Source organism: Paramacrobiotus metropolitanus, unplaced genomic scaffold, assembly GCF_019649055.1.
Source record: "Paramacrobiotus metropolitanus isolate TYO unplaced genomic scaffold, Prichtersi_v1.0 Parri_scaffold0000019, whole genome shotgun sequence".
Classification (NCBI taxonomy): domain Eukaryota; kingdom Metazoa; phylum Tardigrada; class Eutardigrada; order Parachela; family Macrobiotidae; genus Paramacrobiotus; species Paramacrobiotus metropolitanus.
Genome location: NW_026570239.1, coordinates 6,324 through 74,783, shown reverse-complemented (window position 1 = coordinate 74,783; position 68,460 = coordinate 6,324). Strand labels below are relative to the sequence as shown.

Sequence of the window (68,460 nt, the reverse complement as noted above, 5' to 3'; positions counted from 1 at the left end):
GTGTTGTGTGAATTTGTAGTTTAGTGAGTAATTTTCCAGGTTAGAAAATTTTCTTTTCTCGTTTGTGGCAAAAATGTCCGTTACGCTGGTAAATTTATGTATGATCAGTATGGAGTCTCTGCACTGTTCTTTTTTGGCTGATTGACACTGCCAATCAGCCAAACTCGAAGAGTGTAGATTTGGCCTGTCTCAGTATGCCACTGCGTTTTTGGAAGTTTGTGCTCACAGGGCTCGTTTCCATCTAGCCATCGCTACTAAAACCCTCAACATCAAATTCACAATAAATCCGGCTTAAGGTCACACCCACCGCAGAATGCAACATCTGTAGCCCCTATTTGCGCGCTGTTGCAAAAAGCTTAGCAACTGCTTTGAGATTGATATTTTTTGTATTTGCACTGCGTGTAGGCACCAACTCCGTTGCAGCATGCATGTTTCTTGTTGGACGTCAGACTGCTCAGCGACATCTTGTGTCTTTGGACTGTGAACCGATTTGTGTCTGTGGATCGGCGTATTTAGCTTGTTTCATATTTCCAGCGTATTTAGCTTATTTGATATTTCCTTATCATTCTGATATTATTTTGATAATATATTGCCGATGTATCCAACGGACCAACACACCTTAATTTTCTTAAAATACGTACAAAAGGAAGAAACTAGTTGCATTACTGTATCTGGTCTGGAAACTGAGAAGCGCACATTTCCCAAACGAGATACAGTAGTACAGCTGTTTTTATATATACATGCACATAATAATATGTAACTCGTATCTTCTTCAACCCTTATAATCCCGTGGGCTGTATCATATACTGTATCTAAATAATTAGAGCATCGAACAAAATGTTTACCATCATGGCACACGCGACAGAAGCCTTTGCTATTTGCACTTTCAAAATTGTGATGAAACATCCAATCAATCTGCATTAAGCATTTTACCGAAATGTTCTTCATCGTTGTCTCTCTGAGTTCCAACGAAGGATTCGCATTCCGTTACCGCTGACTAGCACGATTTATGAAAATAGTGCAAATCTGAGAATTGTACGTTTTCTTGGTTTGGCGGAAATTTGTTAGGGACAAAGTTTAATAATGTTACGCGTAATTTTGTTTTTAACCAATGTTAATTTGAATAACCCAATAAAAATCCTCGAAGATGCTAACTAGCAATTACTTAATATTAAACTAATCGAAATAATTCGAATGAACCGACCGTGGACCACCAGAAATGCAGAGGCGAAGCCGCATCTGATTTCTTGTATAATATTAACAAAAAAAGCTACTCGTACTATCATTCTACAGCTAATGTACTCGTATATCTCATCATTCACAACTACAGAGAGGAGTCCGGCATCGTTCATGTGAGAGCTACGACCATGTACGGTGCCGGTACAACCGTACGAGACTTATCAGCTTGAGTGAGGCGCCTGTTTTTTTAGAGAATCTTAATAACATGAAATCTCAGTGAAAAAAAGTCTGGGTTAAGGCGTAGTGCTTATGAAGGATACTATTTAATGTATGTGCTCTACGGGTTGACGATATCGGCACACTGGAAGCCGGTGTTCCCAGTGCATCGAGCCACCATCTCGTTGCTGTGAGTTAGTTGGTAACTGTTCAGCTGCCTCCCCAGCTGCATGATCCTGCATGCTGGAATATGCCTGGAACGCAGAAGTTATGAGCAAGAGATAATCTCCGGACGCTGATATCATATAATCCATGATATACAGTGGTACACTGTGCATTGCTAACTTGACAGTCGGACTTTAAAAGTACAGTAAACTGAGCGCATTCGGTTGTCGGGAAGACACCGTCATGGGAAGTTGAAAATTGGGGGAAGCGAAGGCTCAGACAGAATATCCAGCAACTTTGGGAAAGGCGGTGAACGGATATTTGGGTAAACGAGTCGCTCAACCAGATGTACTCAGTCCTTTGTTCGATGTTGGTTTGTGATTGTCGCATCTTGTAGAACAGTGTATCTGTGGCAGTTTTACTACTTACTATACAAAATATGTCGTATGTATGATATTACTGACACGGTCGTTTTCATGTTGAAGCAATTGACTACTCTACTCGTTGTTATGGTGTCACATGTGCTGCGAGTTGCAGACTCGGGCAACACTGCGTTGTTATACCTTGGACGCCATAAATGTGGTTACACCGATAGCCGATAGCATATCATAGCGCTATCGGCGTAACCACAATTACGGCGTCCTCTGTATTGTAACCAACTTCAGGAACATACGGTAGCGCTGCAGTATGCACTAGTGTTAGCGGAAGTGGTTTGGTCCAGTGTGGACAGAACGTGCCTTTGATATCAGCACTGCAGTGGAAAACATTAAAGGTACACATAAATGACTTACTTAGAAAACTTTCCAAATGTCCGTTGTTAGTGTTTCTGTCGATTTCTCTCAGGGAGCGCGCTTGTGTTTCAGATGCACTCCTTTCAGTGGAACATCCTGCCAGCTATGGCCGGTCGATGCAACGCAAAGAACGGCTATTATTTTTCTTGCTAACTTTCTTTTCTGTCAAGACAAAACTACAGCACTGTGTCTGTTCATATCGACCAGTATAAACCGAAATTCCTAAAAGCTGAACGTCAATTAACTCCCGATTAACCATATTTATCACCAGAGGTCGGCTTTGCAAAAACTGCGCAACCAATCTACGACTATTACGCCTCAGTTGTTATGTGCTGTAGTTACAAAGTACACGTGAGACAACAGATACTTACGGCACCGCGACATTTCGCCGCGGACAACTAGTCGCAGGAATTTTGGTCGCAGACATTTCACCGCAAGGCCATCTCGCCTCGCGACGTTTCGTCGCAGGACATTTCGTCGGTCGGACTTCACGCCGCGAAACTTTCCGTCGCATGGCCGTTTCGACGCAGGGAAATTTCGCAGCAAGGATATCTCGACGAAGCGACATTTCGCCTATCAAATAAATGATTTACTAAGCAAATAAAAGAGTCAAAAAAAGAAAAAATAAAAAAACCAAAGCCAAACGAACAACCTAGGAACCAAAGAAACCAATGAAACCACAGAAACCAAAAAAACCTAAGCGACCTAAGAAACCTAAGAAACCTAAGAATCCTAAGAAACCTTAGAAACCTAAGAAAACCTAAGACAACCTAAGTAAACCTAAGAAAACCTAAGAATCCTAAGAAAGCTAAGAAACCTAAGAAAATCTAAAAAAGCGTAAGACCTAAGAAAGTCTAAGAAAGACCAAGAAAATCTAAGAAAAACTAAGAACAAGCCTAAAAAAACTGAAAAACCAGTGAGAATTAAGCGCGGTGAATTATTTTGCGGCACTTAGTCGCATCGTTCGAGATGTCCCAAAGACGTATTGTCCGCGACTAGACATCTTGCGTCGAAATGTCGCGAAGGTAAAATGTCTCAAAGCATGATGTCCCAAACCGAAGTGTCTCAGCGTCCGAATGTCCGGCGGCGAAATGTCTTCGCATCGAGGTTGAGTGCGGCGAAATATCACACTCCCATTTGTCCGGGTGCGGATACTGATAAGGCCGTATCAGGCCCGCGCTCAAGCTCTGACTCTGACTCAGACTCTGACCGCTCGAACTCTGACTCTGACTGTACAAAGACTCACTCTGACCTAAGAATAACCTAAGAAACCTAAAAACTAAGAATTACCTAAGAATAACCTAAGAAACCTAAGAATAACCTAAGAATAACTTAAGAAACCTAAAAAACCTAAGAAACCTTCAGAATTAGAGTCAGACTTTAAGCGGTCAGAGTCAGACTTTGAGTAGTCAGAGTCAGAGTTTGAGTGGTCAGAATCAGAGTCAGAGTTGGAGTCTAGGCCTACGTAGGCCCCTACGTATCAATGCAAAGAAATAAAAATTAATGCCATTGCATCATAAAAGCCATCATTCGCATGATTCACTGTAATTTTCATTAACTGTGAATTATACACAAAACAAAAATCTGAATTAAGCAGTGACTGTTCGAATGTCTGTTTTTACCTGTAATTCAGTAAAAATGTATGTTGGCGTCATCCGCGCGGAACCCGACACCGGTCAGCTTGCGACAACAAAACGTCTCGTTGACGAGCTTGCACTGACGTGTACTGCAAGGCAAACTGCGAAGAAAGATTTCCCATTGCGGTTCACCGGACGATGGCAACGCAGTATCATGATGATAGTACTGGCACGTACTAAACTGCTTGAAAGCTGCAGTGCAATCGGCAACATTCTCCACCTTAAACAGTTCCATAGCGACAATGGAGCCGCTTCTGAGGATTGTGGTTATCGATCTGGCAATAAAATCCTACCCGGGCTCTTGTGAAATCGCTCCGAAAAGTTTAAAAACTCAAACGCGTCAAATAACTCGGCTATCTACCCAAACTTTAAAGTTTCAGAAACTTTCCACTATGATAAACCCACAAGTGAAGTATATTCTGAACCAATATGATCATGTTATCTTAAAAAAAACACGAATGCAGCGAATTTTCAAATATTTTAAACTCGTGTAATTCGGTAAATTTACTTCGGATAACCTTTATCTCGGTTCAGAATGTTTATAGGAACTTACTCCATAAGATGGAGTTTTGAATCTTAAAATCGAAGAAAATGTTGAGTTGCTGTAGCGGCTCGACCAAGATATACCACAGAGTTTGTGTACGGGAAAATTGCATTCGCGTAGTGTGTGCATGCCCATGCATTGCGTGCACAATAATACACACACTCTGGGTTCTATTTAGGAATTTCGCTGTAACGTGCGTTGGCATTAGCGTGTACCGGGCTAACAGTCAGGGATCCAAGAATGTGTGACGCACAAGAGGGATCGATAGATTCCTGAACGTTCCCTCTTGTACGTCACCTGGGGGCGCTGCAGAATCGAAGGTAAACAAATGCACCGCCGATCACCTGTTAACAACCGTGAGATCCAATTATTCCAGTCTATTGTGCGGGCCGCTTTCTCTCTACCTTCAATTTGTTGACGACGATGCTTCCAGAAAGTCGCTTAACAATGTACACAAAGCCGTGTTATATCGAGCAGGACTACGGCAGCATGCCGTTTGGGAATATTCGCAAATAGAAGAAGTTAAACACTGGTTGAAACACATCATAAACCGCATAACAGGAATGCGTTCCTCATTGCGATTTATGGTGACATTAGCGGAATTTATTATTTCTCACCTAAGTAACGGCTACCGGAATTTTTTATTTTCATGTCGACATTCATATCCTCTGCATTCTTTCTCCATGGCCAAATTTTCGCAGTGCAGCTCCGTGGACAAACTGATGCGTGTATATATGGTCAGCGCTGGATTACCACCGCTGCTTACCCGTGAGAAACCGTACGGGTGGGTGTTGGGCATGGTCGCGGTACAGGGTTATGTGTTCATGATGGCCTTAACGAATATTGAGCATTTATTTCGAATTATTGATGAGCGCTCGTACATTAACCTGGTAGCTCTTGTATTTAAAATGGCTCTTTTTATGAAACCCACTTTGACAGTCGCTCTCACATTCTTAAGTAAGAGTGAATACGAGGGCGTAGCAGCACAGCTGGAATATGCCGTTGGCGCACCGACCACAACACCAAGATTCGCTAAAATCAAGACTGCAGGATGTATCGGAGGGTTTGCATTGGCGATTGCAGGGCCGTAGCGAGGTCCGAGCTTTGGGGGGTGCGCAACGGCCCAAAAATGGCTGCGCACCCCCCAAGAACAATTGCGCCCGTAAACTCGTCCCGGTCAATTATATGGCAAAAAAAGCACTCTCAACCCGGGAGGGGGGTGCGCGCGCCCGTGCGCACCCCCCCTCGCTACGGCCCTGGGCGATTGTGTTCACGTTCCTAGAGGGGGTGGCCGCCACGCTGCAAATTCCGGGGAAGGTGGACTTCAATCGGCCTGGGCACTTCCCGATTGTTCCAACACTGCCAGTGAACACTAATTTCCTGGGATGGCTGCTGGGAGTAACTGTCTACAACTACTTGCAATACTCCATCGGCTGCTTTGAGTTAGTTGTATTGTGGAGCATTATATTCCACTTAAACATAAAAATGAAGCTTATCAATGCAAGATTTACTGACACAATCGGCAAAAGCCGATCCGGCAAAAGTACCAATGACCTTTATGATCCGTATGGGGACTATACAGAAATTGTTCTGTTTTGTGCCAGCATCAGTGATGCGTTTGCACCGCATATCTTCCTTCTCTACCTGTATACTGTGGGCGGATCCTTTTTCATTTCCCTACGGGGTTTTAGCACCGGAGGAGTAAGTTATGCGACCACCGCTTTCCCGGCCTTTATAGTTTTAAGTTATCTGGTGCTTTTTATCTCCGTCGCACGATTACATCGTCAGGTAATTGTACTACAGTAAAATTACTGTTGCATTAGGAAACAATCAGTCTGATTTAACCGGTATAAATCGTTTGAGCAGGTGAATCTATTGAAGAAATCGGCTAGAATGAACAGGATATCCGGCAGTCAAAGGCTACGGGAGATTTGTGATACTTTGGTTAAAAATGTGAACAGCGACGATTGCGCCATTAAATCCGCTGGAATCTCCATCTGCTGGAACGGGCTAATTAGTGTACGTACCGGTACAGTAAGCGTGATTATACTGTAGTAGTACAACAGCACAATTAAATGCACAGCTTCAAAATTTAGCAGTCTGCCATTTTTCATAAAACAGGGGTCGTCGATGATCGTGGCGATCTTAGGCCTCGTTATCCAGGATATCGATAACGGACGAGAGATAGCCGGTTTGAAGTCTTTGATTCTAAGCATGTTCAACGAAACGCGCGTGGCGGCTGCCAACCGAACTTCATCATGCACCTAAGCGCTGTATAACTGCGTTTTCTGTCATAAATATAAAGTACAGATATCAGAAAATTATGAGTACTGCATTATCTGGTTGCTGGTAGTAATTTTTAAAAGCTATGTTAATATACCAAACTGTGGTGACATATTACATAACAAGAAACAGCCTCGGCTTTGCCTCCGCGTTTCTTGTGGTCCATGGCAATTTTATTTGAATTTGAATGAATATTTATTAGATTAACATCAGTCTATTCGTCGAAACATGATCGGTACATGCAATAGGGTAAACACGAATTTTCATGAAAATCAGTTCATGATTCTCTCAACCTTGAAAGCATTCCCTTTCGCTGTACATACAGATAATTTTACGATATCCCCTACCCGAAAAGAAAGCCGAGATATCAGTCTATAAGGTGTGAAATTCGAAACAGTGATAGTGCAATGGATCACTAGTTCGGTAACTCATTACTTCACTGGCTCTTTTCACTGGAAGTTGGTGTGTGCCCAGTGGTGCATGTCCGGTCAGTAGTGGTGGCTCGATTACTTGCTTGGCTAACCGGTTCCGTTCTCCGGCCAGTAGTGGTAGCTCGGTCACTCATGTACACTGTACAATAATGACAGCTCGGTCACCCGCTCACCACCCGGGCTTTCTGCGCCGGAGCGGCCGGACAGTAGTGGTAACTCGGTCACCCGCTCACCTAACGGACTTTGTACACTGGACAGTAGTGACAGCCGCCACTGAGAGCTCGATCACCCGCTCACCTAACGGGCTTTGTACACTGGACAGTAGTGACAGCTCGGTCACCTGCTGACCTACCGGGCTTTCTGCGCCGGACAGCAGTGTTAGCTCGATCACCCGCTCACCTAACGGGCTTTGTACACTGGACAGTAGTGACAGCTCGGTCACCTGCTCACCTACCGGGCTTTCTGCGCCGGGCAGCAGTGGTAGCTCGATCACCCGCTCACCTAACGGGCTTTGTACACTGGACAGTAGTGACAGCTCAGTCACTCGTATCACCTCCCGGGCTCTGTTCACGGACAGTTGTGGTAGCTCGGTCACTCGTTTCATCTCGGCTTCGCTCCCGCGTTTCCTGAGGTCTACGACTGGTCTGTTCGAATTTTTACTTTAATCGTTTTTATTCGTATCTTCTGGCTCTGTGAACTGGACTTTAGTGGTGGACTGGTGGGGTTTTCTGCGCCGGACAGCATTGGTAGCCCGGTCACCCGCTGCGCTAACGGACTTTCTGCGCCGGACATTATGACAGCGCGGTCACCCGCTCTCCTACCGACCGGACAGTAGTGGTAACTCCGTCACTCGTTTCCTAACGGGCTTTTTACACTGAAAAGTAGTGACAGCTCGGTCACTCGCTCACTCGGTCACTCGACATCGGACAGTAATGACAGCTCGGTCAACCGCTCACATAGCTATCCATAGTGGCAGTTCGGCCACTGACTGGCTTAGCGGGCTATTTTAACTAGAATGTAGTTGTAATTTGGTCAACTAACGGGCTTGTGCACTGAACAGTGGCGGTAGTTCTGTCTATCGCTGCTTGGCCGGCACTTGTTTAGAAATTGTCCTCGATGACAGCGTTGGATATGTAGTCGTTCTTGTCGCAATAACGCCAACGGTCTGCTAATTAAATTGATTCTGATATTTTAATTAGTGGAAAATACTTTCGTTTTTTAACTATATTTTATTTGGTTTACGTGGCAACATTGCCTGGTTAAAAATACCACGATGATATTATTATTATTATAATAATTTGGTTACATTTGGTGAAGGTAGCCAAAACTCTTCCGCTGTGGCGCTCGAAGCGGGAGAGGTTTTAAAAGAAATGAATAGTATCTGGCCGGGTTTTCGATTACGGGCTTTCAGAATATAATATTGGTTTTGGTCAGTCTTTTTTGGTTTGCCCGCTCTGGTGTATCCCATTCGTGGCAATATAGATCTGAATCTTGATATAGCAGTACTATGTGTTAATATAGCAGTTATAATTATGTATCGAAGTAGTACGTACTTTTGCATACTTTAAAGTCTGTCTTCGTACGGCTTGTACTATTCTTTTTTATGTTCTAAAGCCTAAACGAATGCAACTTGCGCGCGTCACGGTTGCAATACTTTCACGACTTTCTGTGTCGCATTCGAAGTTTGGCAGGGTCGGAGCTTTCAATTAAATTGAATATCGTCGGAAATGGAGAGGCAGATTCTCGCTTCGCGTAGCTTATACACAGTACTCAGTTATGCCACATTAAAGTTATCAGCTCATTCTCTGTCTCTTAGTCAGATCGGTAGGACCGTAGGATTGAAATTACGATATTATTGTTTCGCATTGGTCTCTCCGTCAGTGGCGCTGTAACTGGTTTAACTGGAAAAAACGTAATACTTTCGTACACAAATTAATTGGCTGGATGTAGTCCTATAACGGCGCAAGCCTAATATATTATTTTAGCGCGCATCTGTGTCAGCCCTGTCAGGTTCAAAGTACTCGTATTATTATGAAACTAGAAGACCCCGCGCAGACTGCGCGGAATGAATGAAAAACAAATAAATTACCTTTTTTTCGTGATTTAAATAGCATAGCTATAGTTTATTACTGAGCGAATTGACCGCCGGATTCTAGAATACACCTACTCCCTACATCGAATGCGACATTTTAATTCGGATTAACCCTTATAGTAAAATTTGCCCATACAATATAATTTTATTGTACAGTCTTCATACTAAAGACGTGCATTTTGAATGCTTTTGATTTAGGCATACACAAATTTCATATGTTCGATAATTTTTTTACAGACTGTCATGAGTTTTAAATCAGTCGCCCTTGTGTACTCACAGACTCCAGTAAATAAAAGTACACAGACTCCAGTAAATAAACAGTAACCGAAGTACGTGAATTAGGGTTCTCCGTGTAATAAATTTTGTGCTATTTATTCAGAAGTTAGGTCCTTAGTGATTAATAAGAAGTAAACGACAATTTACTGTAATTAAGTGGTATCAAATTTATATTTTCAACTTTTTCCAATTCGTATTTTACATTCTTTTGTGCGATTACAGAAATGATGCTCTCACTTTGATTAATTTTAGAACCGCTCCCGACACTGGAAATTGTGTTATTCGTAGAAGCGGGAGGTCTCGCTTGCTGCTCCGCGAGCTCCGCTTGCGCCGCAGCTCGGCTCCGCCTTCGGTTAAAAGCGCAGAAATAGTTAACTGTGCTTCTAAATCTTTAACTGTTATTAATATTAACTACAACTGATTATTTTTAACAAACGATAAGAACGCAAAGTCGGAGAGACTAAACTTCGTTCACGCTCACAGGACACTGACAGCCGCTTTCTTATGCAACAGGCTGCCAACCACTACAGTACTTGTGGTTCAACAGTAAAATAAATATCTTTATTGGGCAAAGGCCATCAGTATAACAAAATATGCATTCGCGTAATACTATTTAAAATGATTCAAATTTAAACGTTAAAAAAGCAGCCAAAATCGTTATTACCATCAGACATTCTACGCCGCAATATTCATACGCGTAGTGCCCGAAACAGCAGCGGCGTTTCCTTTCACTACAGCTACACAGTAAAATACAGTATATGCTACCCATGGACGGCCTGATACGTTAAAGTTCATCATACTGCTCCTGAATGCAGTTACTTAACCACCAACTGGTTTCGGATTATTTCTGATTTTCCTGATTGGATGTTGCATTGTTCCGTAGATTTTGTATAGTAGGTTTTCCGAGAGTTTTCTTTAAAACCTTTTTGTTTTCTCAAACCAAACTAATTTTCTAAAAACCTACCAAATTTGGGCTATCGAGTAAAATATAGAGCTTAAAGATTGGTCCAGTGTGTCGTTCAGGATGGATGCGCAGACACGCTGACCACACCTCCTCTTATTCTTTTATTGTAAAGGAAGGATATCGCTATCGCTTTTGCTTTTAGCTGGATATCTGAGTGTTTACTGCGGCCAGTGAGGTATAGCAACTACAGAGTCTGTACGTAGCATGCGCCGCCTGTAACTTACAAGTTAGGATTTCAGTAAAAAAGTTTTGTGCCGCCAGCACCAACCGGCCAATTAAAAGGAGGTTATAGATGTAATCATGATTCATGTAGACATCCCGTGTGCACAGCCACCAAGACAACATACTGGTAGTGCGGCTATTCATCGGAAGGGGTCTCTGGGCGCGATGGCGCCTCCGGGGCTACCGATCACTTCGGCCGTTTCCATTTCGGCCGTGTTCATTTCGGCCAAACTTTTTCGGCCGCCATTCACTTCGGCCCCCGATTACTTCGGCCGCAGTTCATTTCGGCCGACGCTTATTTTGGTCTGATTTGGGCAAGAAAACGTTACTTTTGATGCGGATACGTTTCGATGGTACTAAAAAACCTAGAAAACAACGTTTCGATAGTACCATAATTATTCGAATAACTATATAACCTAAGACTAACCAAATATAACTTGAGAATTTTTTAAGAATATCCTAACCATAACTAAGAATAAACTTATCAAACCTGCGAAACCTAAGAATAATCTAATAAACCTAAGAAACCTAAGAACATAAAGCATAAGAAAACCTAAGAACGCCAAGCAACCGAAGAAAACTAACAGAAGTCTAAGAATAACCTAAGAAAACTAAGAAAAGCTAACAAACCTAAGAAAGCCTAACAACCATACAAAAACTAGGAAAACTTGGAAAATTGAAGATGGCTAAATGTGCTATTGCCGAAATGAGCGGTGGCCGAAATGAGTGCTGACCGAAGTGAGCCTCGGCCGAAATGAACGTCGGCCGAAGTGATCGCATGCGGCCGAAATGTAACGCGGCCTCCGGCCTCGAGCTTAACCTTTTGTTATTACCGGACATTTCTATGGGAAATTCATTTTAGCCATACAGTCAAACTACAAACCTCATTCCCGAAATTGCACGCTAAGCCACGCTTTATTCCCTTACCACTGCAGATGGAAGAAATACTGAAGCGCTTTGTTGCACTACAGAAAACCCGCGATGTGCATACTTGTAGAGCGTCAACAGCGTAGCTCAGTTTTAGTACTCGTAGATGTATTTGGTGTATTTGGATATTTGGTGCTGAAACCATCGCAGCACAGCTGAATAACCATGAAAATGGCAGAAACAGACCAGCTTTAAATAATTATTGCACAGCATAGGAAACGCACTTAGTACAGGTAATGTTCTTTGTACCCGACAGGACACCACATATTATGATTATCGAGATTACATAAACAGTGGCCTCAGTCACCAGTAGCCTAACCAGCGTTAAAGCGATTCTGCTGTTGTGCGATCGATTTTATCATACAAGTAAGTTTAACACAACATCATCGAATTGTGGGACTGCTGACTGCCAGAATCCAAGAAAGAGAAGAATTCACCAGAAGTCGCCCATACGGTTCATGGTATTAGTGGAATTTTTCCGTGCCCCTGCAACCAGCGTCAGACATACAATGACAGAAACCAATGACAGAAACCAGATGGGCATGTGAGCGGAGAAGCGGCTCACGTACAGCGACAAAATCTTTCAAATGATTTCAACATATTGCGCCGTGGTGCAGTGGTACTGCCTACGCGGATCTAACGACGTAGCCGGGGTTCGATTCCCCCATCGGCGCCTTTTTCAGCCGTTTCTCGGTTTCCAGTGGATAGCGCCCTGCTTATTGGCATGTAGCCGACTGAACAGAGACTACTGTAGCTACAGTCTACCGATCGTGATAGCTTGTCGCGCAACTGGCATTAGACTCTGCGCTTATACGGCTACTACAGATACACTGGGCACAGATCATGCGCGGCTAGACATGAGATTCGGCGCAGTGGTTATCCATTAGCAACACGAACGGCTCCCAAGGATCGTACACTTCAGGACAATATTCCCTTTTCGCCACCTAATTAGCGCAAACGCGTGATTCGTATGTTCGTGCAATGCGTCTTCACGCACTGATACACGTACAACCATTATGAGAGCCAGTGGGACGCGCCCACCATCCGGCTTCCTTACTCAAGCCCGAAAAACCCGGACTCTTCTTTTAACTAATCAGGACAGTCAGAGGCTTTTCCTCTCAGAAAAATTCCGTTTTTTGTTTGAAAACGCAGTAAATATTGGGAATAGGTACTTAAGAAAATAGTTTCATCGGCAATGGTCCAGTGGACGTGGCCAAAACCATTTTAGAAGATGCAGTTACTGTATGTATGTACCAGCAATGTACGGTTACCTTCGTCTATTATAGATATTTCTGTGTCGCCGTTGAAAATATATATTGCAACCCGTGATTACCTCCCAATACCTATCTGTACTCTGTCTTCAAACATAAAACGAACTTTTTCTGAGGGGAAGCCACTGACCAGTCTCTGGTAAGAGTCTAAGACGGTGCGTTGGCTGTACCGTTCAGCGGTGGGCAGCAGCCCCGCTGGTTTACCGATCCGACGGAAGGGGAAGGGTTTTATGGGAACGGGATGCTTTTATGTCCTGAATTGCACACACGCTGACAGCTATTGAACCATTAGCCTCTGTTCAGACGGTATTTTGGTGTTTCTCGTGATACAAACTGGACACTTCAATGCGGACAGAAGTGCTGACGTAATTCCATGGTTTCACTCTCAACGCAAATGATACTGCAGCGCGTTGAAAAGAGTCTTACCTTTTGGCGGCGGCGGCTTCAATTTCAATGGTTTAACTTCGGTAGAATTCCCCAGGACGGCTCCACCAGCCGGCATCGGGTCGGATGCCGTTGCTGGTTTGCCCGCGAGTGCGAGCCCGCATAGCAGTAAGAGCAGCCCCAGTACGGCGGCTACATTCAAGCGTCGCATATTCATTGCTGATTGGGACTGTAATGACGATGAACGTTTACCTTGTACTTCCAGTGGTTAGGTTTAAGCTAGGGTCAGCGCGTTATAGTTTCTTGTCCTTATATATAGTAATTACGAGTACTCAAACTGTATACGGTAGTTCTGTTGTTACTTGAAATTACACCACAGGGCTTTCAATCCACTTCCGCCTTTCCGCGGAAAAAAAGCCACGAGTGTTTCTGAACAACTCTACAAGATTGTAACGTATTGTGTAAGCTTGCCCCGTAATTTCCATCGCATCAGAACAGCGAACATTACAGCTTAGGACTAAAAAGACGCATAACCCCATACCCAGATATCCGTACGCATGTGGCAAGTGCACTTGTACGACAACCGGATATTTTAGCTGAGTCGTACAGCGCACTGCGCCGAATGCGTTCGGAATGCTGTGGGTGGGATTATGCGTCTTTTTGTCCTAAGCTGTACAAATTTACGTGTTGCGCGTAAACGTACTACGGCGCTAGGACTGGCTCAATCCGTACCAAGAACATGCCACGGCATACGGCGCGCCACGCCACGCTACTGCTTAAACACGTAACATGCATTTGGCTGGCTGGTGGCTTGGTGCACGCCAGAAGATTTAATGAGAATAATAGCCTGGCTGAAGGTGGTTAGAAAACGGTCGGTGCAGTAATGGACAATCTGACTGCGGAGCGCATTTAGGCAATCCGATAAACGTAGTGAAGTGGCCATCGTTTCAAGCGCAAATTTCGCGCTAGCTGTGCCCTTACGATGAAAATTACGGGACAAGCTTGTACAATAGTTACTTCTCGGTGGTACTTGCGGCATTGTGTCGGTAAGGTTACCGCAAGCCGTGAGTATAAGCTGCCGCTGTCCCCTTTCCCTGTTATGCGGTGATCGAGGGACGGATACCACCAGTTATGTACATGGGACGTGTGTATTTATATACTACCACGGCGCATGGGTGCACTTGATTGCGAAGGCAACTGCGCACATGTGCATTTAGTAGCGGTGATCGACAAAACAAACCTGAGTAACCTAACATTAAAATAAGCCAATAAAACCCTAAGAAAACCTCCGGGTGTAAACTAAGAAGCCTAAGAAGATCTAATAAAATCGTTAGAAACCTGATATTATAAAATGGTATGTTGCACGATAGTTTGAACATTTTTCTCTATGCCGAACTCTTCTTCACAGCTCATGAACTTTTTCATCAGTGCAGCGTACAACCCAACCAGTACACCAGTGACCAGTCCATAGTTGAAAAATGTCAAAGACAGCAACAGCAATTCGTATGTATCCTAAACAGCACTTAGGCACAGAGCGTTTCGAGCAGCGCGTCGCAGATCCTGCAACGATACCATAAACAACAGCGGATCGATCGCCGTGTGCAGCAGCTTCAACGTCACCGCAATCTGCATAAAGAGGAAACTATTGAAATACTTCATCGCTACAAAGTACACATTGGTCGGCGTCCAGCACACCGTGGCGCTGACAGTCAGCAGCGTCAGCACCGTGAACGACCGCTTGGCCGCCCGCACCGTCCCAGCCGCATCATCGTCCGTGGCGAGTTTCCCGGTACCGTGGACACTGGGCGCCACGATCGTCATCTCCCGCACTTTCCTTGACCGTTGCACGCGTTTCCCCACGGCGAAGGGATAGAAGCACAGGATGGTCACCTCCGGGACAATACTCAGCACTACCGTCACCGTCACACTCCAGGCCTCCATCCGCGCGTCCCCCGTGCTGAACGTACACAGGAAATTGTTCCCCGGGGTCCGGAAGTACAGGCCCTCCATGGTTAGTCCCGGGACGATCACGGCGTGGATCACCATCCAGGTTACGACGCACACACCCCCCGCGAAACCCCGGGTGTGACGCTGGCGGTAGGATAACGGGTAGCACATGGCCCAGATGCGGTTCAAGGCGATCAGCATGTGGAAGGCCGGTAACGCCGTGCCGACGGTCTGTTTCAAGTATAAGTACACCATGCAGAAGGTGGTCCCGTTGCCAGTGATGGTGGCGTCGCGGAGGACAAAGAGCAGCGGGTTGTTGAAGACGGCGTTGAGGAGGTTCCCGCCGGTAACGGTTAAGAGGTACACGCTGAAGGGGGTGCGCAGGTGGCGGTGACGGAGGTACAGTGCGAACATGAAACCGTTGAGGATGTACACCAGGATACAGATGGCCAGGGTCACCGATTGGATCACGCTCCATATCGACAACATGGTCGGACGCGGCGGTAATTTAGCCATAAACGTGGTATTATTCATCGTATATATAAAGAAAAATTAAATAAAAAGGTATAAATTTAAAACTATGGAAGAGGAATTCACGAGAAACTCCTGTAGCACTAGGACATGTATATCTTCAACGGGAGATCCAAAAACATACCGGTCATATATATAAATACGCCGGTGTAAGGAAAAAATCTAAGAAAATTTAAAAAATTTAAAAAATCAAAGGGAAAATTTCCTGCGACGATTTGAGCATATAAACTTTACCATCACGCGCCCATTTTTATATATATCCAGGTTTTCATCCCCAAGATCCAAAAATGTCCACGGAGGATCAGCGAAATATTAGACGCGGCGGGATAATTAGCGGCAATGTACGCAAAAGTCAGGAGAATCATGAAACCACACGAGACCGGCAGCATCCAAATAAGCCTTGTTACAACCGCTACAAGATCGCACACACAGCATGCAATGCGGATGAAGATGGATGTGCGCCTGGATGGCACGGGACACCTCGCATGTCTCCAACCGAAATACGACCGGCATCGCAACCGATCCCGGCACGTGCTGTGCTCGATCCGCGCACGTCAATAACTGGGGAACGAACTGTGCCTCGCTTCGCTCGTATAATCAGCAATAATTCAATTTTCTCTTGTTCTTTGAATTTTACAGAATTTTATTTGATGAAAAACGGATAGTTGAATCGCTTCGCTCGGAAGTAGTGCAATCAATTTGATAAACAACGATGATTGATGCATTGATTTCTCATCGGCAAGAAAAACTTAAAAAGGAGTCCTTCGATTTATTTCAGCACGCGTGTGTTGTTGCACACGACATTGATTTGGTTAAAAGGCCACACAAACACCCCCTGGTTTTTACCGGCTGTAGTGATATATTATAAGCGCCGATCGATAGAAATCTTTCGGATAGATTAATCGCATTAAAGGATGAAAGTGTGCGTATAGATTGAGAGATTTAATCCGAAATTTGCCCGTAACCGCAATCAATATTACTACGCCGTACGCAAAATCGCTGAACGGCAACGTCGTTATATAAAAATAAATCTCTAATTTTTTATCCACAAATCTTCGACGAATTTTCACCTAAAACACTTGGCGTTTTTATACAGCAAAATAAACTGATTAAAATATGTAAAAAATCAGAACAGAATAATTCCACATAAAATAACAAAATAAACAAAAAGCAAAAAATCATAATTGCACAAAAAATAAAAAAATAGCAAAGGAAATAATAAGAAACATAGAAAAAAATACGACTAATTACGCAGAAGACAGAAAAGTAGGAGAAAAAAGGAGATAATTGTCACTCTGAAGAAAATTTGCCGGAATTAATTTAAAGAGGTTTTCCTAAAATCCCATGAAATATACTGTAGAAATCCGGTGAACCTGACTAAAATAAACATCTTTAATAAGGAAATTCTCCCGGCTCCAGAAATTCTCCTCTGAAACGAGCTGCTAGTTTGATCGCAGCGGATCAATACGAATAATTGCCGCATCCACGCAATCAATGCCGGTCTACTGCGCATATGTTGCCACTGACCTTTGTTGCACCCTTGTGCATGTATTTACAATTTACTTAATGCATTGTCCCGTTTATATTGCGCGCAAGAATCAACTGAATGCCGGCGACATCAGCTATCAAAATAAAAAACGTGTCAACGTGCCCTTTTTGATGGTGGCCGCATTCAGCCCGCAATAATCGAGACGGTTAAGCCGGTCACCGTTGCTGTCATTAGAGGCTTTATGTGATGGATGGGATTATGCTTTATCCGGATTGCGTTCCTTGGCTTAGATTTTACGTAATATTCTGACGAAGTGGTTGGTTTTTATTTATTTCTGGTTTCATATTTATTTTATTCAAGTTTATTTTTTTAAACCAGAAAAAAATAAAACCAGAATATTCTGAAAGAGGAATTAATTATTAATTAGCAATTAGCATTACATTTTTATTCAGAAAATTATTATAGGGCAATTTTAATTATTTTTGGCAAAATCCATACCACAGGTTTTAGCGTTGATTATTCACAGTAATCTATTGGAAATGTAACCAGTGTAACCAGTGTAACCAATCTCGTAACCGGTGTGTTACCGTACAGAATTTTTGTAACTGGCTTATGAATTATGATGTGTTTTCAACACGGTATTTCTTAAAGTCTAGAGAAAGGTTACGTGGTGGGCACTGGTGGCGCGTCGGTGGCGTGAGACGGTGCATCCGCATCCAGCGGCCTTTTTCGTATGGCTCCAGAATGTTTAATGACATATGCGGTAGTGGGTGGGCCGTTGACAGCTTGCAGCAGTTCCGGTCCGCTCTCAGAATTGATTTGTTAATTTAATTTAATTGCTCGCGTTGCTTGTGTTAGATCAGGCATCGAAATTTATATAAAAAACAAATTTAAATCAATCTACAAATCAAAGGACGTTAGAAATCATTATGACGGTAATTAAATAGTATAAATGTATTTATAGTATAAATGAATAAATACAGTATAAATGTTATAGTATAAATGTATTTATTTACAAATATATTTAAATATTTATGTAATGTATAAACGTGTTTATGTATTTATTTGTATAATATTATGTATAGTGTAGATGTATTTATTGTGGTTTGTATGTTTATTATTTTTAATTATTTCAAACCGATTTAGTGTTAGAATAACATAAAGTTGATAGTGCTGGTGGTAGCGCAAATAGTGAAAATATGTATTTGCTAATTTGCGCCAGTATATTCGGGAATTGCTGAAATTATATGTACTAAATAATTATTATGTATTTGCAAAACATTTGCATGTTTACTCATTTACCAAACATTGCAGATATCCATTTTACGGATATTTTGCTTATGAGTTTAGTACTTTTTATTTTCGCTAGGGTATTCCAAAAAGCTGTCTTAGTAATAGCCGAAATAAAATCGCCGAAAATTGTACGTAACGTTTATAAAATGTTAAAATAATTATTACGAAGGTAGTTCGTATAATAATGTTCGTTTTATGCACATTGTTTAGTTACATATTTGTGTATTATTTATTTATTAATTTTAGTTGTACTTTATATAAACGTTTTAGTTATACCATCATTATTTGTTATTTAGTAATACATTATTATTTACAATTTTATTTTATTACGTACATAATATCATCTAAACGCCACTGAATAAGCAAAAGTTCGCCGAAGGATCTTATGACCGCTTTCGGCTATTATTGCTTTCTTTCCAAAAATTCCGTCTCTGTAAAATCATGAGTTATTGCATAAATTGGCACTCAAAACCCTCGTTACCGGAACTACACAGAGTTCCGTTCCAAACTTCCGCGGAAGCCATTTTTCCTGGCCAAGAAACGTTATGCCAACCTATCCGCAGGATGTTCCGCGTAGATTGGTTGTTTATGCCAAATACTGCATTTCCGTTTTGTGATAAATTACCGTATTAATGATGTAATGCGTAGTTGATTGATGCGGTATCAACGGAATGCTGTATCATTCTGCCGGCAGCGGACAATTAATCAATTAGTACTAATCGTATACAAAATTTGTACGTACAACTTCCTATCATGCGATGTACGTACAAAATTATGTACGTACAAAATTTGTGCGATGTACGTACAATTTCTGACGTCACGGGTCGTACGATCGATGGCCCAAAAGTGACAAAATACTGGCTATTTTGCTAAAACAACAGTATTCGCACTTTCGCAACAGAAATTGGGTAGCAAGGTTCTTTCGAAAATTTAGCGCTGAATAATTTTATATTATTAACTTTAAAAAACTTTTTCTGGCTTTACTGAAAATGATTTCCTATGACATAACTATTTTTATTAACTGGCAGAAAGAGGTACCAAAAATCAATAAAATAAGTAGCCCGATTGTTCTGAATTGCTGCGTCAGATTATCGATAAGTACGAAAAAGAGTGAAACGTAAATAATTTTGACGTAAAAAGCACATAATAATAATTATCAAGTGAAAAGCACAGTCATAATGATGTGTATCAAGAAATATATGGATATAATAAAGTACGTTAAGTACATAATATTTTATGAAAGTATGTACATTAAAAAGTACTGTACATGATAAAGTAGAAAAGTACGTAACAATAAGTATTAAAATCATAATTATGACGAAGTAGATTGACAAAGTACTGTAGATTAAGTAAATGCATTAACCCCATGAAAATGAAAATTAAAAGGTCATAATGAAATAAAAGCTCTTAAGAAAGAGTATCAAGAAGTATATAATAAAGTACATTAGGTACATAATATTAATTTTTATGAAAATACATTAAAGAGTACATAATAAAGTAGAAAATTTTAGTGCATAACAATAAGCATTGAAAGCCTAATTATGATGACGTAGATTGATAAAGTACGTAATGCATTAATTCTATGAGAATAAACATTAAAAAAAAGCATAATAAAGTAAAATGCACGTAAAAATAAATAATAAGAAGTATGCACTGAAGTACTTTGATAAAGTACATAAAGTAAGCACATTAAGTGCATAATGAAGTACATCAACGAAGAAGTACGTGAGTAACGATAAGTAATAAAGTACATTACTTTCTAACTCAGACTTCACAACGGCTTGGGACATAGTCGCGATAGTGTTACAAAGGCCGCTGGATGCGGAAGTGCCATCCCCGGCCACCAGTAACATGGGAAAGGGCGCCCGTTTTGTACAAAAGAAAGGCTGCATTTTCTAAAAAAAGTTTCTGATCTGGTCAGTCTTCAAGCTACTGCTGGCTAATAACTGGCAGCAGTAATTAGGTTTTGGTATAAGGCAGTGATGTCCCGTTTACAATTTTTCCTGTCCCGACCGCACTTTCCCGATCAAAAACTTTCCCGCACCCGCTCTCGCACCCGAGCGCTCGGACAGTCCCGCACCACGCTCCGACTCCCGATTTTCAATAAAATAATTTTTTAACCATGTTATTGTTACAGCCTTTTTTGTTAAAATGTTTCAAGTATGCCATACGTATGGAAAGTTACTAATTTTTCAACCTGCATAGTAAATCTTACTTTTAAGAAATTTCACCCTTAGCTTGAAATTATAGTATCGCCGTACATTTTATTATCACCGTCAACTATTCAGCTTTCTCTTACCACCGACATTTAAATCACCATCTAACCGCCGCTTATTAATACTACAAAACAGTAATCTCTCGAAATGCTCATCCGAAGTTTTTAATCTCCTGTTACTGAGCAAAATTCCCGCAACACTAAACATCCGTTCGACGTCAGCGGTCGTTGCTGGAGCGCATAAAACTTGTTTGGCAAGAATTTTCAAACGTGGCAAGCAGGCCGCTTCAGCACTTTTCCAGAATTCCAAGGGGTTTGTCCCTATCCACGAAGAGGCAATATACATCTCTAGTTCAGTTTCGCACGTTGCAGCTTTGTCACTTCCGCTGTCCTGTCGCATCGACAAGCTACTTTGTCCTCTGTATAAAAAGTTCAGGAAATCCGGACCGACAAAACTATTCTTGCCTAAACATAAATAAATACTCAATATGCGGAAAGGATAAACGAATGATTCAGTAAAATTCAAATACGACTTTATACTTAATTAGTTTAACTGTGATTCTTTTTCACTTACTTTCTTCAAAACTGCACGTCTTGACCGCAGCCAACTTCTTGCATCATGCCCAGCATGAGCGCCTTGATTTTGAGAACCATCTCAGCAGATTTCTCAGGTCCAAAACTATTACACCACAGAAGCTTATATTTGGGATCCAAAAAAGCAGCGGCAAGGTACAGGTTGTCTTTTTCCACAGCACCAAATCTTTCGTCTAGTTGTTTCAGCAAGCCTTTCATAAAATCTTGCAATAACACGAAGTCTATATTCTTTTGGCATGTTTTGATATGCCTGCGAAGCCCACATAAAATAGGAATAACGTCTCCAATTACAGGATAGTCAGCCGTCTGCAGAATCTTAAACGATGCATTGAAAACTTCCATAAGATTTACAAACGCTTGCAATACAAGGCGGTGCGCAGGTTTCAAAATATTTTTCTGAGAGAGTCCACATCTTTCCCAATCAAATTCCGCTGCCCGCTTGGCCATTAAAAAGTTCGAGTTCCATCTGGTCTGATTGCGGCTGACAAAGGTTTTCTTGAACGCTTCCTCCAGAATGGTTGTCTCCGACTGCGAATGCTTAACACGGTTAACGATCCCAGCAAGACCTTCAATAACTTGGTTGATAACCTGCGCATCTGCCATTGCGCTACCAATGGCCAAAGATAAGGTGTGCGCCGCGCACCGGACCTACACGAAAAACAAAATGATTACAAATCAAAATTAAAAAAATCACAAATAAACTATGCGGCAGTACGCGCGAGGACAAATACAACAAACGAGTATATAAAAAAACTAAACTTTTTGCGTAAATACTAAATACGAAATATAAATAATACACAAGAAATCATTATAACACAAAACACTCGCACACAAACTTACCACAATGTTTCTATCGGGAATCCGGCAGTATGTGTCACGGATTTTTTGAAACGCTTGCTCTGTGCGCTGGGAATCAAAATCAAGGTCGCTTTCCTCCGCTCTTTCATCATCGTTTTCTACGGATTCCACGCAGTCATTAAATCCGTCCTCATCTACACAGTAAGCAGCATAGAACACAAAACTGGTATATTAAAAATCACAATAGATTTAGGCATTGAAAAATGCAGATGCTTCTGATTTTAATTGCACAGTTTACTACATGACAATTTACCGACAACGTGTTCATCTTCCGCATCCGGTTTGCGCAAAAACTCCGCGGGAAAAAGGCTTGGCATCCAGTCGTCAAAAGCATTTACAAAATTTCGGCCGTTGTCAAGCCCAACATAATGCAGGACATCCTTCAAGTTGTAGTCGAGTATCAAGACGGTAGCTAGTTGAAAAATATTCTCTGCAGTGTGCGACTCTTTAAAACGCGGACATCCTAACACGAAATTTCGCAGGCGAAATTTTTCATCGATAAACGAAACAGTTACACCCATATAGCCATGGCATCTCTTGCTCGTCCACAAATCCACGTTCAGTGATACAGCTGTGGTAGTAGACAACAAGATCTGTATTTTCTCACGAATTTCTTTTTCGAATTTTGGCAGGATGTGGCGTGTCAGCTGGTGTCGTCGAGGCCACTAAATAATGAAAACTTTATCAACAAATATTACAATATTGAGCATCAACATGTTCAAAATAAACTTACATGTATTTAAAATTTTACGCTGCACTTATAACAGTTGTTTTCGTTAAGTCAAATAATGAAAAAGTGTACGTTCTTTGCACTAACCTTGAGTTTGCTGTCACCAATCTTGATAGCCTCATCGAAACTTATGTCGCCAAGCATGGACGGCGGTGCGAGGGTTTTTAGCATAATATTTCCGACAGCGTCATTTAGCCGAATCTGTTTCCAATGGTTCTTGCCATACGGTTCTGCTTTCTGTATCACGAAATCGGTCATGGTGGGCTGCTCTCTGGATAGCTTTGTTCGCGAGATTTCGTTATCTTTGACTTTCTTAGCAATAAACTCCATGTAGTCCTGCAAAGCATGAAAATGCCATTGAGTAAGAAATACTAGTGCCAATTTGTCAAACGTGACAGCTAGCTGATAAAAACAACTTTGTACTATGTAGTAAAACTAAACACTGTTTAGTAAACTGTGTACACTAAATTATGTATCTCCATAGCACGGAATCCATACCTTCGTCTTTGAATGATGCCGCGTGACATGTTTTTTGAACGCGTCGAAACTATCCGCTCCTCCATTCACCAGTCTCTTTGCATCCGATTCAGCACACAGTTTACACGTCGCGGAGTACTTTTTCCAGCTTCTCGCCTGTCCTTTAGCATATTCAGTCTTGCATACGGGGTTAACGAAGAATGCCTCATAGTATTCTTTTGCGGAAACCTTCGCAGCGGAGGAATTATTCGGCGCTTGGGGAGATTCCGGGGCAGTCGGAGAACTCGGAGAAGAAGCGCTGGTTTCGGGTTCTTGGCCGTCATCATCGTCAATAACAATAGATTGCTGCATGGCTTTTCAATCATCAAGAAGTCAAACGTAATGAGAACACACTCAACACAGTAATCCAGCCTTGCTTTCAGTTCCTTAGAAATGGAATTAAAATTAACTAACTCTAAACTCCCGATAAATCATAACACGTTTGATCTCACTTTACAGTTTACGGTCTCTGGCCAAACAGTTAAAAACAGATGGTTGGCAGTGAAATTGAATTTTCGTTAATTCCAGTGCTAAGGCACGAGACAAAGAGCGATACTGGAAGTGTGAAAGTTACGGTACTGAAAGTGTACTGCAGTCTGCAGCCGCCAGCCAGCGGCAATGGGATTACAACAGCTACTGGAACGCGGAGCAGTGGAATTAGTTACAGCAAGTTACTGCTACATGCTACGGTGGCTTGCTTACAAAATAATTTTTAAATTTCTAATTTGCAGATAATTTAATTTTTCACCATTCAAATAAATCCCGAGTTTTTCCGAGCAGCGGGCGGGCGTACTTATCAAGCTTTAATCCCGACCGCACCCGATCCGAGCAGAAAATCTCCCGCACCGCTTTCCGAGCAAAAGCGGGTGCGGGGTGCGGGAAATTCCCGTGATTTACCGAGCCCGTGAAAAAAACGGGACATCACTGGTATAAGGAAAGCGGCCCTGCTCAATGCGTACCTATAAACTATACCTGTCTGTACATGGTATTAAATTCGTGTACATCAGTAAAATGCACGAGAACCGTAGTTCGTTTCGTTCTTAACACTTTCTTGCATTGTTTTATGACATTCTAAGGTCAAATGATTTTTGAAGATCTGTACGTTGGCGTGAAAAGTTGAAAACCGTCGGGGCGCGCAGCATCCGGTTGGGGAGCGAACGTGTACCGAAAGCCTCCTTATAAAACCACGAACCAATCTTCTTCGAATTTTTCAGATAATTGAGATAATTAATGCACATAATTAGGATCGTTTCTATTATACTGCACAAACGGCTTCCACGCCAAGGTATTCAAATCATTTTGCTATAGAATATTATGCGGAAACAAAGCGTAAAAGAGTTTGCAGGAGAGCACGATATCGAAAGCTGGATCGGCCCGTGCATGTACACGAATCTGGCACCGTGTACCGGGTCATTTCCGTCATTATTTAAAAAAGGCGATGCGTTACATGCCGCCATGCACGTGTACGTACAGGGGATTCTTTTTCCACAAATTCTCAAACAGTTCTAAACGTTTTGACATCTATCTTAATTTAGAAAAAAATAGCATCACCTCCGCCCGGTAAACATGGGCAACATAATGCCCTTTCGTTTACCTGCTTGCGTAGAAACTTTTGGGATCTTGTTCCATGCAAAACTCTCTAAACATGCGCGCAGAATAATTTATTCTCCCCCCAACGCATGCATCTACAGTAGTTCACTTTTTTACAAGATGTAATACGGTACAACATGCAAAAACTGTTTGAGAATGCGTGAAAGCGGAGGTCCTGCATGGTGGCGAATTTGGTGCTAACTGCATCGTCACCCTTAATTTCACCGCTACAAAAAAAATGTATGGGTGACCTTTTGAATGTACTGTACGCTGTACAAAAAGCATCTTCTCGGTGCGACAAAAATAAAAATAATCATGCAGCTATGCACGGAAAACGTTGTAGTTCTTCGATGTTTATTAGATTTTCGAACAGCAGACTACAAAAAAAATGTATGGGTGACCCTTTTGTCTTTGGATGATTGTACACTGCAAGTAGTACTGTATGTTTCCGGTTATGATGCAGTACTGCGCGGACAACGCACGCGTTCTTCGATTTTTAACGGATTTTGGGAAAGCGGCCCGAATTTTCGTTTTTTTTGCAGTCCTACACTGTATCTGTATGTTTTTCGGTTTTCAGACTATTCACCACATTCCACTAGCACTGTCAGTCAAAACAAAATAGATTAGGAAAACGTTTACACTATACACATGGAAAATCCCGAATGATATTCCGCCGAATCAGAAAACAACAGCCGACCGATGGGGTCTAGTTGCGGCGGAGGCGTTTGGCCTTGGAGATGCGCCAGGAGTTGGGGTCGTCGTACTTGTTGTAGAGCGGCTCGATCTTCTGCTGGCGCTTAGCCTTGCTCAGCTTGGTGGCGTCGGCGAACTTGAAGAAGGCCGGCGCGAACTCCACGAGCCACTTGGGATCCACGGCCGTCACTTCGCGCATGTACTCCTTGGTGGTGTGGACTACTTCGTGGTATACTACCCACTCGGGCTGGTGGTTGAACAGGGAGGACGAGGGATGGATGTACACCACCTACCGAGACACAACCAGCATTAGCGAACGCTTCTCCCCAGTTTGTATCACCTCTACGATTTAGATTCCCTGCGGTTGTCGATTAAAAAATGTTCAGTCAACTGAAAATTTGATTCAGAACCGAAAGAATCTTCTAGCGAAAAAAATTCAAGAACAATACAGAAAACACTCAGTATATGTATCAAGAAAAACTTGTGATGAGGAATCGAATCAAAAAATGTTGTCGTGCAAAACTACAAAAATAGGCAAGAATAACAAATACAATATTACGTATAAATCTCAATTAATATGAAGGAAAAACTGACTACGATTTTAACAAATCTCGCTGCTAAAAAATCCAAAAATCATAAAGAAAACACGCATTTATATTAAGAAAAACCACAATGAGGAATCGAAACCAAAGAATGCTGCCGTACAAAACTACCAAAATATTCCAGAAGAATACATAAAATAAATGCAAATCTCAGTTAAAATGAAGAAAATTTTTACAGAGATTCAAAGAATTTTGTCACAGAAAACAAGTCAGGAATAACAAATAAACATACAATATAACGGATAAAAACTGTACATAAGAATTCGCGGAATTTCGTCCGCCTTACCTGGCTGTCAATGAGCGTGCGGTATCCCTCCTGCGGATCCTTCTTGGCCGCATTGCGGAAGAAGCCGCTGCAGATGGCTTTCTGCACCCGCGCCGCATTCTTGCCGCAGCTGACGACGTCCAGCTGGTGGCGGTCCATGATGCCCAGCAGCTGCTTGCGCACGTCCTCCGCCCGCTTCAGCGTGCGCAGCTGCACAAAGTTCTCGAAGCACCAGCCGGGACTGCAGCTGTGCTTCTTCCAGGCGTTGTACACCGCCAGCAGCGTCAGGTGGTCGCCCTCGGGCTGGTTGAACTTGGCCTTCTTCTGGTCGGCCACGGCCTGCTTCTCTTTCGGTCGGTAGAAGACGTTCTGCACGTTCAACATGGACACCACGGTCAGCATCTCCTCCGAGCATCCCAGTTGCACCTGCAAATGCAATGGTCAAGATTGTTGGTATTTTATCATTATTACAAACAAATTTACCAAAAAAGACACCAACCGGCTCATTAGCAGACCAAAGACAAGAGAAAAATAAAAGAAACAGTAACTGTAAAATAACAACGTCGCACAGTGAGCAGAAAAAAAGAAAAACTACAAGAAGGAGACAAAATATAAAAAAAAACACGAAGTGGCGTTTTCTTGTCTGCTTCGCAGTCAGCGAAAACATTCCGTCGCGGACTCACTGTGCAAATGACGTATTATTCGTGTACAATAAATTTGTAATTAACGGTATAGTTAGGGACCATACACAAACTACGCACAGAACGAATTTTCGGGAACGTAGTTTATAGATAGTCCCTTACAGTATCTTCCTTTGATGCTTGTGCTGTGCTAAACCACCCCCCTAAAATGTGCGAATCAGAATCGTGTAACATTTTGGTTACAGACTTTCCATAGACCGGACGAAAACAAGCCGTAAACTAAATAGTGTACAAAGACTGGTCTTTGAAAATTATTCTAGTTTAACCGACTGCCAACTGGTGTCAGTCCGCTCCGGAAAACACAAACACCGAACAAAAATTTAAAATAAAGATAACATTATTAAAGGAAACGCGACAGAAAATCACATGAGCTTAAACATCAAAGAAATGAAAAGAGACCGGAACAAGAAATAAAATAAAACAGCAAGTACAAAGCATTAACCGGGAAATTCATCAGTAAAAAAGCAAACTAATTAGGAAAAATGAAAAACCATGCAAATACGATTACTTACTAAGAAAGGCATGGAAAAATACTATAAAAATTTCATGGAAGAAAACCATGGAAACTCGTATAAAAAAGTCATGGAAAAAATCGCAAACCACAAACATTACTTTCCTTTGAAACAACACAATTTCAAAATAATTACCGGAACAGAAAAGCAGGCTCAGCAAATCAATCAACCAACCTCCACAACGACAACGGCATCCTTACAATTACTTACAATAATTTTTATACAAAATTTCCAACTGAAAATCTTATTATTGTATGGACGGATGTTTTTGTCGACGTACGTACCGACATAATGAGCATCTTGGCCAGATTGGGCTCCAGCGGGAACTCGGCCATCCTCCGTCCCAGCTTGGTCAGCAGTCCCTCGTCGTCCAGCGCCGACAGCGAGTGCAGCAGCTCCAGCGCCATGACCATGCACTCGATGGGCGGGGCGTCCATGAAGTCGAAGTTCAGGAGGTCGTTGATGCCCATGGCCTTCAGATTCAGCACCGTCCCGGCCAGATTCGTCCGCTGGATCTCCGGCACGGGGGTCGGCAGCATTTCGTCGCGGTAGGCGCGCTCCGTGTACAGTCGGTAGCACTTTCCGGGACCGGTACGCCCGGCCCGTCCGGCGCGCTGTTTGGCCTGCGCCTGCGAGATGGGCGTCACCACCAGCGCGTCCATACCTGCAACCATTAGTCGTTTTCGTACTGAATTTTATTTATTTGTTGAATTTTGTTTCAATTTTTTTTAAAATTTATATCGTAAAATACGACGCTTCAAAACACTTCTCCAGCACGGAAATTTTCTGACACCACTAACATAACTGTAAAAATATTAAATCTGGAATCACATTCAAGTTCGATTGGCACATTACAGCGATGCATACCACCTTGATTAGTGAAGCACCCGCAGTCAATGTACTACGTTTTTCGACGCAAATCTGCGTGCACTACCACAGTAACAGCTGAAAAACGTATTTGCAATGGAATGTTTTTATGCTTTACAAACCAAATCCGTTAAATAATTTCATTATTTTCTATGTAAAACGATGAATGGAAAATGTCGTGCACCGTAAAATGGCATAGAGAATCCAATTAAAACAAAGCAATAAAATTCAGCAAATTGCCGCAAACTACGAGTAGGTTATCCGTGGTTGCTCGTGGTTAAAAAGCAATACAGAGAAAAACGGATTCCTGCACAAAAACCATGATGATCAATGATCATCATAAAAAAAATCGAAATACCATTACTAGTATTCCCGCACCGAATATGTATAAGACTAAAAACAACTTAAGGCGAAATTACATCCCTTACTGTCGTCATACAAGGATAAACTAATAATCAGAATCTAAAAAAATCGGAATAAAATTACAAAACAGCGAAATAAAATCAAAATAGAACACAAAAATTCCCACACAAAATACACTATATTTTAGCGTCATCAAAACAAATTCCCCCGCGCACGTACCTGTTTTGGAATTGTAGACTTTCTGCTTAACAAATCCGGGATCGACCACATAATAAATGCCGTCGATGGTCAGGCTGGTCTCGGCGATGTTGGTGGCGATGACCACCTTGCGGGAGCCGGGCGGGGCCGGGTCGAAGATGCGCGTCTGCATCTCGCTGGGCAGGGCGCTGTACACCGGCAGGATGATCAGTTCCGGCACTTCCGCACCCATCGTCTTCATCCGCTCATATAAAATCTCGCAGGCCGTGTCGATCTCTTCCTGCCCGGTTAGGAACACCAGCACATCCCCCGGGGGCTCGGTGAGGTGGATCTGCATCACCGTGATCAGCGCCGCGTCCAGATAATCCGTTTCCGGTTCCTGCAAATTCATAGTTTTGGCTGGTTAGTAACATGATTGGCAATGAAACGCTGCTGGGAAATAAAATTTAGGAAATACGTTTTGGCGAAATACTGCTCGGTTTCCGGCTGTCTGCTATAGATACCGGTATTTATGGAAATTGAAGCCGATAACGCACATTTCCTGCAGCCATATTTGCCGCCTTCAAGTGCCTTTTCAAACAGTTTTTATTTTCTCTCTCTTTGAATTAATTTTCATGATAGTCAAATTAAAGATACATTAAATCAAAAAGTACATTTAAGTGAATTAATTAACAGTTGTTTTCCCATTTCAGACCGTTTCACGGACAAAAAACCCCGTTCAATTGGGAAATAATTCAAACAAAACAAACTGTTTGTCCGATAATAAGAAATGGATATTTCGCTTAAGGCTGACTGTTTTCAACATATTGTGGTTGCTTAAAAAGCGCATTTTAACTGAATTTATTACCAGAGAAAACGATTAATTTTCTCGCTATCAGACCAACAGCACTACGCGTTACGAAAGTCTGACTGGGAAATAATATTTTGAAAATAGAATAAAATTGCAAATTACAATACGATTGGAATTTTCAGCCTACTTTGGTGTAGAGGATCTCCACGGGGAAGGTGCGGCCGGGGATGGTGAAGATGGGGGCGTTGAAGAAGTACTCGCTGAACTTGACGGCGTCCAGCGTGGCCGACGTGACGATGCACTTGAGAGTGGGGCGCTTCTTGACAGCCGCTTTTAACATGCCGAACATCACGTCGGTGTGGATGGTGCGCTCATGGGCCTCGTCCAGCATGATCACGTGGTAGCCGGTTAGGTCCGGATCGATCAGGCACTCACGGAGGAGCATACCGTCCGTCATGTACTTGATCACCGTCTCGTTCGTCGTGCAGTCCTCGAAACGGATCGTGTACCTGTAAATCAACCCGGAACTTTTACAACAATTTAAATTAAAATCCAATGGAAGATGCACTACCCAAACGTTCTACAATAGCCGGAAATATTTTAAACAAAATTATCAGACTGGAAAAGAAATTCCAAATCATACAAAAGACATAATGATGGAATTTACAATTAAATGCATCGAAAACAACTGCTGCAGAAAATCCTCAGATGACTTTTACAGTAATTATTCTGCCCCAAAAAGACAGCGCAATAATAAACAAAATACAAAATAACTTCAAAACACAATCATCAAAGAAGCACATGTACGTAACCAATACATGCAAAAAAAATTCAGAAACTGCACGGAAAGCCGTGCGAAAAAAAGCTTATTCATGTGTTTATCGAATTTCAATTACAAGTATACTGTTAAACGGCGAACAATGCAACAGGTGGAAATACGCAACAGGTTAATCCAGCAGCATCCAAAAATAAAAGTACACTTATTATGTGGTTTTGATACACACGGTAAAAACTAGAGCTGCGTAAACTGGATAGAAAAATGTAAAATAAAATTATTAAATTTTCATATTATTTCTAAATGTTATTAAATTGGAACTTTATAATACTGGAATACCAGCACCTACCCGACCTCCTGTCCCAACCGGCACCCAAACTCCTCCGCCACTCTTTTGGCCACCGACATGGCGGCCACGCGCCTTGGCTGCGTACACCCAATCTTCCCCCTTGCCGTGAACCCCGCCTCGGCCAGATACTGCGTAATCTGCGTGGTCTTCCCGCTGCCCGTCTCCCCGATGACCACCAGGATCTGGTTCTCCGTCACGGCCTTCACCAGCTCATCCCGCAGCTTATAAATCGGCAGCGACTGTCGCTGCTCCATAATCGACATACTCGTCTTCTTCCCGTAGGACGCCTTCCCCCCGCCCGTGATGTACTTCTTCCACTCGGGCAGATCCCCGCCCTGGATGCGGTTGTTGTACGCCGCGTCCACCACCTCGTCGTCGGCGCTGGAGCCGGGCACGGGGTCGCCGAAGGGGCGCGGCGGGGGCTTGGCGCCGGCGTCCTCGGCGCGGGCGGCCTGCTTGACCTCGCGGCGCTCCTTGGCCAGGGCGCCCTGCATCATGGCGGCCTGCGCCAGGGAGCCGTCGGGGTTCTTGACGATCTTCACCGGGTCCATGTCCAGGGTGGCGCGGCCGTAACCGCGCAGGAAGGCTGGTTCGTCTTCGACGATCTCGATCTCGATGTCCTCGTCGTCTTCCGGTTCGTTCGGCAGCACGCCCGTATCCTGATAAAAAAAAGCGTTAAATGTCAATTAATTGTAACCCGTTTCCCGAAGACAAATTTAAAATAAATTTGAAATGAATTTAAACTGCCTCAGAAAACAATAATACGATTACATTTAACAGTATTTTAACTACAAAGTATAAACAGATTACACAAATTTTTTGTCCACACTGTAAACAAAACCGATTGAAAAATGTGAAAAAAATTACCAGATTGCTTCGCATTTTTCTGCTTATTTTTATCATCGGTAATTTCACTGTTAGTACCTCTGTAAATTATTACGAAAAACGGCAGCATTTAAAATAAATGGAGAATAATATAGGCAACTAAACGGAACAAATCAGAAAAAAATACGCCTGATTAGAAAACGAACGCAAAAAAATAAATGAATAGCAACATGAAATACTATTAATAAAACGCTAAACACGATAGCGAAACGCCGAGCAGTCAGACAGAAAACTGAACACGAAAACAAATTTCCTCAAAACCTTAAAAGCGCTTTCAAATTTCCACTTTTTGCATTCAAAGTCGGTGGGAATTCGCACAATCTTAAATTCCTCATAAAACTCAACTGAGTTTTCTAAATTGCGATTTTATTCACTTGCTTTACCTCGTCGAAGTTGGGCAGTTCGCGTTTATCCATACACCCGGCGGCCATTAACTGCTTCAACTCCCAGCGTTCCGGCGACGACAGGCGTTTCACCGCGCGCTTCGTGGCGTCGGGATCCGTCGGCCGGTCCAGCTCCAGCACCGCCACGGGGCGGTCGGGATTGCGCAGGGGCGCGGCCGGTTGCGCCGTCTTCACCGGCAGATTGCGGGTCGGATTCAGGTCCTCCCCGGTCTCCTGGTCCACGTCCTTCATGCTCAAGGAGGTCTTGGATTTATTCGGTTCCACGGGGTTGGGCGTGAAAGATTTGACCTTGACGCGCACTTTCTGGCCCTGCTTGACCACCTCGCTGACGTCGTTGACGCGGCCTTCGCGGCGCAGTTCGCTGATGTGCACCAGGCCCTCCAGATTGCGCCGGAGGCCCTTGATCTGCACGAAACACCCGTACTGCATGATGCGCGTGATCTGGCCGTCGTAAATCTGCAAAAACATTAAATGACGCCGCAGAAAAACAAAAATTGTTGAAAATATTTCACATCGCAAACCGCTAGTGAAAACGAATAAACAACGGTAAAGTGATGAATTATCCACTCACCGATGACTAATTTATTTTAATTAAATAGTCATATTTTTTTTAAAAATAAGAAGCTTTACTACAAATCTATAAAGCATTTCAAATTTTCGAAAATATTTCATTCTAAAAGTATAAGTACAAAAACAAGAGCTAAAGTAAAATGTAAATACAAAACTATTAAAGAAAAGGAGTGTCGACGAAATCAGTTATATAAACGATAAAAAATGAAAAAAATCTGTAAAAAAAACGTATACCAAAATAAATTAATAAGAAAAAGGAAGATCGAAGAAACTGTTCAATAAATTATTCCCAAAATATGAATCAAAAACAATACAGAAAATATTTTTAGAAACAAAATAAAAGAAAATCATTAATAAATAAAATAGGCAGCGATAAGAAAAAGCAAAAGGCAAACGCAAAATTATAAATCAAACAAATAAAATGTTGTCAGCATAGAGGCTTACCGCTCCCACTTCCGGTTCGGAGGGCAGCTCCTCAAAGCGCGACCGCCGGTGTCGCCCATCATCGCGGTGGTCCCGTTCGCGGCTACGGTCGCGTCGGCGCTCCCGGTCGCGGTCTCGCCGCTCGGGGGTGGGGGAGCGGCGGCGGCGGTCATCGTCTTCCCGCCGTTGCCGGCGCCCGTCATCCTCCCGGTGGTGGCGCTCGCGGCGGCGCTCCGGAGTGGGACTGCGTTCTTCGCGCTTGATATTCTTCTGCTCCAGGGCCTCCAACTGCGCCAGGGCGTCCAGCGCCACCTTCACGTCTTCAATTTTGGCTTTCAATTCCGGCTTGACATCCTCATCCAACATCGTCTGCCGAAAAACAGGATAATTTAAATAATGTGTAAATAATTATTTCTATCTACGATCAGGACAAGATTTTAAATAAAATTACTTAACAAATAATTTCCTGAATGAACAAGTACTTATCGTAAAATATATACATAATAACCGTAAGAAAAACGGGAATGAAAACAAAAGTGCAAAACTAGTGCGATCCGAGACGACCGGAAAGAGCAGAGTAGAACAGAAATGCGAAAGTAAACCGGAATATATTACATAAACAGTTGAAAAAAACACGTACAAAATATCAGCAGAATCTCACTTGAAATGGCGACAAAAAATGCAACCAAAAAGTATGATGACGACAAAGTAAGAAAGATCATCCAATCTTTTTCACCAACAAACAGCTGATTAACGCGATTTTACGTTTCAGCAAAACATACCAATATCCAATCAATTATGATATCAATTTTACGGAAACCTGTAGAACACATTTCCAGAAAACAACTGATTGTGCTTTATCGCGATTTATTTATTTTGAAATTATTATCATAATTAATAAGCCTCCTGAAAAATTCAAGAAAATATTTCCAGTTACACTGTATCACTTTAATAGTTTAATATCAAGTTTAATAACACTTTGATAGTTTGTATTACTGATATTAATTTCGAATTTTCAACCATTGGGCATTAATAAATTTCCCACAGTTCGCCGTCGGTAAAAAATTCCAGTGAAATCGGTGACAAATAATTCGGCAATTTCTCATTACACCAGCAAAAAAACAGTTCCTTACCCTGACGGTGGGATCATTGGGGATGCTGAGTCCGGGGAAGGCGGTTTTGGTCTTCTCCTTGCGGATAACCGTGTCCAGCTCCTTCAGACCGGCCTCCGCGGCCCCCTTGTCCTTGCGCGGGCGCATGTGTTGAATCAGCCGCAGCAGACTGGCGATCAGCGCGTCCGAGAACTCGGCGCTGTTCGACAGCAGCGCTTTCTTGAACGCGTCGAACGTGTCGTTCCCCTCCGATAAGTGGATCACGAATTCCGCTGCACAAGACACCCACACTAAATGACAATCTTTTGTATGCTATAAAAATTGGCTGATTATCGAAAAGTCCAAGTTATTAATTTTTTTAACTTTTAAAAAACAAATAAAACCATACAAGTGAACAATTTTATTAAAAATATTAATCCTTTTTAAATAAGATACGATTCTGAAGGAATTTTTCATGTAACTTATAAAAATTTTACGATATACGTAAACTGTTATTAATCTTCTGCAAAATTCGAACACAGGAATTATATTTTCATTTTTCCGTACCGAGATCCTTGTCGCTGAAGCCGAGATGGTTCTCCATCTCCGTGCAGACTTTCGACACCAGCGACAGATATTCCAGCTTCGCAATGTCCTCCATCGTGGCGCACACTTTGAGTCAAATCATAGATAATCAAAGATTCACAAACACTCGTACAGAAGAGGTACTTATCAGGCTATCCCGATTGAATAACTGGAAATTGGAAGCTGCGATAGTGTTTCAATCATCGCGCAGGAAGTTTCTGCCAGCATTATATCGTTTCTCCATGTCGCCTGCTGCCCAACAGGTATTACATGTTGCGCTTAAACCTCTCTTAGGATTCCACTAATCGATCAGCCAAAAAAATTATGAGAAGAAAAAGTGGAAAGGCAGTTTAAAATCCCACTAAAATTTTAAACTGGATTTTTAATGTTGACAACTTGACAGCATTGAGTATCCGCGACTTCGCATGACGCACAATCAACGCACACCCAAAGACTCCACTACCATTGCACTAATGGAATTGGTGGTTTAGGCAGTGCGACAGCAATAGCACTTCTGCTGGATTTCCATTGGGGATATTTGTTCTGGAATTGGTGTGATACTGCCGGAAATGTGTTTTTTCGTTTGCATTTTGAATTTTTGATCGATCAAAACGCACTGCTGGTTTATTTTTCGAGCTTTCCACTTTTCAGCTGTTTTCTGTTCTGAATTTGACTTTTAACTGTATCAGGCTGTTGCGGATTGTATGCGAAACCATATACCGCATTTGTGGAGAGACTAGTGTTAATTCGTTCTACGCAAACGCCGTTGTGCGCCACTGACGATGGCCATCGATCCGATTCAGGAGCGCAACCAGGACGCCACAATCTACTGCGGCGGTCTGGATGAGAAAGTCAACGAATCCATCCTGTGGGAGCTCTTCCTGCAGGCCGGACCCGTGGGTAATTTTATCGCCCTGCTTTCTTTACAGTTCTCCCGCATTCGTAGCGCGAATTGCCAACGCGAAACCTAAGAAACCAAAAGCAGATGGATAACCCTAAGGAACCCGTTTTAGTGTTTTTAAACTGAATTTGGTATGATTGCAGTGAACGTGCACATGCCCAAGGACCGCATCACGTTAACCCATCAGGGCTACGGGTTCGTGGAGTTTATGAGTGAGGAGGACGCGGATTATGCCATGAAAGTGATGAATATGATAAAATTGTATGGGAAACCCATTCGTGTCAACAAGGTACGCTGTTCAGATAACCCCCGTTTTTTAAGGCCAAATATTTATCATACATTATAAATATTTCATATTTGTTATTCTTGAATATATTTCACAAATATATTATTGTTTGTCACAAATTATTTTTGTGTTTATCAGAAATAAAAATAAATATTTTCCTCAAATCAGTATTTTCAAAAGTAAATATTTTTCCTAAATATTTCCTCAAATCCATGTTTCGTTAGAATTTTTATTTTTCTTGGATGATTTTTGTTGCATTTTTCATAATTTTTATTTATTGTATCATCTCAATAATTTCTGTAAGGAAAATCACAGAAAATTTGGAAATCGCCGAAAACTGAAGAAACCTTTTGGTTTATGCAGGCAGCAGCGCATCAGAAGAATCTCGATATTGGGGCGAATATTTTCATCGGGAATCTGGATCCGGAGGTGGATGAGAAGCTGCTGTACGACACGTTCAGCGCTTTCGGCATGATATTACAAACTCCCAAGGTACGTGCGCACAAAATTTATTTCCTAATTTTCTTGTCATTTTGCTGTGAATTTCTGCTTCGCTGTATGATACTTCTTGTGTCCTTCTTCCCTGAATTTTAATCATTTTTTTCTTGATCGTTTTTTACCTGTTAATTCAGTTTTTTAAAAAAAACTTTTTTGAACGTATCTGCAAGGAAAACACCAACCGAAATTGGGCGTGTGCACATAATTAGTTTTGGTTGTTCTCTGCCTTTTCAGTAAACTAGAATGACAAAATATTGGTAACTTCCACTTTTCACTGTTTCGTTATTAATTTGTTATTCATCTTCTGTTAAGACTTACATTTAGTTCGAAGTCAGGACTAAGGAGTATATTACACATTAATTTTCTAAAATATTTGTTCCCCTGAAATTTTTCTTTGTATAATTTGGGAAGCAAGAGAAGGGAAACCGACCGGAGCATGGTTTCTTTCCCGATACCCGCTTCCAAAAGTACTAATTAATGAACTGTTGAACAGATGCAGGAATTTCCAGCATAATTCCACATCTACAGACGGTTGCACATTTCATCAACCTCTTTTCTTATTTCTGTTATTTTTATTTAATCAAATATGATTAATAAATATAAATTATTTCATTTTATTTCTAATTTGATTAAATTCTATTACGGATAAAACTAAATTGTTTTTAATTTAATTGAAGATTACTGATAAACATAATTTATTTCCATTATTTCTGATATTTAATTAAATAATACTATTATTTTTCCTGTAGATTATGCGCGACCCGGAGACGGGCAACAGCAAGGGCTACGCCTTCGTCAACTTCGCGAGCTTCGAGGCGTCGGACGCGGCCATCGAGGCCATGAACACGCAGTACCTGTGCAACCGCGCCATCTCCGTCTCCTACGCCTTCAAGAAGGACTCCAAGGGCGAACGCCACGGCTCGGCCGCCGAGCGCCTCCTGGCCGCCCAGAACCCCATCGCGCAGGCCGACCGCCCGCATCAGCTCTTCGCCGACGCCCCCAACGGCGGCGGTGGCAGCGGGACGGTGACGGCGGTGGCCCCGCCCCCCATGACTCCCCAGGTGGCCTACAACACCTTCGCCAACGCCGCCGCGCAGATGATGCCGCCCGGGATGATGCCCATGCCCTTCTACGGCTTCCCCATGGGCATGCCGCCGCCCCCGCCCGCCGGCATGCAGCCCGGACCGGGGATGATGTTCCCGCCGCCGCCGCCCCCTCCCGGGGCGTTTATCCCCCCGCCACCCCCGACCGCCACGCAGTGAGCGATTTTTTCTTTTGATTTTTCTGTGTTTTTTTATGCGATTCGCCGCTGCTTTTATTTTCCTTTTTGTTGTTGTTGTGCGACTTAATCTGCATTTTTGATGGATAATTTGCATTGTATTTATCTGGTTAATTATGTATTAGAAACATTATCGGGAAATTCCATAAAATTAATAACAGTATTATTACGTTTTATACGTTGCATTTATTTTCATCGAGTTCATTTTTGCTTTATTTTGGGCCGTAATTCGCTCGCACCAAAACGTTCGCAGTTCCAAAATATACTTGTCATTATGAATATTATTTTTCTTCCACAGCAAAACCATTGCATTTTTTTAACATGTGATGGAGCAATTGATTCCATCATTCAGGTGAAGCCAATATAAATTAATTTTATTTATTTTCCACAACCTAGGGTATACACTATACGGTTTACCGATAAGTACCGTTTAACCATTTTTTCAAATATTTCTCGAGCACGTTAGCAAAACCTAAAATAAATTATTGTAATTTCATATGTCAGCAAAGGCAGATCAATTTATTTCATTATAACTATTTTTGCGCGGAGCAACCTCGCAGTACCCATTACTACCCAACAATGGTCAACATGAATCGCTATAAAAGTGTACCAAGAATTAACTAAAGATTAACATCGTATCACGGGCATGAAGAATATCAGCAGCTACTTCTCTAGCTTCAGAAATGGGATGCCATGGGCTCCAACGGTTGAAAAGCGGCTTTAAAGGCTAAGCCGCTGGCGTGGGTGGTGGACGACGGGGCGCCGCTGCCGCCGGTATGGGTGTTACCCGCTCCGGATGTGTGGGTGTTACCCGGCCCTCCAGTGGTCATCCCGCCACCGGTAACCGACACGGGACCATCGGTAGTGACACCGCCCGTGGCAGCTGCAATGGCCCCATGACCTTTGGTGGTGGATGCTTTCGCGGTGGTCGTGCTGGAGGCTCCAGGGTTTCCGGTGGTAGATCCATGACCTTTAGTGGTCGACATGGGCTTGTCGGTAGTCCAGACGGCATCACCGCTTCCGGTGGTAAATTCATAACCTCCGGTGGTCGACATGGGTTTGCTGGAAGAGCCGGAGGCGCCAGCACTTCCGGTGACGGAAACGGGACTTCCGGATCCGGTGATCATGAAGTCACCCGTGGTGGTCATCCACGTGCCACTTCCGGTCGTCGGCGCACCGGGCGAACGGGACGTGGAGACACTGCGGGCGGCCGATATGTTCAGGGCCATTAAGCCCAATGCGACAATGATCTGCACACGGCTAACCATTTTTTTAATCCAGTTAATTAGCCCGACAACTTTTTGAGAACAACTAAAAAATTCGCCGAAATGTTGCCGGCAGCTGTTTTCTTATATAGACCGTGCAGAAGTTGACTTAGTAGGAATATCCATTATGCACGGAAAACAATCAATTTGTTAAGGAATTCAGCAAACGGGCAAATTGTTCAAGTGTTGTAGATGAGGGCAATTGGCGTAATCGGCACATTTTATACCGTCTTCCCTCACGTTGCGGCATTCCCTGACACGTGATAATACTTGACGTTTGACATCCGGCATTTTGCAGTTGTTGCTGGATGCTGATACAGTCGTTGCTGTTTGGGCATTTTTTGTCACGCTTCGCCGCCAGGGCCGGGTGAAACGCCGATAGCCCAGTAGCTCCCAGACGATGGTAAACAGAGAGCACGTGATGACCGGTTGATCGATCCGGTTGCAGTGCTTTTGAACTTGTGATTTCTGACTGACCGCCGTTATAATGGATGTAGTACAGGACAGATAAATCAATGTATGCACATACGGAGTATGTACAACTCGGTACACCTTTCATCTATAATTAATCGTTTAGTATCAAAAAATTATGCAGCGTCGTCACAGTCACTACTACAAAAGTAGTATGTACAATGTACGACAAAAAGAGGTTGAACCGATCAGTCGGTCCGCGGTTCAAAATAACCTCGCAACGACACGCCACCACTAAAACTTGGACGCTTACTCACTACTTTCGTGCGCTCGCGCGTGAATATCAGTGCAGCTATACTAGTTGCATATCAAAGGTATGAAAATTTTAAACTTTTGATACTAAACCTGTGGCTGTTTATGGCGAAAACACAAACCCTAGCCATTTTGCTTTTCCATAGACTTAAGCATTGATTGCAAGCCAAACGGTTATGCGCACAGATCCTATGCTGTGCCTACGAGAAAGCAAAATGGCTAGAATTTGTGTTTTTCGCCATAAACAGCCACAGGTTTAGTATCAAAAAGTTTAAAATTTTTTTCTACACCTTTTGATATGCAACTAGTATAGCTGCACTTTGATATTCACGGAGCGCGAGCGCACGAAAGTAGTGAGTAAGCGTCCAAGTTTTAGTGGTGGCGTGTCGTTGCGAGGTTATTTTGAACCGCGGACCGACTGATCGGTTCAACCTCTTTTTGTCGTACATTGTACAGTACCACCTGTTTGCGCGCTGCTCCATATAAATATGTAGTTTCTTATTGGCGTTCGTTAGCTAAGTAAGTGGTCTTAAAGAAACTGGCGCTATGGGCTGTTAAAAAGTCAAATGCCTTACTATACTAGCGTCGTATAAATCCATAATTATTTTATGTATCAATATTATATTATTATTAATATTAAGTGCTTGGCAATCTGGTCTGCAGGTTCAGTTTGTACTTATTCGTATAGGACATTGTTCTGTACTGTAGTTGTGCGAATATCTTCCAAACATGATGAATTTTGTCCAGTCTTCTGCCGGTGCCAAACTTGCACGCAGATAAATGTACAGTTCAATGAAGATTAAGAAGAAAATGTGTTAGTTTTGTATCTTGCCATTTGCGCGCCATGTCGGAAGCTGTCTTCTCACTGTCCGATAATCATCCGGGCAGTTCGGTGTTTGCTAGATGACAGGTGTGCTATTAGAGGGGAGCGTTTTTCTGCCGTTTTCCCTGCATGGCTCGCGTTCACCCACAGTAATCATACACGCCGCCAAATGCCAGTAATATTTGTGGTGTATTGAGTAAATATATCACCTAGTTTGATCAAAATAATCGGAAAACGAGGCAAGCGATCGGCGTTTCCTGGATTGTAAAGGCCGGCACCATAGTACTCGTACTGTATTTGTCACAGTGTACCTGTTTAATCGATAGTACTGCAGACCGTAAGTGAAGCAGGAAGACGAATCTTTCTCCACCGCCATATCGACCCGCAAGATAACGATCGGTGCCATATTAGTTAACCGGCCTATCAATCCAGGAAAAGCCATTTTCTAGCATTGTTTAATTATTTTGAACAAACTGATATGCATAAGTACTTAATCCACCGCAAATATCACTGGCGTCTGCATGGCGGCTACTACGATGACAATTGTAAATCTTCCATCGTGTATGATTAATCTGGGTGAGCGCGAGCCAAAAAAGAGAAAATGGCAGAGAAACACGTTTCTCTATCATCAAGACACACTCTTACGCTTCGAGCTGTCGTGGTGGAACAAATTTGCAGCCGACTTTAACGGTCTCTGCCCGTGCCCGCTGGGTACACCTCGGACAGTTATCACTGTCTGCACCGATGCATCCTTTTCAGGATTTGGTGCAGTGGTAGAGGGCGACATGTCGGATTTCGAAATGCCGACAGCGCTGAAAATGGTAAGTCCATCTTAAAAGATCATGCAGAAGCGTTGGGTTATGACGTGGTCTCAACCAAACCCAAAATGTCAAGAGTAATTGTTCGCCGAGTCCCAAAAACACTGTCTAACGATGACCTTTTGAACGAAATACGGGCTAAAAATATTCTCCCACCCAACGCAGGCATTAAATTTGTCACACGCCTGACCAGCCGGCGTGAGGAAGTTTCGACGTGTGCAATTGTCTTGGAAGTCAGCCAGGATGTTCGCAATATCCTGACTGACCAACAGTTTCTCATGATTCAGTGGTCACGTTGTCCCGTAGAAGATCACGTATACATACCGCAGTGTTCTACGTGTTGCACCTATGGTCACACCTCGACGAAATGTGATAAACCACCTCGCTGTGCTTACTGTGCCAAAGCCCACTTGTCTACAGACTGTACGGAAAATGAGGAGTTTTTGTTTGTGTGCCCGCTTTGCAGTGACAGCAATGTTTACTCGGAGGCTAACTACCACTCGGCATATGATCGCCCTTATTGCACTGTTTTCAAAAAGTCGCGGTATTTTTACAACCAAAATGTTCCAAAAAACCGATAAATAACACCGAAATTTTGAAAATTAATTCAAGTGGAAAAGCGAATTGTTTAAATAATAACTCGTCGAACTGTACTGCCCATCCTACTGTATCTGTTCCACAGCCGATACATCCGGCTCTTATTGAAAACATCCGTGTCCGATGCTGCAACGTAAGAAGCGTGAAAAACAAAAGCGAAGAAGTAAAATTATTCTCCTCAGTCAGTGATGTGACCGTTCTTACGGAGACATACGACAGGCCATTTATGACTGATTCCGATTTTGTCGACCCAGATAATTTCAATGTATTCCGGAAAGCTAGAACCGATGGTCGTGGTGGCGTGGCTATTGTAATTCGTAATACGTTGCGTTCGATTCCCAGACCAGAGCTGGAAACTCCTTCGCTTGAAATTCTTTGTATAGAGTCTCTGTCTCTTGATCGGATTTTTATTGCCTTCTACGCTCCGCCAGACAAAAGCAAGTTTGCTGTCCCTGCCCTAATTAAGCACCTGCGTTCTAATTTCTCTTCTCACATGTTAACAAAATGCATAATCATGGGTGATTTTAATCGGCCTGATATAAACTGGTCAAATAAAACTGCAAAACAGATTGCTAGCCGCAAGCTAATAAGCGCTGTTAATGAATTTGGACTGACACAGATAATTGATTTTCCCACTAGAGGTCCTAACTGTCTTGATCTTTGTCTATTAAGCGCAAATTCGCTTTGCGAAACAGCATCGCCAGTCAGCCCGCCTACTTCAAACAATGATCATATTGGTTTTGAATTTTCATTAAAATCAAAGAAATACCGTAGAAAATTTCGGACAGTCCAACGGTGGAAAATTGAAAGCAGCAAGATCGACCAGTTTCTTGGTGCGTTAAATGCTGTAAACTGGGCAAATCAGATGTGCTGCTTGAACGCAACCCGGCAAGCCGATAAATTTGAGAAAGTTTTTCTTTAAACAGCAAAAACTTTTTTCGTTTATGAAAATGTGAAACTCGGTAAATGTGCAGAAAAATACCCTAAAAATATAAAAAAAGCAGTTAATTCTCGGGATCGTGCTTTTCGCCTGTATCGGCAGACCAACAAAGCTGATCTTAAAATGAAATGGAAGAACGTTTCAAGAAGGTGTGTCGCGCTCGTGCGAAAGTTTAGAAAACATAAACTTTCGAATGTATCCACAGCTTTCCGTAATAATCCATCGAAGTTTTGGCGGTTTATGAAATCATTGAACGATCGTATCGGCATGCCACCACTCAAAGTGGCCGACGGTACGTCAGTCGTAACAGATCGTGAGAAAGCGCAAGTACTTAATACAGCGTATCAAGAGTCCCAATCTGTGTGTAATGTTCATTGTACTGGTACCGACATTAATCTGCTCTGTAAGAACGAGGAGACCTGGGAAATTTCTGAACAATTAATTTTTGAACAACTTGCTAAAATTTCTGTTACTACGTCGAGCGGTAAATTTGAAATCACTAATAAACTTTTGAAGATCGCAGCGCTGTCCATAACCAAACCGCTAAAACTGGTTTTCGATGCCGCTCTTAATGAAGGCGTATTCCCAGCAACGTGGAAGCATTCTTTTATAACTCCGGTACCAAAAGTCAGTGCAGATCATAGACTTCCTGGTAGTTACCGACCGGTCTCAATGCTGAATCCTGTATCGAAAATTTTTGAACGTTGTCTCGATCAGTTAATTCGTGATTATTTGAATAAAAACAATATTCTGCGCGATCACCAGTTCGCTTACCGGCACAAAAGGTCAACTGAACTACAGCTTTTTATTTTTGTAAAATTAGTAAATGATTTTATTACTAATGGCTTTGCTGTTGACGCCGTTTTTTTGGACTGTTCAAAAGCTTTTGATACACTTTCTCATGAATCAATCATCGATGCGTTAATTCAGATGAATCTTCCAAGCCAAATCGTGCACCTAATTTCTGATTATTTAAAAAACCGATCACAATGTGTCACAGTTGAGAACGAAATTTCACCTTCCCTACCTGTATACAGCGGTGTGCCTCAAGGTTCTGTTTTAGGGCCTTTGTTGTTTATTTGTGTTCTCAATTTTCTCATCCGTGCGCTGAAAAACAAAAGCGCCGCTTTCGTTTTTGCGGATGATATTGTTGTGTTTCGTCCAGTTAATAATGCATCAGACAGTCAATTGTTGCAGGAAGACTTGACGTATCTTGGTGAATGGCTCAGCGACAAACAGCTTGTTTTAAAGGCTACAAAGTCCGCCCATGTCCATTTCTCGAAAACGCGATCGTCCAGTTTCCCTTATCAGTATAACATCAAGAAAGTCCTTGTACCCCAATGCGATCATGTGAAACATCTGGGAATATTCATTGACCGGAAATTAAATTTTAAAATCAATAGTGAAAATCTGGCAGAAAAATGTAACAAAAGAATCAGCTACATTAACCACGTTTTTCGCCACACCGACTACGGTGCTCGTATACGCCTTTACGAATCACTTGTCCTCTCGGTTCTCGATTACAGTTGCTTCGTCATGAATGCTTCCTTCAAGCAGGTCTATACGTGTCATTGAACGTTGTCAAAGAAGATTTTCTAAAACTTTGCGACTACCAACCACCTTGTTATCCGTGCTGCCCTTCTTAGCCTTGTTAACCAAGTTAACCCTATTAACCCGGGTAGTACCGTATTTGAACCTCTGTTTGTCCCGAGGGTCCTGCCGCTATACGGGTTTTCTGTTTTGTCCCAACTCGCGTATTCTATGTATGTATATGACCTGTTGTTTGTTATATACTGACCTACTTGTACATGTTTTTACACTATTACTTCACTACGGAATGACTTTGTGTTTTCAACTACTGCTTCACGATGTTTTTGTTATATTCTGTACGAGTATGTTTTTCTTACCACTATTTCACTGTCTGAAGCTTAAAGGGGGCAACCGCTCCGTGCAAGGACAATAAACTCCATTATTATCTGGCAGTCAGCAAACACCAAAGTTTCGAAAGTGTTAATAAACAGCGAGCCGACACCGGCCGGCACGCCGCTAAACATTCGTACAATATGTATATTTTATCCATGGTGGCAACTGAACACTAGCTTAGCCTTTATGTAAAATCAAGGTGCGCGTTTCCACAAAAAATTAACCGATTAAAAAAGAGGTAATATATGTACAAATAATAAAACCTTACTGACTTTTAAAGCATTTCTCATTTTCACTTTCTGTGACTTTTGCTATGAACAAGGATAAGCAGATTGCTTGAATTGTTTCTTTACCGAAATAATAACTGCCGTAACGTTACCACGTAGCATATGATCAGCATGGCTTCACGGCGTTCAAATTCAGAAGTGGTCTTTAGCGGCTGATTCAGCCTGATTGGCAGCATTCACCGTTCGGACGCCGGCGACCGCTGCGCCGCTATAGCCGGTGGGGGATGATAAGGAGTACGGTGTTCTGTTGTTACCGGTGACGGTTGGAGTAACGGATGTGTGCAGTACTTCCGTTGTCACCGTGTTACGGGCTCTGGCGTATGGGGACCGCCATGGTTGTAGCGCCGGTAGGTGGTAACGATGTATCTATTCATGTTACCGGTGCGCCATTGCTGTCGCTTAATTATACCGTACGCGTAATTTTTTATACCTCAGTACCAGTGCTTCCTAATAGAAATTCTGTCAGTTGCAGCTAACATGCCCTGATCGTATACCCATCACAGTTACGGAAGACTGGATTGACTTTGCAGACACAGATCTTCAGCTGTGGTATTCTGATTCAGATTAAGAACCCCAGCGCAATTAAACAGCGTGTCAAAACAGTGTGTGCCATTGTTACATTACATACGATATGTATTATGATTATTTTGTGAAAAAGAGCGCACACTCTTCCGCACACTTGACGTCTGTAACTACAGAAGTGAACGCAAAGAAACTTGTAAGCGATGCTAAGAACTAGAAAATGGAGCGAATCAGCGCCGCATTCACATTGGTCGAGTCCCAACGTGCACTTCAACCTGACCTTTTCACAGTACTTCTGAGCAATTTTTCGGCCCTAATACCAAGCATTTTACCGCCAAGGTGTTGACAGGGTGCGTAGGCGATGGCCTTTATATAATACTCTGAGAGCTTTGCCAAACAATATTATCTGTTAGAATATTGAACGAATACAAGAAATTTATAGAGCATTTTATGACAATAGTCAATAACGAACGATCAGTGCTAAAAAACGGGCATCTGCTTAAGCACATTTGGATCAATCTCAAAAGCTAGCACAAAGTAATCCTGTGGACGGTGGCGCAATGAAAACCCGCTCATTCGCCAGTGCACCAGTTCGCCGGCCCAGGTCCGGTTTCTTAGGCGGGAGCCCTTGCGTTTGATAAGCCAACGGTATCCACTGGGCGGAGCTCCATTTGCGGAGCAACGTTACTTTTCGATCGGCATCTTCGGCAAAGTTGTCCTAGGGAGGTGCACGCGTCTTTGCAAACCATACGTAAATGCTGCATGGTAAGGCAGAGGGATAGCGGCTGAACGATCATCGGAACGAAATATAGCCACCCCCCAATTGTCATAAGTGCTTCGTTATGATAACCAAAATAATGTGCTAATAAGATGAAATTGACCTTTGACGGAATCCAGCAGATAATCTCCGTTATCGTCACCACACTATATGCCAAAAATTGCTTATCATCGCCGTGTGATATTCCCGTCAATCGTCGTCGGCGGTACAGGCTAAAGGCTACGCAAACATATGCAGCACCGTTTAAGACCAACGGTGTGATGTGCGTGAACATGGGCATATTCTTGGCGTAATCGGTCAGGTGCTGGGAATCCTCGCATTGTGTTGCTGACCCTGGCAGGTTCGAAACATCTCTCACTATTTGTGGTAACTGTATTATATTCATAACAGTGAATAAAAAAGCGGCAATGTACACTGCTATTCTGCTGGTGTAGAAATTCCTGTATTTTATGGGACTGACAATGGCGCACACTCTGTTGAATGACATAGCACAATGCATCCACAAGATCAATGAGGTCACGATGAATTCTCCATAGAGGGCCGCTCCACAGAAGATCTTTGTCACACTGGGTTTGGGGGCGTATGCCTCATTGGCAATGTAATAGGCGGAAACAAGGAAAGTAGCGCCGATTATATTGGTTGTTAATAAAATTAAAACATGAGTCTTGAAAGAGGAATTGGGTACTCTCCGCTTAACAAAATAAAAAATCAAGCCATTTATACTGACCGTCAGGATAAACACGATGGCCCATGCCAGAAACACGTACCTGACGACCGCTCTCGGCGAAAGTGTTTGCGCTGCATCCTTAGGCACACCCACGATGGACTCGTTGAACGTAATATTGTCCATTGCGGGGCTGTGAATATACTCGTATATATTTTAAATGGTTAAGACACCGTAGCCACAACAAACAGTGAACCTCATGAAAGTGTTGTATGCAAATGTACTTAAATGCAATGTCAGTGTGAATACCGTACATAAAATTCCAGTGGAATGTCGGTGCTTTTCTGCTTTTTAATCGTCCTGAACGTGTTAGATATGGACAGAATAGTACACGATGAATTTTTCAGGACACTTTCTAACGGATGTATCCCTAGTATCCCACCGTATGCGTACGTATGCTACCTGTATCCCGAAAGCGACCATTATGTATCCCTGCCGTTCACTTTAGAGACCCCGCTGTACCCGCTCCGTATCCCACAGTATGCGTACGTATGCCACCTGTATCCCGTAAGTGACCGTTATGTATCCATGCCGTTCAGTTAAGGGATCCCGCTGTACCCGCTCCGTATCCCACAGTATGCGTACGTATGCCACCTGTATCCCGTAAGCGACCTATATGTATCCCTACCGTTCAGTTTTGAGACCCCGCTGTACCCGCTCCGTATCCCACAGTATGCGTACGTATGCTACCTGTATCCGGTAAGCGACCATTATGTATCCCTGCCGTTCACTTTAGAGACCCCGCTGTACCCGCTCCGTATCTCACAGTATGCGTACGTATGCCACCTGTATCCCGTAAGCGATCTTCATGTATCCCTGCCGTTCACTTTAGAGACCCCGCTGTACCCGCTCCGTATCCCACAGTATGCGTACGTATGCTACCTGTATCCGGTAAGCGACCATTATGTATCCCTGCCGTTCACTTTAGAGACCCCGCTGTACCCGCTCCGTATCTCACAGTATGCGTACGTATGCCACCTGTATCCCGTAAGCGATCTTCATGTATCCCTGCCGTTCACTTTAGAGACTCCGCTGTACCCGCTCCGTATCCCACAGTATGCGTACAGCTTAGGACGAAATGGTCGCATACCCAACATCTTTACATTCAGTACGAATGCAGCGCAGTGCACTGTACCACTGAGTTCAAAATATCCGTTTCGTACAAGTGCACTGCACCGCTTGCGTACAGAATGCTGGGTATGGGGCTATGCGACCATTTCGTCCTACATTGTACGTATGCTACTTGTATACGGTAAGCGACCATTATGTATCCCTGCCGTTCACTTTAGAGACCCCGCTGTACCCGCTCCGTATCCCACAGTATGCGTACGTATGCCACCTGTATCCCGTAAGCGATCTTCATGTATCCCTGCCGTTCACTTTAGAGACCCCGCTGTACCCGCTCCGTATCTCACAGTATGCGTGCGTATGCCACCTGTATCCCGTAAGCGACCATTATGTATCCCTGCCGTTCGCTTTAGAGACCCCGCTGTACCCGCTCCGTATCCCACAGTATGCGTACGTATGCTACCTGTATCCGGTAAGCGACCATTATGTATCCCTGCCGTTCACTTTAGAGACCCCGCTGTACCCGCTCCGTATCCCACAGTATGCTTACGTATGCCCCATGTATCCCTTTAGCGACTTTTAAGTATCCCGGCCGTTCGTTTAAAGGGCCCGCTGTACCCACTCATTGTCACACAGTGTGCATACGGGTTTCAGGTGTTTCCTGGTATCTTTCCTGCATCCTAATTCCCGGCTAAACTTTGCCTCGGTAATGACTATGTATTCCATAGCAAGCTGGCGTGGTCCAGGTTTATTTGGTATTCAGATTGCTGGTTTTCCTGTTGCACATTTAAATGCCGCCTTTGTGGCGTAACTCAATCCTATGGTATGATTCTATAATTTTACTAGCCGACCCTGCGCAAATTGCGCGGCATAATTAATGCGATGGGCGAATTATGTATAACCTAGTGCAAAAATTGAAACTCATGGATGCCGTCTGCGGGTAAATTTTAGGTTTTATGGACGAAGCCGAAAATTCTACAATATACCACAGTCCACAGATGACGATAATGTCTCCTGAAAAATTTGCCTGTCGCATTAACTGAAAGCCGAGATTCCCTTAAACCTGAAACGCGAAATTCTTTTCGCTGAAGAGCGGAGAAATCTTTTCGTTGGTTTCCTTTCCAGATCAGTTATCCAGTCATTTAAATTGCGTGCACCTGCTGCATAGGGACTCCGTAATTTATTAGAAGTTGCTCTCATTTCTTCTTTTTTGGCTGTAGAGTCTTAGACTATGCGATAACAATTTACTTGTTCTTGAAATCTCAGTTTTTATACTAACAACAATGGTGCTGGGCAGGTGCCCTTTGTATGCCAGATTAACAATCAGATTAACAAATGCTTGCTATCGCATCTCCTTTTTACTACTGCTTTGACCACAGAACACATCCAAACATTTTTCATTAAATAAGAACAGAAGTAGTTTCTTGTGTTTCCTTCTTTCCTTTTAACTTTTTTTCAAAAGCGTGAACTGTTACGCGAATTTTTTCTTTGCTTCGTGCTCCATGAACTCCGCTCGTGCCGCAGGTACGTTCTTAAAGTCAGACTTTAGAACCATCCGACAGTCGCAGAATCAGCGCTGCCATTTCGTCACCTTTCTATCGCTTTATTTCCCTTTTCAAAACTAAATTTAGATGAGAAATATACATGAAGTCGATGGAATAATATTTGTTATGGAACGTAAAGTTCCATCCAGCTGCAACGAAACTGTCAAAAAAGCCTGTTGGGCTGTCGGCTGTTGAGAAAATGATGGGTTGGTCGGTTCAGCAGTGGTGAGTTTCTTAGCGTTCCCTATAGACTTTGCATGCTAATGTTTTGAAATTTTCCTTTCGAACCTATCTTTATCTGTAAAAACTGATTTGTGATGGCTAATCTACAGTTTAAGGGCTATCGCGGAAGTTTGGATCAGTGGGTCGAGCTGACAAACACAACAATGATTACGCGATTATTATATATTGAGATATTCTTAGAAGGGCGGACGCGATTATTATATATTGAGATATTCTTAGAAGGGCGGACGCCTACGACAGGAGAACGCTGCTGATTTTATTAATGAAATTTAAATATGAATTTCTGAATTTACTGAAGATACTGAAGAAATAAAAATCTGCCGATGACGGGACTCGAACTAGAGCCCTGCGCGAACGGTAAGTCGGAGTGACCGTGTCGTGGAAAATCCGTGACCACGGAAACTCCGTCAATACCGTCCCGTCGAGAAACCTTTTCTCCGTCTCAGAAAACGGTTGACTATGGGGCCGCCTTTACTCGCTCAGTTCAGCTTACTTCGAACGTTTGATGAAATACGAGGATAGACGGTAAAGTGAGAACATGTACCAGAAAACCATTTCTTTGTTGAACGTTGTTTAAGTACGATAATCGTGTAGAACTGCAATTCTAACGCACAGTGTGGTCAGAACCTTGGGATGAGTTTATGCTTGGTGTGGCGCGAAAATAATTACAATTACTTAACTCATTGCCGGAAAAGAGTAACTATAATTTATTTCTTGCATACTATTTGTGCAAATCATTTGTTAAGTACTGCTTCTAGGCAAAAGTTTCAAAGTCACCTTCAAAGTGGGTTGGATCGTTTGCGGCCGTCACGATTCTGGCCAAATGAATTAAAAACCAAAATCACGTGAGCCCAGTTATGGATTGAGGCCAATCTATTGGTAGCGTCAGTTTTTAAAAAATTGATTTGGTTTATGAGATCTCAAAACTATTGGGCGCCGCGCGTAGTATAGATCTCGTACTAAATACAGTGATTTCGTAATTCGTATAACGTACGGTATAACTGTGCCATGAAAGCCGGTATCTATGTAGTATGTATCCCTAATATAAAATAATATTCTGCTTGGTTGTATACTTGTATTCATTAAGTTAATCACTCTGTGTACTGGGCGGTATGCATTTTAAGTGGTAGTAGTACTCTCTACGATTCCTTGGCCTGGTGATATTGTCTTCTGCCAACTTATTTAATAAAAACAAATAAAAATCAAGTTACAAATCTGTGGAAAATATGAAATTTTTCAAGACCAAGCCCGGTACATAGCGCTAAAATCGTGTACATTGACGGGAATATTCGCTTTCGCGCACTTTCAAACACTTTTTTCGGTTGCTTTTTGACATTGTGTGGCCAAATGATTGGTGTACATAGGCGTGAAATCCGTTTTCGCGCGCAACATCCGGTTGCCGAGCTATGAGGGTAACAAAAATTCCAAAAAGTTTAAATGCATTCAGGTGTACCAAAAGTCTCATTATGGACCGCTCCCTTTCAAATTTTGCGCGTAAATGCACATAACCATGAAGATCGTTTTGACACGGATCCACTGTTCTAGCATGGTTTTCAAATTTTAAAATGAATTTCAAAAATTTTAAAATTCATTTGAAAAAAATCGTAGAAGTCTGGATCCGGGTCAAAACGATCTTCATGGTTACGTGCATTTACGCGCAAAATTTGAAAGGGAGCGGTCCATAATGAGACTTTTGGTACACCTGAATGCATTTAAACTTCTTGGGATTTTGATGCCCTCATAACTTCACAACCGGATGTTCCGCGCGCAAAACGGTTTTCTCACCTAGGTATACAATTCGTCTGGCTACAAAATGCCATAAAGCAATGCAAAAAAGTGTTTGGGAGCGCGCAACAGCGAAAGTTCCCCTGGATGTATACGAACTTGTTGCTATGTACCGGGCCAAATCCCTTAAAGAAAACTGACCAAGCGTTGGCGAGTCCATAGAAATGGCGCATAAAATAAACCTACGTTCTGGTCGGTAAGATTGTGTGAATACAAGGGAGCCTCGCGCATCCGCGCTCGGCACTCAAGCAGATAGTATTGGCATTATTTGGAAAGGTCATTTTAAATATGAAAAGGCTAGCAGTATGAAAAGAATGTATTTAAGACTAAAATTGTAATCGTATATACGCTTTTGTAGTTAGTGTTGGGTAGTAAAAGTCCTTGCCAATATACTTATTTTTACTATCGGCTTTTGAAAGTTTACTTATTTTTACTTACTATTCAAAATTTTTCGGGACTTTTACTTACTTTTACTTTTTATTTCAATTTTCCCAAGGACATTTACTTACTAAATTAAAGTAAATTTACTAAATAAATGTAATTTAGCATTGAAAGTTTCGAATTGCGTTAGTTTCAAAGCGCAACAGACTACTGAAAATAGTGCAAATAAATTTCTTATGCATTAATCGAGCTATACAGGTGCATACTGAAAAATAAATACTGCTGCTTCGGAGGGCGGCAGGCTGGCAGCTCGACTACTGCGCACACTCACTTTACCTGCGAGTGGCGGCGGCGGACACGCCGATTTTCCGTAACGTTGATAAAACGATTTAGTAAATAATTTAGTAAATGATTTTTATTTATTCAACGCTGAACCTTAATATTTACTTACTTTTTACTATTCCGTCTGCACATTTACTTACTTTTACTTACGTTGTTTCCAAAACCTTACTATTTACTAGACTTTTAATATTAGGCGGACTTTTACTAAGTAAATGGCCGTTATTTAATTTTATTTAGTAGCACAACACTATTTGTAGTCATGTTTTATAAGACTTAATGAAGTTCTAACGTTTTTATGTTTTGACGTTCTGCTGTTCTGATTTATAACGTTTCAACGTCTTGACTTTTGCACGTTTTGACGTTATTGTATTTTAACGTTCTCAGTTTTTGACGTTATGACGAAAAATTCCTGCTGTTACATAAACCACCGAGAAAAATTACATATAGTACGAGAGTAGTATGTATGCATTGGGAAATCGGAATACGTCCCGCGGTAGAGTATCATACACACGTTGGCACAAATACAATGCGCGTTCTAACTTCTAACTACTCACCAGTTTCACAATTCTTTTAACTCTTCTCGACTATTAACAGCACTAATTTTTGGAACGATTAGCGAGGATCGGACTACTGAAATCACTTATACCAACCTCTGACATATCTATATTACGCTACATTGATACAGTATTCCCAATACATAGTGATGTATGTATTAATGCCAAAGGAATTTTGTTTTGCCACGCCCACTTTACCATGGCCGATCATAATATTTTTTTTAAGTATTTCCAAGGGTTACTCTGTCTTCCTGCAAAAACTGAAATTTTGCGGAGCCCTGAGTCGGTGACCGGGCCCTGGCGAGTGTGTGCGGTTTGTAGTGCAGTAGTACTTATGTATTTGAATTCTTTCCTTCTTGAGTTGGGCAAGTAGTATAGGCATTAACTTATTTAGAATAACTATCGGGCATATTTACAATAACTATTGGGTTATAAAACTAACTGTACTAAAACATATTTCAGAATGGTTTGACAAAACAAAGTACTCGTAGCAGTTGTCATGAATTATGCGCTCAACCTTCGATTGCTATTTACTGGAATAATTACACTGAAATAAGTTTCGATAATTTGAGAAAACATGCAATCAGATCAGTTTTAAGTAAATTGGGAAACTGTTGAGGTTTGCATTCCCGACCTATTTTAAAAGACAATATTTACTGAAAGCGATTATTAGGCAAATCTGTACCTCGAAACCTAAACGTTAAACGCCGAACAGTCACCACTGCTGGCATGCATGTAGTTCATTTATGCAGACGGCACACCGACAACTCGCTGACGACTATCCTGCTGACCGACAACTTGTTGGCGACTTTCTGCTGACCGACGAAATGTTGACCCGACAGTTTGTTGAAACCACAAATCGCTGAACAACATTTCGCTGAACGACTTTTTGTGAACACCGACAACTTGTTGCCGACAATTTGCTGACTTGAGAAACCCAAGAAACCTAAGAGACCTAAGAAAACTAAGAAACCTAAGAAACCTAAGAACCCTAAGAAACCTAAGAAATCTAAGACAACAAAAAGTTAAGAAAACTCAGAAATCTAAGAATAAACAACAAAAAGTTAAGAAAACTCAAAAACTAACGTCCCGAATTTGACAGCAAGTTGTCGGTCAGCAAAAATGATTCAAAAAAACGTCCGTCAACAACTTAGCCGAAAAGCAAACTGTCGGTCAACAAGCTGTCGGTCAGCGAGTTGTGTAAGTCAGCAACATGTCGGTCAGCAAATTGTAGGTCGGCGAATTGACGTGCTACCTATGCAGACATCAGTACTGAAGCAGAACGCATTTTACCTCAGAACTAGAGTAAGTGATAAGCAGAACTGTCGAATATTAGCGCTTTCAAATCGTGCGGTGAAAAAAAAAGGAAATATACAGAGGGTTAACCACCCAGGTTGTTACAGTTTCAGCAGAAAATTCATTCTCAGTTCATAGTCAAACTTATCACAAATCTGCTGATGCAGTTTTGTTGCTTAACCTTTCTAGTACGTGAAACATGTAACTGTTGTTGATTGTCAGTTATTTGTGAGTCCCAAGATTCCCAGTTCTGACGACGACCAGAGGGAAAAATTGCGATCACGAAGTTTCAATTCCGGGTTGTGTTTTAGAGCGATTGTAGAATAAGGGAAAGACCTTTTTTTGACCAATTGTTATTGTAACTATAGAAGAGGCTTGGAAAAACAGGTTGAGCAGCGAATATCATCGGGCAGTCAAAATCTGGTTTCAAGAGAAAGAAAACAGATATTTTTCGTACTTCCGGGTATTCAGTTTTTAAGAAATGGTTGATGCAAGCCGTTAAAAACTCGCGCGATAAATGCGGTGCTGCATGAACTGTACCGACGAAAACGAAATCGAGTTAAGGCATGTCTCTGAAAGCTATTCTGAAGTTTCGAGTTGAAACCAACGTTTGGTATTTGAATGCCAGGAATTTTGAGGACTTCCGGTGAAATTTGGGATTTGACGTTTGGGATTTGGGTTCCAAAACCCAGCCATTGTTCCGATCAAGACCAAACAAGTTTTATATGGAGCAGACATGAACGGGCAACATTTTATAGAAATTTTGTCATTTTATTAATTTTGTCATTTTATTGGAAGGTGCACAGAATTTTGTAAAAATGTTTTCTGAAACTCGCCCCGATTTTGAAACGCACCCTTCTGGAACCATGTTCCAGTCTTTCCAGTCCCCTAATTCTGAACATTTTTTTTGCCAACCCTGAGTGGGCATTTAAGAAACAGAATACCCTAGGCTATCCGAAAATGGGTTTAGAGAAACTATAGTTGACATACTGACTTTTTAAAAGAAATGTATTTGATTAGTGTAGCAACCTGGGTGGCCCACCCTCTGTATATAAAATGTACTCGGTATTAAACGGTAAGATAAAACATATTGTGTTTAAATTTTGATAATTAAAATTTCACAGTTTTCTCGGACATATGTACATTTTCAGGTTATCTGAAGGCGTGACCAATGTTCGTCCTTTAACTGCACTACCGGAAATTTGGAAAATGTTTATATATAATTTGGAAAATGTATATATATATGTACGAGATGGTATATACGATGATTTTATGCACGAACGCGGACCGACAGATCAATTTTTGGCATACAAAATAAGTTAACTTTTTTATTCAATTGGCGCAACTTCTGTATTTAATTGGCGCTTTTGAGATTCTGTTTCCTCTTTCGTTTCCTAGCATTTTTTCCAGGGTTAGTTTTCCTACGCTTAACCTGGTTTTAAACACTTCCCGAACCAGAGGTGGCTTAAATTATTTTTGAGAAACATCACCTTAAATTAAACGATCACAACACCGACGTCAGTCAGACGGGGAGAAAAAACAGCATGATGATGCTTGAAGAATACAGCTAACCTACTTAGGCATACCGTACTATACAGTCTCGAAAAAACAGAGGCACTGGTACTGGCGGTCGGTATACCCACAAAACAGATGAAACTGGCGTGCGTATGCATACTGCAAGATAAGAAACGGTCACAGCGGGGTCCTTCAGAACAACCGTGGAGATACAGAAACGGCGCTTATGAATACAAGTGGTAAATGTACGCATAGTGTGGGCTACGGAGCGGGTACAGCGGGGCCTCTAAAGTGAACGGTAGGGATACATAAAGGTCGCTTACGGTATAAAGGTGGCATACGTAAGCATACTGTGGGATAAGGAGCGGGTACAGCGGGTCTCTAAAGTGAACGGCAGTGATACACAGAGGTCGCTTACGGGATACAGGTAGCGTAAGTACGCATACTATGGGATACGGAGCGGGTACAGCGGGGTTTCAAAACTGAACGGTAGGGTTACATAAAGTTCGCCTACGGGATACAGGTGGCATACGTACGCATACTGTGGGATACGGAGCGGGTACAGCGGGGCCTCTAAAGTGAACGGTAGGGATACATAAAGTTCGCTTACGGGATACAGATGGCATACGTACGCATACTGTGGGATACGGAGCGGGTACAGCGGGGTCTCTAAAGTGAACGGCAGGGATACATGAAGATCGCTTACGGGATACAGGTGGCATACGTACGCATACTGTGGGATACGGAGCGGGTACAGCGGGGTCTCAAACTGAACGGTAGTGATACATAAAGGTCGCTTACGGGATACATGTGGCATACGTACGCATACTGTGGGATACGGAGCGGGTACAGCGGGGCCTCTAAAGTGAACGGTAGGGATACATAAAGTTCGCTTACGGGATACAGGTGGCATACGTACGCATACTGTGGGATACGGAGCGGGTACAGCGGGGTCTCTAAAGTGAACGGTAGGGATACATAAAGGTCGCTTACGGTATAAAGGTGGCATACGTAAGCATACTGTGGGATAAGGAGCGGGTACAGCGGGTCTCTAAAGTGAACGGCAGTGATACACAGAGGTCGCTTACGGGATACAGGTAGCGTAGGTACGCATACTATGGGATACGGAGCGGGTACAGCGGGGTTTCAAAACTGAACGGTAGGGTTACATAAAGTTCGCCTACGGGATACAGGTGGCATACGTACGCATACTGTGGGATACGGAGCGGGGACAGCGGGGCCTCTATAAAGTGAACGGTAGGGATACATAAAGTTCGCTTACGGGATACAGGTGGCATACGTACGCAACTACGCATACGGTGGGATACGGAGCGGGTACAGCGGGGTCTCTAAAGTGAACGGCAGGAATACATAATTGTCGCTTACGGGATACATGTGGCATACGTACGCATACTGTGGGATACGGAGCGGGTACAGCGGGGTCTCAAACTGAACGGTAGTGATACATAAAGGTCGCTTACGGGATACATGTGGCATACGTACGCATACTGTGGGATACGGAGCGGGGACAGCGGGGCCTCTAAAGTGAACGGCAGGGATACATGAAGATCGCTTACGGGATACAGGTGGCATACGTACGCATACTGTGGGATACGGAGCGGGTACAGCGGGGTCTCTAAAGTGAACGGCAGGGATACATAATTGTCGCTTACGGGATACATTTGGCTTCCGTACGCATACTGTGGGATACGGAGCGGGTTCAGCGGGGTCTCAAGACTGAACGGCAGGGATACATAAAGTTCGCTTACAGGATACAGGTTGCATACGTACGCATACTGTGGGATACGGAGCGGGTACAGCGGGGTCTCTAAAGTGAACGGCAGGGATACATAATTGTCGCTTACGGGATACATTTGGCTTCCGTACGCATACTGTGGGATACGGAGCGGGTTCAGCGGGGTCTCAAGACTGAACGGCAGGGATACATAAAGTTCGCTTACAGGATACAGGTTGCATACGTACGCATACTGTGGGATACGGAGCGGGTACAGCGGGATCCCTAAACTGACGGCATGGATACATAAAGGTCGCTTACGGTATACAGGTGGCATACGTACGCATACTGTGGGATACTATGGATACATCCGTTAGAGAGTGTCCTGAAAAATTTATCGTGTACTAACCGTGCCATAGGTGGAACGTGTAGTGTTTGATGAAGGTCAGGTGTACAACTGCACTCAATCGTTTTCCCCCGCTTCCGCCGCATGCCTCACTGTTATATACAGTAGAATAACCAAACAGCGATGGAAGACGAAACAGCTGTCAGTGCTGCTGTCGCCCGTGGTATTTGCGGTGCATTAAGTATGCAACAATTTTCGTCAAAGTAATGAGAGAACCAGGCGCACTGTTGGCCTTCTCCACAAATTAATATGAAAAGCGCTTGCTAACTACAGTAAGTTGCAGTGATCGTCAACATGCGGGTCGATATGTCGATCGGATCATCGAGAAATCCTTCCGCTTTCCTTGAGAAAATTTCTAGTATCAACAGCTATTTTCTATTTTCCTCCTTCCACAAGTTATTACCGATACGGAGAAATCGCCGGCACAAATGTCCAATCCATGCAGTTCTCCACGTATTAACACGAACTGGCTGATTTTAAAACGAACTGATTATTGCATCTGTTTGTTTGCATTTAATTTGCAGTACTGGCAACTGCTGTTGAGTTACTGTAGAGTGAAGATTACAGTAATATGCAACAGCTCTCTTACGCTATACGCTGACAACAACGTACTTGGTTTGCTTGGCTATTATCATTTATATCTATTTTTAAAATACCAAGAAAAACTCATGTGTGAAGTAGAGGAGATCAAGCTGTCCTTTGCCTTATTGTTGCTTCCGTTGCACGTGTTTTGTTTACAAAATTTTGAAAAAGCATAGGTTATGCGTGCCTTTTTTCCTAATTTGTAACAGGGTTGTTGCCGCATAACAGCAAAGGGAAGTCAATAAAGGTTGATGTACTCGTATATTCAATATTCAGCCGGCTCCAGGTTTGGCTCGCTTTTACATCTTATTCATCGTCAGAATTCACATACATTAAACTAAATCAACCCGTACGGTAGTTCGACTGGATAGCTAGGTATAGTAAGTGGATGGGCGAAGGTCTTTTGGTTGGACAATCTAGAATTTTGAATTCCATCAACCGATTGCTTTTTATCCCCGTTAATAGAAAGCACTCTTTTCTTCTTACTTGCAGTTTTTAAAAAAAACCTTCGCATGTGCATTGCTTGAGAACAGTGGTGAATGAATACGAAGGGGATTCCAAATGTAACTTTCCCTATTTTATATCAGAGCCACCTGAAGCAGTATGGAAGTTATAATATTTTTGTCACATAACTCACATTTAAAAGCTAATATGAAAATTGCAAATTGAAAGGTTCAGTGAGGAACTTTAGATACGAAAAATTATTAAGCTGATGTTACTGTTGGACCCTAATCATGGTTATTCTGCAGAATTATCTTTTTGTTTCTTCTCTCCTCTCGTTCCGAACATTTTTAGGAACGGCTTATTATGATAAATGCTAGTGGTGTCCTTAATATTACAAAATAGAGAAGTACAAAACAGGGAAAGTTACTTTTGGAACGCCCTTTGTACAATTGTATACGCCTTCTACAAAGTATTTTAATGTCAGATCAACAGTTTTTAAGCCACGCCACACAAGCCACTATCCCGTACGGGCCGTACCACGATAACCGAAGTCACCCCCACACCCAAAGCCAATAGACTAATACAAGCCAAGAAGCAGGCATATAACCCGGTCACGTAGCCACGCCAGCTCCGCTAATCATAAGAGAGCTGAGACCAGGCTCCTTTGATAGTTTTTAGAATTAATTCTTTAAGTAATTCCTCGTGCAAGGCAGATGGACGCGCTTGCTGTACGAGCTGTACAAAAGAATGTAGCGAAACGGATGCATCTTTCTAAAAAAACTACACTCGGACCAGGAACTTTATACAGCGTGATTTGGAAAACGTCTATTCATTCCATTCATTCCGGGACATTGTCTTTTTGAATCGAGGTCATGCGCGTTCAGATCATAATGAATGGAATTTCGACGCAGAGATTTCTAAAAATTTATAGGTAAAAAATAATAAGTCGGTCAAGGGACCGTATAGTCGGCCACATTATGCTCTAGGTGGTCACCGTGCAAAACTTTTGCCTATCTTCTACACATGATTTGTTAATAATTTTCAAACGACTTTTTCAGCCATTCCTCCGTAGACTCGTGTGCTAAATCAGCGGAGTTGGCTTAACTGATCTTATCTGCTTCTTGGCTTGTATTAGTCTACTGGCTTTGCCACACCTGTACGGCTGTGAACATTTTCTCAATGAAAGTTCTGGCTACCTGCTCTAGATAAATAAAGAAAGCAACAAGTCGTAATCAATTCTGAATTATGGGGCAGCTGTCGTAACTATGTGGTGGTGACTGGGATTATCTTGACGTAGTGCAGTGGTTCAAGTGGTGTGGCTGAAGTGTTTCGTCACGGTTTTCTATCACTGCGAGAAAACGATTGTACTTCTTTAAGGGCGCATATTGCTTGACCTGAAAACAACAAGTCGGAAGGAAATCGGTTTGTGGGAATTTACCAACCGAATGACCATCGCTCATTCAGTTACTACCTATAGGCTATAGCTAACCAGCCGAACGACCGTAGAGGTAGGAAGACTTTAACAGGGAAACACAGCCGAACTGACATATTCTTAACGGACACTTTAGCTGTTGTCAGTCAAACAGCGCTCAATAGACTGTATTAGTATTGCAATGGTTGTATTTAATATCACAGACATTTTGCGTTTCAATTTCCTTTTTCAGATTTTATATTTCTTCGTACGGTTTCCTTTCAAGATGGTTTATCGTCCATGCAGTTGCCAGAAATCGTTAGCTTTCTGTTTGGCAAAACGTTGTTAATGATATTGAAATTTGCCTTTAAATTTTACAACGAAATTTTTCTTATGCTATCTTTAACAATTACCGATTTCCTAGAACCATTACTGTATTTAGAGTGCATTTACTTCTTATTCGAATGAAATTTATGCGTTTTTTCTCCTTTGTATTTTAACTCGTTGCAACTTCCATAAAGCGTAAATTTACCACACACTAAAGACAAGTACATCAACAAAAGAATGTCAACATAGAAGCGAAAATCTCACACCGATTTGATGACTGGTTTCCGCAGTTGTCTCAACACTGCAAGATAAGTGTCTGCATACTTCAGCAAATTGAAGGTAATTTTAATTCAATACTCTACCGTAGCTATCAAGTTAGCTAATGCGTAAATTATTTCAGCATTTCAGCGACAGTTGTTATCCATTTAATTGTAGGAAAATAACCGAAGACACACTTGCTTGTGGGTTCCAACGTCCAAATGCCATGTTTGTATTTCAGTGAGTCGAAACCAGTCTTACATAATACCCAACAGAATCTATTCTTTGTTTGCTTAGTTTCGCAGATCTGGCAGTCAGGCAGCACTAGCTGGCTTGAGCAGTGTCTTTGGATCCGGAACCACGTGCGGATGCGTTAGTCAAGGAGTCGGTAGAGTTGACCTTTACCGAGGTACTGTTGGAAACTGGTATGGGTATTCGATTCAGATTCAAGGCGGACCGCAGTCCGCCGCCGCCAACTCCCGCCGACAAGCAGTTGCCGGTCAAGGATAACGCGATTAGAAGGGTGAGTAAGCATGAAATGCATAGCACCCAACGCATGATGTTGTTTTTGCTAGTCAGTCCGGTACAGTGGAAAAGTGTATTACGAGTATTGTGCTACAGATACTATAGCTGATAAATGAGAACTTAAGAACACAATCTTTTGTACTTATAGCCAGCGATACTGGCGCCGGAGGCAAATAACTACTGCAGTGTGTTACATCAGATCAACTCTCCATTACCGCGTTATGGGTGCACATGGCACTATCCAAGATTAATGCGAGTACCAAACAAGCCAATCAGGATGCACCAGTGGCCACGGAAGTACTGGCATTTCCACCAGCCAACTAATTTGTGTAGCTTGAAAGGCTGTACAATATATTCAAAACGATTGGTCGGCAAACAGCGGCAGGCAGTGTTTGTAGCGTGTGTCACAACTATGTCATTGCGCCTACGTTGTTTGTGTAGATAGGCACCTGCAGCGCATGCGGACATGAAAACACGTACGCCTCATACTAGCTGGTAACAGGAAGTAGTCGCCCCGGCAGATGCTTTGATCGCACTTCGTACGGCTTCCTCGTCACCCTTTCTGCAAACTTGTGAAAGTAAACTACAGTAAAATCGTGCCTCTCTATGCGATCAAGCTGGTTGAAAAGGCTAACGTAAAATCAGCTCAAGGCTCGTTGAGTAAGTCTCGTTAAGTAAGTCAAGGCTAAACGTCGACCTTCATGGCAATTTTTTACTAGTAGTAGAGCACATCTGGGTCCCAGAATACATTCTGAGTGTCAAAAAATTCGGTTTTTATTTTCACAGGTTGTTAATTGTGATAAAACTTACAATAAGTGAACTTAAAAAAAGCGGTTAGGAAGAAGCCCCCGGCCCCATATTACAGGAATGGGCAAAAAATATTTAATTTTTTATTTCCACGATATTTTATTTCTATTTCTATAATTCCATTTCCAGGCAACAATACCAGCATAAAGTATTGCACTTCCAATGAAAACCGTTGCCCCCGAGGCACTTCGGTAAAATAATCACAGTCCATCGGATCGAATTTTCCGCTGATATGGTGTACAAGCCTGTGCGGAATATGAGCACGATAGAGAACAGCGAAGAATGTAAATTCATTGGGTTAAGCCAAACAACATACTGCGCCACGCCACACTGTTTAAACACGTATTACATGCGTTTGGCGGTCTGGTGGCTTGGTGCACGCCATATGAGTATAAAGTATAAACGTAATGGCGTGGCGGAAGGTGGCTAGAAAACAGTCAGTGCAGTAAGGGACAATCAACGTGCGGAGCGCATTTACACATTGTATCGTGCTAAGCGCTAACATCGCGGTCATCATGTATACATGTTTATCATCCGGACAAGCTTGCACTCGTTTCCATGTCGATAATGGAGATTTGCTTGGTCATCTAAAACAACAGTAAGAACTGCGTGCAGAATTATCGTTCTCATACTAGAAGTACTCGTATAATTACCGCATACCAAGAACAAATGTGTGTATTCGATAGTCGTAGCAAGTGCTAACTGGGTAGCATTACATCTAAGTGATCTAACGAAATTATGCAAGTGTGCACAGCCGTGGTATTTGTCCCGTAAATTTTATCACAACGGTGTGAGTGTGATGGCCTACTTATTATCGTTTGTTCCTTTGTAATTTTATTATTAAAAAAAGTGTTTATACCGGGAATAGTTTGCTGACCAGACTGCCGCAAGAGAAAGATGACCACTGAGCCTGAATAGGACTGAGCGGCTCCCGCTCGCCTAGCACTGAGCAGGCCCGATTGGTGTCCAGCTGGACTGGCCGGCAGATGCTGCCGTCGCCGGCAAACGTAACACAGCGCTTCTGGTAAAAATTTCTGTGTATCGCTTTTTTACGTCAAAATAACTCTTTCAGTTTTTATTATCAATTAATGAAACAGATAAGGGTATTTAGATCTCGTAACGCTCTTTCGAACCATATGTAGCACGGGGGGTGTACCAATTTAACCAAATGTTGGGTACCTCTCGTCCTAAGGTACAGTATTGTTTGAAACGAAACCAGCTGCTTTGACCGCGCCTCACTTTTATGTTTTAACGTGCAGATCGTTTAAGGTGGAAAAAAAAGGATACGGACTACGGGATTAGTGAAGCGAGCGAGATTGCCAGAATATTGGCAGCGTTGAGCCCACCAGACGAGAATAGCGCCGAAAATACCGTTAGGCTGATGAATAAAGTATGGATGGTGAAAGTCTCGAAATATTTTACAAAAGTGCCGGTCCCTTAAATCTGTCTCGGTTTTCTTGGCCAGTTCTTCGAGGATCATACTATCCGCAGCTGTTCTGCAGCATTTTCAAGGCCTTTCAAGCATTTTTTGCTGTTTTTTATAAGATGGAAAGGTGTGACGTAGTGACATGGCAACAGTGGTTGCCATTGTGGCTGTCAGATAAGCTACGATATTAATTTTCGTCTGCGTTTGAGCAGCTCCCTGGCTGCTAGTAAACTATGCGCCAGGTCGTGACAGTAAAAATCAAATTTACGTAAATAACTTTCAGTATAGTTCGCAAATCAAAAAAAACCAAACCCTCGATCACTGAAGGTCGATTTCAATTTCATTTACATATATGTATTCTCAGAAAACGGAACCGAGAAATGCCAACTGGTAGCAATGGCTGGAGGTGGATCTCGGTAAGACCAGAAAGGTCACGCTCCTAGATTTCAAACTATGTTATGCGTTATTTATGTCAGCGGTGGATTTGCTACGTTAATTCTGGAATAAGAAGGCGTAATTGTAAAACAGCTTTTTTGGTTCACAAACGGAATTCTGCATAACGCATTATCCTTGCAGGGATTATCATATTATTCGTGGCGGTTGGGATCAACAGTTGGGTATTGTATTGGACTAAGCGGCGCGTGCCCTCTTCGTCCTTTAGGATGCATGTCCTTATTTTGCCGTTAGTTAACATAATCGGCGCATCGGCAATTATTTGCGCGACTTTTGTAGCCAATGAAGTGTATGCAGAAAAGCCTACGGTAGGCAAGATGATTTGCGGTGCGAATTCTTACACGGATTCCTTCGTTACATTGATAATCTTATGCATCCATCTTTCCATGTCTTTCAACAGAGTTTATGCTCTTATAATAGATATGGCACACTTCGAACACAACAGTTTTTTATGACCGCACTTCCAGGTCGTAGTCCCGTAGCCACCGTAGTAACCTGTACACTTCATATTCTGTTTGTCGACTTCCAAAAATCAAAGTAGTTACTCTTAGTCCGGGTAGTAGCCTGTGGTTTTTGTAGTCTCGGTAGTTTGCGTAGTTCTCTGTAGTCTCGGTAGTTTGCATAGTTTGCTGTAGTCACGGTACTTTACGCAGTCTTCTGTAGTTTCCTGTAGTCCCGGTAGTTTACGTAGTTTCCTGTAGTTTCGGTAGTTTGCGTAGTTTGCTGTAGTCACGGTACTTTACGCAGTCTTCTGTAGTTTCCTGTAGTCCCGGTAGTTTAAGTAGTTTTCTGTAGTTTCCTGTAGTTTCGGTAGTTTGCGTAGTTTGCTGTAGTCACGGTAGTTTACGTAGTTTTCTGTATTTTGTTGTAGTACCGGTAGTTTAAGTAGTTTTCTCTAGTTTCTTGTAGTCCCGGTAGATTTGGTAGTTTTCTGTAGTTTCCTGTAGTCCCGGTAGTTTACGTAGTTTTCTGTAGTTTTGGTAGTTTGCGTAGTTTGCTGTAGTCTCGGTAGTTTGCTGTAGTGTCGGTAGTTTGCGCAGTTTCCTGTAGTTTCCTGTAGTCCCGGTAGTTTACGTAGTTTTCGGTAGTTTCCTGTAGTCTCGGTAGTTTGCGTAGTTTGGTGTACTTCAGTAGTCACGGTAGTTTACGTAGTCTTCTGTAGTTTCTTGTAGTCCCGGTAGTTTACGTAGTTTTCTGTTGTTTCCTGTAGTCTCGGTAGTTTGCGTAGTTTGCTGTAGTCTTGGTAGTTTGCTGTAGTCTCGGTAGTTTTGCACCTACGTATACTACAAAGACTTCCGACACTACTGGGAGCCACAAACACTACAGGAGTGAGGAGACTACGCAGGCTACACGAACTAGGGTTATTAAAGAAAACTGCACAGGCTTCCGAGACAGGCTGGTGACTACCGAAAACTACGCAAACTACCGAGATTACCGAAAACTATAGAAACTGCCGAGACTACCGAAAACTATACAAACTACCGAGACTACAGGAAAGAACTACGCAAACCACCAAGACTACAAGAAACTACAGAAAACTACCGAGACTACAGGAAAGTACAGAAAACTACGCAAACTACCGAGACTACAGGAAACTACAGAAAACTACGCAAACTACCGAGACTACTGAAAACTACGCAAACTTCCGAGACTACGAGTTACTACAGGCCACCGCACAAAATAACGAAGATGGACGTAACTATGGGCATGGTGGAAAACTTTTGCCATTGTATAAACAGTCTTTGCGAATACATTGGCTACAACGGAAAGATGCACTACATCGTCTAAGGATGGCCGTAAAAAAATGTCGTGTTCGAAGTGTGCCATAGGTGTCTTATAAACCCATACGGTACCACAGCTACACCATCAGGAAGTGGTTGTAATCTGGCCGCTTTTATATTCCTCATAATCTGTATAATAATTTCACTACCCGAAATCATTATGGATGTGCTGGAAGTACCGGTACTATTAATATCAGTACTATTATTATCAGACCGATGTGAAAGTTCCAAACAACTGTTAAATTACACCCGTATTATGCCAATTTTTATGCGCTAACGTTGTATGCGAATGGCGGTCAATACGATTACATCGCCTACAGATGTATGGACGACGATGGGCGGGGCAGACTCAAGGATACAATAAGCATTTTTGGAGGTATACCGCAATCACGGTTAAATGGAGTTAGTCTGGTGAACAAACAAACTCCGTTACCGTGATGGCAATTCTGTTGGATCCCGACTAATGGCTTGGATTTTTTTCTGTACCTTTGGCAAAGATCTAAATTCAAAAAACCTGCATCATGAGCGATGACAGTTCATTTTAATTTCTATCGTTAATAAAGCAAACCTCCGCACCAAAATCACAAAAAAATACTATTTAAAGCGTGAACTTAAGAAAACAGCGCGTCGGCTTTCTTCATCTACCATAAGGTTGCTGATATAGAGTTATATACTTACAAGTATCGGTCGCGCTAGCGCGCGACCAGTTGTGTTCGAGGTATGGAATCATGAATGAGAAAACAAAATAGACTGCGTAGTGCGTACAACAATAAAATAGTTGTTTAGAAATATTTCAAATGTAAAACCCCAGCGAGGCCAGCTATGAAAATATTTTTAACATGTAGAAATGCGGACAGCTGTCCGGTCAAATTCGACTAGTTTTATAAAGAGTATGAAAATTATTTATACGCGCAGCAACTCCGTCTATGTGCAACCTACACAGCTATTTGTAGAAGCTCTTAAAAAGCGCTGCTACAGCGATGATTAATGACTAATTAGTGAGTTATTACAGTAACTGCTTATCTTACCGGCATCATAGATATTGATTTAAATTTATCACCATCTGAATGAAACACGAAACTGCATGTTAACATAGTCAGTCAATATTCGATAAATGTGTCTAGTCATGCTACGCTCATAGTGAGCTGATCAGAACAGGTAGTCACACATGGTGAACCGCTTAGACAACAGTCATACGCTTTAATATCTTGACGAAAAACTAAAAACGATCCACGAGCAGTGTGACAGGCAACCAGCAAATTACATTATTACTTTGTAAAAGCGATTTTTTAAGGTTGCGCCAGGTTTTTCTGATGACACCGCTCATTTTACAGCTGTCGGCTGGCGTTCGTCCTGCTTTTCTATGCAGTTTCCGGGGTTTTTATGGATTCGCGGTTTGAGACCAGGCGGCTTATTACTTTGGCGCTGACCAGGGCCCGGTCAGAGGTTCGCCTCTCAGAAAATTTAGTTCTTTGTGTGAAGAGAGAGCAGGTCTAGGGCACACTTAGAAAAAAAATTATTTTCATCGGTAATGGTATAATGGGCTTGGCCAAACACGATTTTAATTGCTTAACGTATTGTATGTGTGCTGGCGGAGCTAATGTCAGGCCATACTCTTATTGGTCACATTTTACATTGATAAATTTTCCGGCATTGTGTTGCCCATTATTACTATAGTCTTGCTTCTTTTTTTTGTTTAATTTTCTGAATCAGTGTTTTGACTACACAAAATTTTTATAAAATCTCGTCACTTACAGTATATCAAGTGTGATGAAGGCCGCGCGTGTGTAGCCGGCAGGAAGGTGGACGGGTGGATCTTCAATGAAGGTCATCCAGCTTTCTGCAAAGGTCATCCACCTTTCTCATCCACCTTTTTGAAGGTTATCACCTTTCTGCAAAGTCATTAACGTTCTGCCGAAGGTAACTCACCTGTTAGTCGACTATGTTAACTTTCCGCTTTCTTATATTCTGTATAAAGATTAATTAGCGCAATTG

General features: G+C 42.4%; 5 protein-coding genes and 1 long non-coding RNA gene across 6 annotated transcripts; 1 reads left to right on the top strand and 5 right to left on the bottom strand.

Moving 5' to 3' along the window:
* Positions 1-11,901: 11,901 nt before the first annotated feature.
* On the bottom strand, positions 11,902-13,875 carry LOC129586050 (uncharacterized). Its single transcript, XR_008690093.1, has 2 exons — positions 13,425-13,875; positions 11,902-12,213 (listed from the first exon to the last, which is right to left on the bottom strand). It is a non-coding gene; the product is annotated as an uncharacterized LOC129586050 (long non-coding RNA).
* A 1,019-nt stretch (positions 13,876-14,894) lies between these two features.
* LOC129586014 (gastrin/cholecystokinin type B receptor-like) lies at positions 14,895-15,863 on the bottom strand. Its single transcript, XM_055478994.1, has one exon. The coding sequence runs from the start codon at positions 15,861-15,863 to the stop codon at positions 14,895-14,897; it is 969 nt and encodes a 322-aa protein (XP_055334969.1).
* A 5,038-nt stretch (positions 15,864-20,901) lies between these two features.
* Positions 20,902-24,021, bottom strand: LOC129586079 (uncharacterized). Its single transcript, XM_055479079.1, has 6 exons — positions 23,538-24,021; positions 23,127-23,375; positions 22,563-22,974; positions 22,292-22,443; positions 21,432-22,099; positions 20,902-21,322 (listed from the first exon to the last, which is right to left on the bottom strand). The coding sequence occupies exons 1-5, from the start codon at positions 23,865-23,867 to the stop codon at positions 21,437-21,439; spliced, it is 1,806 nt and encodes a 601-aa protein (XP_055335054.1). The 5' UTR covers positions 23,868-24,021; the 3' UTR covers positions 20,902-21,322; positions 21,432-21,436.
* A 1,612-nt stretch (positions 24,022-25,633) lies between these two features.
* On the bottom strand, positions 25,634-35,605 carry LOC129586011 (ATP-dependent RNA helicase DHX8-like). The gene is made up of 10 exons (XM_055478989.1): positions 35,201-35,605; positions 34,676-34,926; positions 33,564-33,911; positions 32,529-33,005; positions 31,261-31,919; positions 30,324-30,645; positions 29,368-29,725; positions 28,203-28,582; positions 26,727-27,131; positions 25,634-26,127 (listed from the first exon to the last, which is right to left on the bottom strand). The coding sequence occupies exons 1-10, from the start codon at positions 35,292-35,294 to the stop codon at positions 25,852-25,854; spliced, it is 3,570 nt and encodes a 1,189-aa protein (XP_055334964.1). The 5' UTR covers positions 35,295-35,605; the 3' UTR covers positions 25,634-25,851.
* Positions 35,606-35,828: 223 nt separating this feature from the next.
* On the top strand, positions 35,829-38,321 carry LOC129586052 (splicing factor 3B subunit 4-like). Its single transcript, XM_055479037.1, has 4 exons — positions 35,829-36,118; positions 36,263-36,408; positions 36,769-36,897; positions 37,653-38,321. Exons 1-4 carry the CDS (start codon positions 36,001-36,003, stop codon positions 38,163-38,165), a joined length of 906 nt encoding a protein of 301 aa, XP_055335012.1. The 5' UTR covers positions 35,829-36,000; the 3' UTR covers positions 38,166-38,321.
* A 538-nt stretch (positions 38,322-38,859) lies between these two features.
* On the bottom strand, positions 38,860-39,450 carry LOC129586111 (apomucin-like). Its single transcript, XM_055479117.1, has one exon. It carries the CDS (start codon positions 39,448-39,450, stop codon positions 38,860-38,862), a length of 591 nt encoding a protein of 196 aa, XP_055335092.1.
* Between the last annotated feature and the right edge of the window lie 29,010 nt (positions 39,451-68,460).

Excerpts from the sequence above, each read along its gene's own strand:
- LOC129586011 (XM_055478989.1), bottom strand. The coding sequence starts at position 35,294 with ATGGAGGACATTGCGAAGCTGGAATATCTGTCGCTGGTGTCGAAAGTC. Across the intron at positions 31,920-32,528 it reads AACTGCCCAACTTCGACGAG|GATACGGGCGTGCTGCCGAA; the intron begins GTAAAGCAAGTG and ends TTTTTTTATCAG. Across the intron at positions 27,132-28,202 it reads CCAAGATGCTCATTATGTCG|GTGCAACTGGGATGCTCGGA; the intron begins GTACGTACGTCG and ends TTGCATTTGCAG.
- LOC129586014 (XM_055478994.1), bottom strand. The coding sequence starts at position 15,863 with ATGAATAATACCACGTTTATGGCTAAATTACCGCCGCGTCCGACCATG.
- LOC129586052 (XM_055479037.1), top strand. The coding sequence starts at position 36,001 with ATGGCCATCGATCCGATTCAGGAGCGCAACCAGGACGCCACAATCTAC. Across the intron at positions 36,119-36,262 it reads CCTGCAGGCCGGACCCGTGG|TGAACGTGCACATGCCCAAG; the intron begins GTAATTTTATCG and ends GTATGATTGCAG. Across the intron at positions 36,409-36,768 it reads AACCCATTCGTGTCAACAAG|GCAGCAGCGCATCAGAAGAA; the intron begins GTACGCTGTTCA and ends TGGTTTATGCAG.
- LOC129586079 (XM_055479079.1), bottom strand. The coding sequence starts at position 23,867 with ATGCAGCAATCTATTGTTATTGACGATGATGACGGCCAAGAACCCGAA. Across the intron at positions 23,376-23,537 it reads GGCATCATTCAAAGACGAAG|GACTACATGGAGTTTATTGC; the intron begins GTATGGATTCCG and ends CATGCTTTGCAG. Across the intron at positions 22,975-23,126 it reads TTGGTGACAGCAAACTCAAG|TGGCCTCGACGACACCAGCT; the intron begins GTTAGTGCAAAG and ends TTCATTATTTAG.
- LOC129586111 (XM_055479117.1), bottom strand. The coding sequence starts at position 39,450 with ATGGTTAGCCGTGTGCAGATCATTGTCGCATTGGGCTTAATGGCCCTG.